The sequence below is a fragment of the Chlamydotis macqueenii genome, chromosome 22 (genome assembly GCF_036417535.1).
Source record: "Chlamydotis macqueenii isolate bChlMac1 chromosome 22, bChlMac1.mat, whole genome shotgun sequence".
Classification (NCBI taxonomy): domain Eukaryota; kingdom Metazoa; phylum Chordata; class Aves; order Otidiformes; family Otididae; genus Chlamydotis; species Chlamydotis macqueenii.
The window spans coordinates 916055-975409 of record NC_141577.1 but is presented as its reverse complement, the minus strand read 5'-3'; the positions used below and the strand labels follow the sequence as shown (position 1 = coordinate 975409).

At 58.3% G+C, this 59355-nt stretch overlaps 7 protein-coding genes and 1 pseudogene across 13 annotated transcripts; 3 read left to right on the top strand and 5 right to left on the bottom strand.

The window, feature by feature from the left end:
- Window positions 1-1077: 1077 nt before the first annotated feature.
- On the bottom strand, window positions 1078-4994 carry LOC104483369 (kelch-like protein 31 pseudogene; annotated as a pseudogene). The gene is made up of 3 exons (XR_015260885.1): window positions 4792-4994; window positions 4644-4695; window positions 1078-3098 (listed from the first exon to the last, which is right to left on the bottom strand). The product of XR_015260885.1 is annotated as a kelch-like protein 31 pseudogene (transcript).
- A 470-nt stretch (window positions 4995-5464) lies between these two features.
- ELOA (elongin A) lies at window positions 5465-19372 on the top strand. 3 transcript variants are annotated; one of them, XM_086764899.1, is made up of 11 exons: window positions 5465-5602; window positions 10217-10273; window positions 10902-11020; window positions 11928-13143; window positions 14257-14371; window positions 14719-14874; window positions 15300-15397; window positions 15477-15657; window positions 16183-16294; window positions 16578-16729; window positions 17280-19372. In XM_086764899.1, exons 1-11 carry the CDS (start codon window positions 5531-5533, stop codon window positions 17339-17341), a joined length of 2340 nt encoding a protein of 779 aa, XP_086621025.1. In that variant the 5' UTR covers window positions 5465-5530; the 3' UTR covers window positions 17342-19372. The 3 variants fall into 3 exon arrangements, with proteins under 3 accessions (XP_086621025.1, XP_086621023.1, XP_086621024.1); XM_086764897.1 differs by having other exon boundaries at window positions 5468-5602; window positions 10905-11020; XM_086764898.1 differs by having other exon boundaries at window positions 5468-5602; window positions 14722-14874.
- Window positions 19373-20380: 1008 nt separating this feature from the next.
- PITHD1 (PITH domain containing 1) lies at window positions 20381-22728 on the top strand. 2 transcript variants are annotated; one of them, XM_086764900.1, is made up of 6 exons: window positions 20391-20588; window positions 20729-20772; window positions 20853-20930; window positions 21605-21709; window positions 22201-22309; window positions 22526-22728. In XM_086764900.1, exons 1-6 carry the CDS (start codon window positions 20406-20408, stop codon window positions 22625-22627), a joined length of 621 nt encoding a protein of 206 aa, XP_086621026.1. In that variant the 5' UTR covers window positions 20391-20405; the 3' UTR covers window positions 22628-22728. The 2 variants fall into 2 exon arrangements, with proteins under 2 accessions (XP_086621027.1, XP_086621026.1); XM_086764901.1 differs by lacking the exon at window positions 21605-21709 and having other exon boundaries at window positions 20381-20588.
- A 361-nt stretch (window positions 22729-23089) lies between these two features.
- On the top strand, window positions 23090-31965 carry LYPLA2 (lysophospholipase 2). The gene is made up of 10 exons (XM_086765034.1): window positions 23090-23226; window positions 25755-25860; window positions 26611-26642; window positions 27283-27348; window positions 28075-28122; window positions 28304-28374; window positions 28639-28712; window positions 28892-28993; window positions 29242-29418; window positions 29600-31965. Exons 2-10 carry the CDS (start codon window positions 25783-25785, stop codon window positions 29648-29650), a joined length of 699 nt encoding a protein of 232 aa, XP_086621160.1. The 5' UTR covers window positions 23090-23226; window positions 25755-25782; the 3' UTR covers window positions 29651-31965.
- Window positions 31966-32758: 793 nt separating this feature from the next.
- GALE (UDP-galactose-4-epimerase) lies at window positions 32759-36439 on the bottom strand. The gene is made up of 11 exons (XM_086765033.1): window positions 36321-36439; window positions 35130-35256; window positions 34913-35028; window positions 34537-34650; window positions 34126-34302; window positions 33881-33994; window positions 33717-33783; window positions 33517-33602; window positions 33297-33374; window positions 33045-33159; window positions 32759-32959 (listed from the first exon to the last, which is right to left on the bottom strand). Exons 2-11 carry the CDS (start codon window positions 35248-35250, stop codon window positions 32904-32906), a joined length of 1044 nt encoding a protein of 347 aa, XP_086621159.1. The 5' UTR covers window positions 35251-35256; window positions 36321-36439; the 3' UTR covers window positions 32759-32903.
- Window positions 36440-36995: 556 nt separating this feature from the next.
- Window positions 36996-41307, bottom strand: HMGCL (3-hydroxy-3-methylglutaryl-CoA lyase). 2 transcript variants are annotated; one of them, XM_086765240.1, is made up of 9 exons: window positions 41245-41307; window positions 40879-40965; window positions 40552-40659; window positions 40091-40186; window positions 39419-39567; window positions 38741-38804; window positions 38242-38430; window positions 37975-38100; window positions 36996-37663 (listed from the first exon to the last, which is right to left on the bottom strand). In XM_086765240.1, exons 1-9 carry the CDS (start codon window positions 41293-41295, stop codon window positions 37562-37564), a joined length of 972 nt encoding a protein of 323 aa, XP_086621366.1. In that variant the 5' UTR covers window positions 41296-41307; the 3' UTR covers window positions 36996-37561. The 2 variants fall into 2 exon arrangements, with proteins under 2 accessions (XP_086621366.1, XP_086621365.1); XM_086765239.1 differs by lacking the exon at window positions 41245-41307 and adding an exon at window positions 41040-41090.
- A 1206-nt stretch (window positions 41308-42513) lies between these two features.
- On the bottom strand, window positions 42514-47970 carry FUCA1 (alpha-L-fucosidase 1). The gene is made up of 8 exons (XM_086765126.1): window positions 47615-47970; window positions 46861-46995; window positions 46500-46637; window positions 45714-45819; window positions 45081-45281; window positions 44680-44870; window positions 43457-43556; window positions 42514-42755 (listed from the first exon to the last, which is right to left on the bottom strand). The coding sequence occupies exons 1-8, from the start codon at window positions 47956-47958 to the stop codon at window positions 42618-42620; spliced, it is 1353 nt and encodes a 450-aa protein (XP_086621252.1). The 5' UTR covers window positions 47959-47970; the 3' UTR covers window positions 42514-42617.
- An 816-nt stretch (window positions 47971-48786) lies between these two features.
- Window positions 48787-55589, bottom strand: CNR2 (cannabinoid receptor 2). Of its 2 annotated transcripts, none has more exons than XM_010127666.2 (2): window positions 55429-55589; window positions 48787-50635 (listed from the first exon to the last, which is right to left on the bottom strand). In XM_010127666.2, the coding sequence occupies exon 2, from the start codon at window positions 50566-50568 to the stop codon at window positions 49519-49521; it is 1050 nt and encodes a 349-aa protein (XP_010125968.1). In that variant the 5' UTR covers window positions 50569-50635; window positions 55429-55589; the 3' UTR covers window positions 48787-49518. The 2 variants fall into 2 exon arrangements, with proteins under 2 accessions (XP_010125968.1, XP_086621251.1); XM_086765125.1 differs by lacking the exon at window positions 55429-55589 and adding an exon at window positions 50979-51085.
- Between the last annotated feature and the right edge of the window lie 3766 nt (window positions 55590-59355).

Here is a 59355-nt window from a genome sequence, read left to right as displayed (position 1 = left end):
TTGGCCCGGATGCTCGGCGGCGCACAGCTGCCTTGGCCTGCGACAAGGTGACGAGCCAGTCTGGGGTCACACGTAACGTGCCCCAGCAACAGGCCCTGTTGCCAGAAGATGCTGCCTCGGCGCGGCTGCTGTGTGACGTCGGGTAACGGCCGCGGGTTTGAGACCAGGAAATCGCCACCGCTCGTGGCGCAGATGTGAAGGGCTTCTGTTCCCGCTGACACCTCCTCAGGGTGCCCTTTGCCTCAGATCTGGAGTCTCGCAGCATCCTCGGGCACATCCCCGCTTTCCTCTGCCTGAGCTAGAGCACGGCGCTTGGAAGAGCAAGAAATCTAGGTGAGCTGCTCCAGGGGTTCTCCTTGCTATCAGAAGTCACTTCACTCCTGGTCTGAAGGCGTGCAGCCTCAGTGAGTATTAAATGTGCTTCCCTTGAACAAATGCTACGCGAGAACAGGATCTGTTACAGACCTGTCGCTTCCTTGTACCTAACACCAATACCGTTGTTTTCAGTGTCTCACAATGCTACTCCTACAGCAGAATTTCTCCTGCATTATTCTAGTTTGGTTTTCTCTTTTTTTTTCCTTTTTTTCCAACGCACACTGTGATACAGCGTCGCAGGCGGAGGAGAAAAGCTCTTCTGTCCTGCTTGCTTCCGTGTCTGCCCTGCTTGAGCAATCCCTGCGTAAGCTGCGGGATGGAGACGCTCTCCTAGAGCCCAGAACTTGCCATGATGGAACAAGAGCGTTTGAGACTTTGCAGTGACTCCAAACAGAGCGTCTCCCCATCCAGCTACCCCACCCAGGCGCCAAAGCCCCCGGGGAAGCCCAGGCCAAGGTCACGCAGACCAAATCCCTGAAGTGGATTACCAGGCCTCGCGTCTCGCAGCCCAGCACTGTGCCGGGCCTTGCCGCGTTCGTCTCTCCCTGGAAGCTTTATCCAGAGGCCAGCCCCACCTCCTGCTTACTGCTGGAACCTTTCTGGCACGCCTGTCCCTGCCCCGCGGGGGCTGCTGGGGCACAGGCACACAGGGCACAGCTCTGAACCCCTCCCCAGGGTCGCGCGGCCCGGGCGGCGCCGGTCTTACCTGCTCAGGCTGCTGACAGCATGCTCGGCCCGGTTCCTGGTATCGTTTTGGTCTTGGCCACCCGCAATGTAGATGAATCCATCCATCACCACCACGCACTGGTTAAAACTTTTTGCTGGCATCTCCGTCAGCTTGTTCCAGTTTCCCTCTGCATCCCTGTAGCTGACAGCTCTGCTAAGAGCCTTCTCGGTCAAAGCTGGGCGACCCCCAGCCGTGACAAGCACCCTCTGGCCTCCCCGAATCCTGGTTCTCCGAGACTGAAGGATGTTTTGCTGGTGGGGGAGCAGGTGGTAACTCATAGCATCCACGAGGAGCCTGTGGCACTGTGGGTCTTGCATCACGCGTGGCACAGGTTGCACGTGGTTGACCAAGTCTGCAGCTGAGATTGTGCCGAAGCGAATGTTGCCCAGGAGGACAGCAGCGTACCAGACCCGTTTCGGGTCAAACTGCAGCCACCTGACAGCGACCTGGAAGGCTGCAACCTCACTGGGTATCTGCAGGCCATCATCCATCAGCAGCTCATTGATCTGATCAAAGGCGAGTTTCATGAACTGGTCGGTCTTGGAGAACTCCAGGAAGTTTTCCCGGATGAATTTCCGGGCGGCGTCTTTCACCGGGCTGAGGCCGTAGGTGGCCGAGACGTTGGCGATGTACACGCAGCTCTCCACGGCCATCTCCTGAAGAAGGAAGTCGCTGCACATGTTCAGCAGTGCAGGCACGTGCAGCTGGGTGGCCGCGGTGGTGGTGCTGCCGACGGTGCACAGCGAGAGGCTCAGCTTCCCCGTGTAGGCGAGGTGATGACAGCGGTGAGGCCCAGTGGGGACACGTCGCGGAGCTCCACCCGCTGCAGCTGAGGGTCCCTCTGCAGCAGGCGGTGGAAGTACTCGCTGCAGGAAGCCAGGACGAGTTTATGCACCTCGAAGGACTTTGTTTTGGTGGCAATGGTGAGATCGCAGAGGAACCGCTTCTGGCGCATCTGGTTCGTCCCCTCCAGAAGGCTGGCTCCATGGTCCGGCGCTTCAACCTCCGCGGCTCTGCACTGGAAGCCATTGGGGTCGCTGTCGTACAAACTATTCAAGTAACTGAAGTGTTGGACATCTAGCAAAGCATCTTCCACCGCCACCAGGGTGGCGGATGCATCCTCTTCATCCACCTTGGGTTTCTTAGGGGTTTTCTTTTTGGGTGCCATCTCGGCAGGATCAGAACGGGACCTGGCGAGAAAGGAGAGGTGAGAAGCCTTGCAGCAGAGGCACAGGCATCTTTCTGCTCTTTCGGATATTCAGTTAAGCCACGGACAAACTCCCACTGACTCACATACTCTTTAGGTCAGGCCAAGCGAAGCACGGAAACTGCCTCCCAAGGCCCGCAGCCCGCTGAGCTGCGTTAAAGGCATCAAGGGTCGCGGGGCGTGCTTCACCAACGCAAGCGCGCGTCAGATGTGGTGGATCAAGTCCCAGCAGCTCTGACAGAGGTTCCAGACAGCAGCAAGGTGAGATGAACCCAGCGCTGCAGGACCGTAGAGAGAAGGGTGGTCATTTCCCCTTCAGCCCCTTGGGCACGGTGAGGCACTGCTGGGCAACCAGTGGGGCCAGCTGCCCTTTGGGGGTACCCGTTCAGAGTGCAGGTGAAAGAGGGAAAAACAACAACAACAACAAAAACCCAGCTCTTGAATGTTCCCAAATTCCAGCTTCAAACTCCAGTCTGGAACCCAGCAGTGACCTCAGCTCCTCCGACAGAGCCCAGAGCAGCCAATATGTGAGGGAACAGATCTGCCGGCCAGAAATAGCTGCTGCCGCGCTCTCTCACCCGGCTGGGTACTGTTTATTGCGCTTGGCCACAAAGACCGGGTTTCTTGGAACTGAGTAACCAGCTTGTATTTAGCTCCGGGCAAAGAAGAAGGGGGGCATTAGAAGACTCCATCTATCTCACAGTCACATCCTGGAGCGGGCGTCAGTCCTTCTCAAACTGGGATGCAAATGCTATGGATCTGGAACCGTTCCTGACGCCCGGCTCAGGACTGCGAAAAGGAACTACACGTTACCCGTTCATAGCTACAACGCATTGATGTTTCCAAACATGCATGTTGTTCAGGCTGTCCGTTCCCCAGGAAAATTAGCGCTTTTGGGGTTTCAGCTGGATTCAAAGTGACAATATAGGTTAAATATTGGAATTTCCCAGGAAATGAAAATCTTTTTCCAGGCCTTCTCTCCAGATTCCTCAAGGGATCAGACCTGTACCTCTCTGAGATACGATACGGCAAAAACCTCCTTGCTGCCCCACAAACCCGAAGAGAAGCAGGACCCGTCCTGGAGGGAGGTGGCCATCCTGCTGCACCCACGCTGAGATCGGTCCCAGCACGATGGGTGCCAGGCCGCGGTCTGCAGCCTGCCAGGGCAGGAGGGTTTGGCTTGGGAAAGCAGTGACCTGGGTGTCAGATCCCACAGGATCTGCCCTATCCCTTCTGCTCCCCAGACTGCCTTCATTTTGGCCTTTTTTTTAACCGAAAAATATGTAACTGCCTCATTTTAGAGAGGTGACGCCAGCACTCAGCAGCTCCTGTGCACGTGGTGTGGAGCCCAGCACCATCCCAGCCCCGTGGAGGCGAGCTAATCTCCGAAAGCCGCCTTAACTCCTGGAAAGCCCAGCAACGCAGCTGGCTTTCTCCATTTCCTGTCCGCCTCACTCAGCAGTCAAAGGGCGGAAGTTGTTCTGGGATAAAACAGAGATCTTCTAACCACATTACGCTTCCTACAAGTGAAATGGAGCCAGGAGAAGGCTTAGGCTCATACCGATGTGTGGGGGACCCTGCCTGTCCCCCCCGGGCACCTTTGACAGACTCAGATCTGAAGCTCGTGCTCGTGTTATTCCAGGGTCTGGCTGCAGGAGGGCTGAGCGGCCTTTACCACCTGCAGTAAACTGAAAATGGGACATCATTGCTGCTTCTGATCGAAACACCACTGCAGTGACTTGAAAAGGGTATTTTTCCTACAGATTAATCCTGGCTGCTGGATTAATCTCAGGAGCTGGAATGATTTGAAGAGACTTCAAAAAGCCCAGACAGAAAAGAAGGAAGACGGGGCTTTTTTCTAGCTGTTTACACTTCTGTTAAAAGACAGCAGTTGTCCTCACATCCTTTCAGTGCTGCTAATCTCAGCCCTGCACCGTATTACTGGGCTAACGGCAAAGCAGGACCTACGCTGGGTGATACTGTGTCTTCAGAAAGTGGTGGCAGGCTTGTTTTCTTTAATATCTAATCAAATAGACAGTCCCTCTCCTTTACCTGCTGGTGTCCCCAGCCCTGGGTTCAAGCAGGGTCTGAGCCACAGCAAACACCAAGCTGGCTTGGAAAACTACCCGGACACTACAGCTCTGGGCACTATTTTGCTCCCAATAATTCTTCCAGCCTCATTTTAGGAAAAAAACCCAAAGTCTTTCCCCATGCCATTATTGCCATTATTTCCACCATTCAGCGGTTCCCGTGCCCCACGCAAGGTCTCTGCAAACCCTGCTAGGCGAGCCCGGGTTCTCCATGACTCATCTACAGGCTGGGTCTGCTCCTTACCTTGCTGTTAAGACCGGTTGGTCCAAGGGGAAGCTCTGACCAGCACGGGGCTCTGCAAGTTGAGAGAAGAGACCCTCAACTTCCCCGACACAACATCTTCCTCCCTCCTCTCCCCTCCCAGCCAGCTGACTGCTCCTATCACTTCTACATTTACAGACGGCTTTTGGGGTGATGCGAGGACAGCCGCCCTCAGCCGAGCCCCGACGGACACGGAAAGGGCTGGATTCAGGTAGCGCTGCTCCGGCCAAGGGCACCGGCGCAGCCAGCGCCAGAAGGCAGCAAACCAAAGGCCGGGCGTGATGACCCGGCCACTGCCAAGGGAGAGGCAAGGAGGAGCAGCCAAAGGCCTGGCTGCACCCCAGAGGGGTTCACCAGGGCATCCGGGGATGAGCTGGGGGCACATCGCCCTGCTGATGGCCTCCCCGCTCTCCTGAGCGAGCAGAGGGGACGGCAGCTGGGAGCCCCCGGCCTGCGCGGCTGCGGCCCTGCTCAGTTTGCCTTTGGCCACGAACTAATCTCAAAACTTACTTTCCTCTCACTCCCAACAGCGTAGCCGCTGGGAGGCAATGCGAATAGGTATGAAGCGGCATTTGCCTCCGGGAAGATCCTGACCCCGGTGGGGCCGGAGGCGGCACCGCTGCCCGCTGCGCTCCCGCGGCAGCGCCCTGCCAGCACTCAAGATGGCGCTGCCCGCCGCCGCTGCCAGGCCCCAAGATGGCACTGGCCGAGCTCTGCCCACAACCGCCATGGCCGCTACCGGCCGGGGCAACTGCCGCGCCGCTTCCGCTTCCTGCCCGTAGCCAAGATGGCGGCGGCGGTGGGGCAGCGCTGTGTGACGAGCGGGCGGTGAAGCCGCTTCCGCCGCCGCGGCCTCTCCAGCATTAAAAATGGCGGAGTCGGTGCTGGAAGTTGTGGGCAAGCTGCAATCGCGGCTGGCGGGCAGCTCGGAGCCCAAGAAGGTGACGGGGGCGGCGGCGCGCCCGGGGCTCCCCTTCCCCGGCGGGGACGGCGCGGCAGGGCCTGGGGTCGGGGGGGCCCGGGCCACCCCGCGAGGGGCACGGGGAGCGGGGTCGGGCCGAGCCGGGCCTGCCCTGCCCTGTCCTCCGCCCGCTCCCCTCCCGAAGTTTCCTGCCCGTCCGAGGCCGCGGTCCGTGGGACGAGGCGAGCGGCCCACCGCCTCCGAGCCGCGGCAGCGGGGCAGGCCCGGGGCGGGGGGGGGTGTCCCCGGTGCGAGCCCCCGTGCCGCCGCCAGCCGGGGCCGGTCTCAAGGCCCCGCCGCTGCGGCGTGCGGGGGTCCGTGGGTCGGATCCCCCCGCGGCGCGCTCGGCGGGGTGCGGTTTGGGAGGCGGGCGGCCCACGGGAGAACTTGCCGGAAGAGTCTTGTCCTGGTGACGTGTTCGCGGTGGAGGAGCCGCGGCCCCGGCGGGAGGCACGGGGCCGGGCAGGGCCAGGGCCGCGGCGCTGGGGAGGGGGGTCCGGGCGGGGGGCTGTCGAGTTTAACTCGGCTCCTGGCGCGGATTCCCGCTCTGGCCTTGAGGAGCTTGCTTGACGCCTCTCGCCCTTCTCCGCGAGGGAACGTGTGGGCTGCCGAAATCTGCTGCCCGCAGCAGCTGTCGCGGGGCGGCTGCCGGGTGCGTGCTGCCCTGACCTGCCCTTGTGCTTGAATCTGTTCGGTGACATTCGGCAGCGTCTGTTGCTGACAGCAGCTCTCCTGCTGGGCACCGGGGTCTGAGCCATTTTTTTCCAGCCGAAATTTGGAATCAGGGTTGAGCTGAGGTGTAGGCTCACCGCACAGGGTATCCCGTTCTCTAGGTCGTCCTGTTCCACAGGAGCATCTGTGGCGTTTGCAGGTGTTTGGTTCGTGTTTCACTTAATTCAGGTGAGGGCCAAGGCCGTGAGGGCTGTGCAGCCGCTCTGCGCTTGGCTAACTTTGTTTAACTGAGGCAAACATCTGCAGAGCCGGTTGCTTTCTAAGACCTCGCGCTGCTTATGAAGAAGGATGGATACTGAAATGCTTGAGCACTCACCCTTGAAACGGAGGCCCCTGTACCCAGTACCCAGCCGAGGGCGAAGCGCTGGGTCGTCTGGTTCCTTTTCTCACCCTCTCGGCGAAGACCAGAGCAAGGTTTGAGTGGTGGAGCCCCGAAATGGAGCTGAGGGGCTGCTGAGGAGTCGGTTCCAGGGGATCTTGGTGCCGAGAGCACGCACGGGACTTCCCGTTTTGGCTCAGCACGCTGTGCGCGGGGAACTGGTGCTCCTGTTTCCTGAGCCGTGTGTCAGCTCGGGGCTATCGCTGTCTGTGCCTCTTGGGCACTGTTTGCGCAGGCTGGCTCTTTCTCCAGTAACCTTCCAGCGTTAAGTGGTTTCTTTCCCTGATCGCGTGCAGTTCTCCAAGGGGAGGGAGGGGCAGTAAGCGTTCACAAGCTGTTACTAGCTAGGACAGTGACTTTAAACCTCTTCCTTTCCCCAGCAGAGGTCCTGCGACCTGTACTCTCTTTATTTCTGATAGTTTTGCAGCTGAGTCTTTGGAGGTGTTAGTCTTTCTAGGCTTGGATTGAGTTGCCGTTGCGTTGATTTGATAGACTGTCCATCACCTGAGCACCTTCCTGCGTCAGAAAACGGCTTTCAGCTCTTCTGCCGTAACTCCTTCCGCTACGGTTCTGTACCAGCCACAGCTGGACAGGACCCAGGGCACTGCTGGGTGCTACTTGCACGCTACACAGTTTCCAGTCTTTGGTTTTCCTCCCTTGTCCTTTTGAAACGTTTTATCAGTAACGTGAGAGAATATTTGCCCAGCACATTGTGTGTGACTCTATGTTGCCTTGCCGAAAGGTGTTAAGTATTAATATTTCTGGGGGTGAAAATCAGGCTGCTGGCGTAGAACTGCAAGAGTGAAGCTTTAGACGCTGCTGTAATGGTTTGGAAATGGTCTTTTTGCAGAAGATACGGACTCTGCTGCAGGACTGCAGGAAGAGAGAGGGTAAGGGAAACACGACCAAGAGAGGATGGGGCCAGGCTGTGCTGTAGTAATCTGCTGTTAATGTTTGTTGTCAGCTTCTTTTAGAAAAAGAAAACAATGCACCTATATTAAACAAAACTCTGTTGAACCTGGAGCTAAGCGAAGGTTTTATGGTTTGCGTCTTGTGGATGATTGACGGAAACCCTGCCCTACGCGGGGGTGTTTTGGAAGAGCTTTCCTGTATGCATTTCATCTGGTGTCTGGCAAGATGCAAGCCTTGTGTTTCCATTCTTCTACCTGGCTGCCTTTTTCTCGCAGGACTTGTAGGATCTCGGTTATTCCTGAACTGAGCTGCCACGTTTGAGTCTGCTTGGCTGGCTTCAGCCGAAGGCGGTGGGATGTACTGCATCAGCTCGTGTCCGTAGGACGTACGGGGTCATACAAGTTGTTAGGCCTCTCTGCGTCGGAGTTGTCTCACTTGGTGTGTCTCATGCACGTGGACCTGTGGCGCACAGAGCTTGCGAGCAAAGCGAGGTTTTGCCGTGCTGTACGGACCCAGCTCCCAAATATATCCCTACCTGGATACTGCCAGGCTGCACGCCACCTGGGCAGCGCCTGTGAGCACAGCTTTTGATATCTCAGAGAAGTGCGTTACTGGTGACACAGCTGACAAAGGCCTCTTTTCCCGACAGCGTCACTTGCAGATCTTTATTACGTGGTCGGGAAGTCTGCTGAACTCAAACTGTGTTAACGTTCCTAATGACCGCGCAGGTGCAGAAGCTTGGGAAAGTGACGCTTAGGCACTGGCTTTGGTTGCCTGGGAGCTTGTCGAGCAGCAGTGCTGGCAAAGTAACAGCGGTTCTGGAAACTGAAAGGACTTTGGGATGTTTAGCTCAGCTGGCGGCTGCTTTTCCCCCCACTCCCCGTCCACCAGCAGAAGCGGGTGGTGGAGCACGTTGCCTGCTCCAGATCCCGTGAAGCCCGGGGCGGACTCTGCACTACGCTGAGCCTAGAGTTGCAGGGACCGGGGGCTTACAGCACAGCTAGAACCATTGCTTCTCCCTGCGCATCCCAGCTCAGCAGTGCTGGAACACACTGGTACTGTTGGTACTGGAGTTTCTCTAAAACAAACGAGAACCTAAACCTTGGTCATGGCCCCGTGGAGATGGGGCAGTGGTTTCTGGGGAACAGAAACGGTCCTGGGCTTACGATGCGAGTTATAGAACACTGGAACAGGTTGCCCAGAGAGGTGGTGGAGGCCCCATCCCTGGAAATGTTCAAGGCCAGGCTGGATGAGGCTCTGAGCAACCTGACCTAGTCAGGGATGTCCCTGCTTCTTGCAGGGGGGTTGGACTAGATGACCTTTGAAGGTCCCTTCCAACCCTAACCATTCTATGATTCTGCTTAAGCAGGATGAACCCTTGTCTCTGTGTCGAAATATTTTCTCTCTGAAAGCACTCTTCAAATAGGTTAAAAGAACCGAATTCCTTCCAAAGGGAGGAAACATCGGAACGTCTCTGATCCCCGCCCGGTGGAAGTGGGGATGATTGGAATAGCTTAGGCAGAGCGTGCTAATTCGCACATGAGCACAGTGCTGGAAAGAGAAGGTCTTGTGCATGGGGCCAGCCCTTGGTACGGCGCGCAGCGCGGAACAAAGCCTGGGCTGTATAGGGCTATAAGAATGGGAACGCTGACGAGGCTGGTCTGCTGCTATAGCCGAGCTGCGGGAAACACCGTGAGGGGCAGCAGCGCTGTCAGATGTGTGCTGCCGTGTCCTGGAACTAAAGTCACTACACTTCTCAGTGAAGCAATGCCTCAAACCGCCTGGGTGGCAGAGGTGCCCTTCACCTGCGGCCCCTTCCTGGGGTGGAAGCGGAGAGGACTCCTTCCCTCCACGGCCTGCGGCACAGCTGTACGTGCTGGCAGGGCCCTGCTTGGCAGCATGCGTGTGAATACATGTTTTTCACTGGTGTACGGTGACAGGAAGAGAAAAGAGTGGGGCAAGAGGCAGTGGCTTTGAGAGGGATCAGTTGCCTTCTTAGCACAGGCCGTAGCTGCGAGGAGAGAGGCTGTCGGCAGCACTGGCTGGGGAGGGGCTGCAGGGGAGAGACGGGTTCCTCCCAGGTCTTTAAGAGCATCTAGAAATCTTCCTTCCCTCAGTGTCTAGTTTGCGAAACTCCAGAAAGTACTCTTTCTTTTTTAATTTTTTTTTTCCCCTTCCTCCCCACCGTTCCCAATGAGATGTGATTCTCAGCACCACCTTCTGAGAGTCACAAGCTTCCGAGTCCTTTCTTCCTCCAGCTGCTGTGCAGCAGAGTTGTGTGTGTCTGTTCCTGATGCTTTAAGCCAAAGATAAGTTGCAGTCCTCTAAGAAAGCGTTGATACTTGAGGGCGTTTCAAGATTCTCCAGTGGGCCCTCATAGGCAAAGTGGTCATAACTTACAGTTTGCATCGTGTTCAGCTTCTGAGGAGCGTGATTTGGAGCCAGACAGCAGCTGTCTGCCACTTGGGTCTTTCTAACAAGCTCTCACGCAGTGCAGAATTTCCTGCCTTTCTAATCGCAGTATGGAGCTCAGTATGACAAGTCTGAACACTTTCCTTCTTGTCTCTGCAGCTGCTGAAGAGTCTGAAGAGGCTGTCTGAGTTGCCCATCACAGTTGACATTCTTGTGGTAAGAGCTGTGAAATCTCTCACGCTTTCTTTGTGTCTGTCAAGTCCCAGGAGAACCGTTTGCTGCGGAAATGCTGCTTTCCCTGGAACGGGGCACGTTTCGTCAGCCACCTGCTACCGCCTGGTGTCACAGGCGCGATTGTGATGAGGTTCTAGAGATTCCAGGCATGGGGAGGGAGTGTGTCAGAGCAAGTGCGAGGCTGTGGAGGACAGTTTGTCATCCTCGGTTCTTCCAAAAGCTTAACGCTTGACTGGGATAGCAGGGTCAGAGCAGTTGCTAGCAGCAGCTGGATCAGCCGGAAATTAGGAAGTGCTAATCCTTAAAATTATTAGTGACTTCTGTCTTCAAACTTACCAACAGACATGGTAAACACTAACTTGGGTTATTAATACAATAATTAACGTTTGACTAAGGCAGAGTTAGGTTGTCTTTGATTTGCAGAACTGTAGTAAACGATACCATGGTCACTGAAAACACGATCTATCTGTGCTGTTAGGGGAAAGAAGTTCATTTGCACCTAGCAGCGAGAGGCAGCGGCTCAACTTCATTCACTTTGTTGGAAGTTTAGGAGAGGTGGGTTGCTGACTGTTTTGCTAAGATGAATTCATGTCTTGGTGCTCTTGTGAAGGAGACAGGCGTCGGGAAGACTGTGAACAGCTTACGGAAACACGAGCTGGTAGGAGACTTTGCAAAGAATCTGGTGGCCCGATGGAAGAAGCTGGTGCCGGTGGCCCAAGAGGCGGACAGGTGAGTGAGGCTGTGTGGGTGTCTGGGTAAGCTGTGTTGTATTTTCACAGGGGAGATGATAAACTTCTCTGACCAAGGCAGGGAAGTGCAGGCTCTGGAAAAACTTGTAACGCAAGTGTGCTGACTCCGCATGGGGTTTTTGCCTTCTTTTGCCATAAGCTTCCTGCCTGCCCTAGCCACGGAGCCTTGGGTTGCTGACGGCCGCTTTTTTGCGTGAACATAGGGACCAAGTAGGGTCAAGAACTTGCAGTTTGATGAAGAGTTTAAGAGCAGAGGCCAGCGAAGTGCCGTTAGTAAAGCAAGAGGTGCAAGCAGCTTGCTTCCCGTGTTAAGGGAGGAAGAGAGGAAGTTCTAGGCCCAAGTAAAGGAAGCAGCTTGCTTTGAAAGAAGGCTTTTACGTACCAAAGTCCTATGGAAACTGAAAGCTAATGCTAGCAGCCACGTTGCAGTAACAAAGCTGTGTTAAACCCAGCAGTGAGATTGCGTAGGTGACACAGACCCGGTTATTCATGGTAATTTTGATGGCTGAGGTATCTCTGCGTGCTTTACTGGGGGACGTGTTTCCCATCGGCACCACACAGCCAGGAGTGTGTAGGCACAGAGGAGTCTCTGTATGTGTCTGTATCTGCTTCCCGGTGAAGTCTCTAGCCCTGATAAAAATGCTTAATCTATTCCTGCACTAGAAACGCAGACTCTGGTTCCCTAAATCTTGCTCTGCCTGAGAGAACAAGTGCTATTCTTGCCAGAAAACTACCACACACAGCCTTAGTCTTCTGTAAGAGAGGTTTCCATCCACATGGCCAAGGGAGAGTCTCTCTTTTTGTTCATAATGGGAAGTTTTAACCTAACTCTCTTGTCTTTTTTGTTTTTGTTTTTTTTTTGGTTTTTTTTGTTTTAATCCCTTCAGAAATAACCTAGATTCCGAAGACCGGGACTATGAGAGGAGCAGCTCGAGCAAGAGACATCAAGAAGCCTCCCTCAGAGGGGATGAGGAACATGACCAGGAGTATTCGGAACCCTTCCAGCCATCTTGCAGCCAGGCCTGTAGCCCAGATCATAGGGAAAAGAAGTCCAAAAGGTATCCCAGGCCTGAGAGAGCCCCCGAGACTTACGGCTATAGCAGCCAGGAGGGGAAGAGTTGGGGCAGATCTTCCCCAGTGCTCTCTTCAGATCAGGAGTACTCGGACTATGGACAAGCTGTGTCACCTGAGCCAAGCGAGAGCCCTCAGGATATGTACACAGACCCTTACGCCTCTGAGGAGCAGGAAGAGCCGACAGTATTTCATCGGAAAGCCAGTAAAGGCCACAGCTTTCAGGAGAAGCTGGGAGGAGGCCGGGAGAGGAACCCCAGTGAATTCTATGACACAGGGAACATGAGTCGAAGCAAAGAGCACAAGTCTTCCCACAAGAAGCAGCGACTGGATGGCAGAGGGGAGGACAGGACCTCTGCCTTCAGCCCAGAAAGGTTGCACAAGACTTCTCTTAAAGAGCAGCTGCAAGAAGCCCCCATGGCAGGTGGCAGCAAGGAGAAGCAGCGGATGTCAGATGGCACCAAGAAAGAGAAGAACCGAGAAAGCAGCACCTCCAGAAAGGACAAGTTGCACATACTGCCAAACTCAGAAGAGTCCTTGGACAACCATGTTAAGAAGCAAAAGCATAGGGACTCTGAAAAAAGCAAACTGGAAAAGCCCAAGCTGAGCTTGGAGACCTCTAATGCAGAGCGGGAGAAACGGAAAGCTGAGGGTGACTCATCAAATAAGGTAAAAGAAAAAGGGATTTCTGGGAGCTTAAAATCTTCAGAGCGGAAGCACAAAGTCTCTGATGTGGACAAAAAATCGATGGGCTCTTCCTCCAATTTTGGGGAGGGGGAAGTGGAGGATGAATTTGAACAACCTACAATGTCCTTTGAGTCATACCTCAGCTACGACCAGCCCCAGAAAAAGAAAAAGAAAGTGGTCAAACCCTCTGCGTCAGCTGTGGAGAAAGACCAAGGGCACAGCAAACAGAACGGATCCAAAGCCAGTGCCAGCAGCTCAAGCTCAAGTCGGAAAAGTCCAAGCCGCAAGCGAACAAGTGAGAAAAAGGAAGAGAAGAACCGCCCAGAGTCTCCTAAACCAAAGAGGGTAAGGTGTGGAAGGCTCTGAATGTGAAGAAAGAAGGTGGGCTCAGCTGCTGCTGGCCCTCTGCCATCTGAGGCTGATTAGTGTTCCCCTTGGAGGTGCTGGGCTGTGTTCTGCATCAGGCTGTGCCCGCGGTGTCTCATTGCTATCTAGATCTGTGGCTCCTGGCTCCTGCTGGGAGACACCACGTGTTCCCTGTGCCACAGGCATGGCTCTGTGCTGTTAGAGTGGAACTCTGCAGGAGAAGAGGGAGGGGGAAGAAGAATGCAGTAGGCTAAATGCCGTTTATTCAAAAATGGGGAGAGGAAAAGAGGACTCGTGCAGCTAAAGACTCCTGCGAAAACGCACTGGATGTGGGAGATATGTTAGGCACACAGAGTGTCTTTAGATGCGAGTCAGGTTAGAGCCTGGCCCAATATGCCGTGCATCTCCACCTGCTAGCAGCGGCCCTGTGTCTCTCCACTCAAGCCTTTCTGCTCCTTTAGAACTGACCTTTTGGGTCTGTATCAGTAGGCAGTTTTGTTAACTAAACCTGTTGGTCTCCAGAAATGGGAGAACTTACTCTAGAAGAGACCTCGTTCTGTGAAAGCGTGACAAATAAGCAGTGTTTCTGTAGATGTTCATCACCGCATGGCTGCCAGGGTTGTGTAGATAACTGGGGACTAACGTGTAAAGCCTTTACTGCTTCACCTTTTGACTCAACTTTGAAACACTTTGCTCTTGAAAAAGTGTTTTTATAATCTTAGCAGCCTTTTAAAATCCTGCTTTGCCAGTCATGCAGTTAGTGCCTGCTGTCAGAGCTGTGGATTTCCCTCTGTTTGTGAGGTTCCCCTGTCCTCCCCCACTGCGGAGCTTATTGCAGGAGAATGGGAGCAGGAGACACAGAACAGGTATATGAATGCCTGAGACTGAGGGAATGTTTCTGCCAGCTTTCTCTTCTGTTTTTTTCCTCTAGTTCTTTGCGTTGTTAATCTGACTTAGGTTCCTGCCAGAGGCCTTTAGCACTGATCCTAGCATGTTAAAGATGTGGATGGCTCTTACTGGAGGGTACAGAGCGATTCAGATCTCAAATTCTGGTTTCTTTGTATTGACAGCATGTACCCCCTCTCCTTCCAGATAATTTTAGATGTGGTACCAACACTGCCGGATATCCCACTGCCGCCCATCCAGGCCAACTACCGCCCTCTCCCTTCGATCGAGTCCATTACGTGCTCCCAGACCAAAAGGAAAGGTGTGTGGGGCAGGAGAAGAGGTCTGAAATGGGCTCCAGCCGCTGTTGGAGGGAGGGACGGGATGCTGGCTGGTTTCAGGTCTTTCTCTTGGGGTCTGGTGTCCTGCCTCTGATGCCCACAGCCCAGGTTTCAGACGAAGGTAGCTTTCTTTTTCCCTTGTGCTCTGGCAGCAATGAGGAGGATCCTTTGCTGAGCCGCCCTGAGGCTTGGGCTTTGGACTTGCCCTTCCTGAAGTGGGTTGCAGGTTCCCTTTAGGTTGTCTCTGATTCGTGTCTCCTGTGCCGTTCATCAGGGTGGGCTCTTCTTTTCTCTGTTCCCTTCTTACTCCATGTCTTTCACTTTGCAGCAGTGTCCTCGCCAGTTGAAGAGAGCGAAGCGGGTTTTACAGGCCGCCGCTTGAATTCAAAGATGCAAGTGTATTCGGGCTCTAAAACTGCCTACCTCCCGAAGATGATGTCTCTGTACCAGCAGTGCATCAGGGTCCTCAGTAACAACATTGACTGTAAGTGCCTGTCCTCCTCTGCCCTAAAGTCTTGGTGCCGTACAGGGACACCGAAAGCTCGGTAACCCGTGGGTATATATCCCGCGGCGTCTGGCTTGGGGCACGTCAGTGGTTGCCCCTGGTCGCAAGGCAAGCTAGCTAGCACGGGCCAGTTCTCACCGAAGGCACCCAGCATGCTGTCAGGGAGTGCTAAAGCACCGGCGATAGTGGTGAGCAGAGCCTTGCGCAGGGGCTTCTCTAACTTGGAGGTACCGGAACCTGATGACTCACTAGAGCTGTGACACCTACGGTCCCTTTCTCCGTCTGCTCCTCCTGTGCAGTGTTGTGCAGCGCGACAGTTTTTCCCACCGCATTTCAGAGCGTCAGGCCCTTTCCTTGGCCTGGAAGGAGCGGGATAAATAACTGTGCATCTTGCTTCTCTCTAGCAATCTATGAAGTGGGTGGTGTGCCTTTCTCGGTGCTGGAGCCGGTGTTGGAGAGATGCACCCCAGAGCAGCTGTACCGCATCGAGGAATGTAATCACGTGAGTGCTTGGGCCTGGGGAGGAGCTGGTGCCGAGGGAGAGGGGAGTGACCCCGCTTACGTGTCCGGCTTTGCTTCAGGTCCTCATTGAGGATACGGATCAACTGTGGCACAATCACTGTCTCCGAGACTTCAAGAACGAGAAGCCAGAAGAATTTGAGTCCTGGCGGGAGATGTACCTTCGACTTCACGATGCACGCGAGCAGCGGCTGCTCATGCTGGCACGGAACATTGGCTCAGCTCACGCCAACAAACCCAAAGGTGAAGTAGAGCTGAATGATCAGAGACGGGTCTGGGAATGCTGCCTAGGGATATCTCTGTGTGGGGAAGGCCTTCTGGAGTGACTGGTTTCAATCTGGTCCGTTTAGGAGTTGCTTAACTCTCTGTTCTTTCTGTGGTGGCCTTTGCTTAATGGCTTAGCAGGCTCTCGCGTTCATCCATAGTGGTCTTGACGCAGACCAGACAGAGCAATATTTTACAGCCAGGTCACGTAGGGGCACCTCCTGCTCTGGAGTGGCTTCTCTGTGCTGGGGTCAAACAAAACCAGGATGTGGGGAGAAGCATTCCTGCTCTTCTGGTGAACGTAATGGGAGCTGCTGACGTGATCAGTCTGACTTCTCACAGCCCATGCTGGGACTGCAGGAGGCTCAGACTTCAGGGAGGAGGCTTTCACCAGAGCTCTGGAATGGACAGACTGGGAGGAGGCGGCTGGAGCTCGCTGTAATAAGACAGAGCGCTGAGGAGCCTCCTTCACAGTAAGCAACGTTTGCCTCTGGCCTTCTGCAGGTAGAGTGGCCAAAATGGCGTTTGTGAACTCTGCAGCAAAACCCCCTCGGGACGTACGAAGGAGACAAGAGAAGTTTGGAACTGGAGGACCTCTGCTGCCAGAGAAGACCAAGTGAGTGTTTCTCAGGAGCACTTGCTGTTCAGGGCCTCTTTTCCTGTGGGCTCCTGCCAGCTTCCCCCTGAAGCTCTGCGTCGTGGCAGGAAAGGACGCTGTGGTCTGGGAGGTCCTTTTGCAGTGGAACTTGGTGCTGTAGTAGCCTCTTTCTTGCTGGGAAGAGTGGAGATCCCGGTCGCTGCTGGTTCTGTGTGGTGTCAGCCATGCTGCTGTTAGCAGATGTGGCTTGTGTCTGAAGAACTGCGTCAAACTGTTACTGTCTGTCCCGTCTCTGTTGCAGAATAAAACCAGTCCTGTACACGTCTAGCAAAAGCCACACTCGTGTGAGTGAGGAGCAGTCCTATGACGGGCCCAGCACCAGCAGTGCCCATTCTGCCTCCTCTTCAGGTAGCACCTTCTCCTCCTACGACCCCAGGAAACCACCAGTGAAGAGTAAGTACAAACCTCAGGACACCCCTGTGCTCCTAGAGCTCCTCCTCTGCGCAGACGCGAATCTGCTGCTTCTGCTGTGGGAGAGATCCAGGCTAGCCGGGAGGGCTGGTGCTGGTGGCCCCTCTCCTCTCCCGAAGGCTTGGGGAAGGGCTGTTCAAACTCTCGCACAAGAAAAAGCCAAAGGAACCACCCCTTCACCCGCCCGCTCAGTGCTGACTGTACCAGCCTGTCCTAATGGCACTCGTGAGGCAGAAACCCCGCCGGTTCCCTCATGCTCTCTGTGTCTGTCCAGCTGCTTGGAACAATGAAATTGGAGTGCAGCTTCCTTGGGAAGGGAACAGGGAGAGCTTAACCGGAGATCTGTGTTCTTGCGGTGCAGAACCTCAGTCTCTGACCTGAAAATAGGAGAGGCCGTGATCAGAGAGCCCAGAGTTACACCTGCCTCGCGTCTGCTTCGCCAGGCCCGCGCCTTTGACTTGTCTGTGACTGCTGCTTTAATGTGTGGGGTTTTTTGTTTGATTTTGGCATTTTATTTTTTTTTCCTTTGCAGAAATTGCACCCATGATGGCAAAGACTATCAAGGCTTTCAAAAACAGGTTCTCTCGGAGATAAGCTTGCAGTGCAGATCTGGGACTTGCCCTCTGCCGGGGGAGTGGCACTGAAGGGGGAGAAGGTACCCAAACAGCCCTGTTCCCTGAAGCCTTTGGAGGCTGCAGCTGCTGGGGGAAGCTTCGATCTGCACAAGACGACAGCACAGTATTTTATCTTTTATTCTGGTCCCTTTCTCAGTGTCAAGCCAGGCCCGCTCTTTTCCCCCTGCCCTTAAGATCCTCTCTCTAGCTCTGTCATCCGTCGGAAGGGTGTACAGAATCTCCCGCCATGAGAAAATGTGAAGTCTTGGCACCTGCTGAGAGTGGAAGATCCAGAGACTATTTACTATTTAACCTCTTAATAAATTATAAAATTGTTTTAATTAATATTTTGCCCCTCTATCCCGTGGGTATTATTTATATTGCTCCCAGTAGTCTCTGCTCTCCCAGTCCAGTAGCAGGGCCAGCCTGTCTGTGACTGGAGCTGGCAGGAATCCATCTGAGGGGACCCTGGGCATCACGGGAGACTTTCCTCCTGGTCTGGTACCTGCTGGGCCCAGAGCCCCCTGACCCTCCGGCACAGGCAGGACCGGTGGCCCATCTGCTCCTCGATCCCTTGGCGAGTGCTCCAGGTCCTGAGGCTTTGCTCTCTACTCTGTTAACAGACTCTTGGCTCTCAACCTGCTCCCTGCTGCTACTGTAGCTCTGTACAGATGCTCCTGTTGTTGTGCAGGGATGCCACGAGCCACTGGAGACTCCTCTGCTGCTGTTGTCTTCTGCTGGCTACTGGGAATAAAACTGCGAGGGGTTTGGGGAGAAATTTTACTGTGCACCAAGTCAGATTTTAACTTTTTTTTTTTTAAGAGAGAGTGGGCTTTGTCTGCCTCTGAAATTAAGTTTTTAAATTTCAATGAAGGCATTGGTTTGCCTCTTTTAGTGGAAAGAAGGAATACTTTTATCTTGTTTTCTGTGTGGAACTGGGAAGGATTTATTTCCAGTTTGGAAGCTGGTGCTTAAATCCTGTCTTTTCCCGTCTATGTTTTCCTCTGCCCCCTCTTTGGAAGAAGCAAGAATTTTTTAGTTTTTGAACGTGCAACCACCTGAGTGGAGTTGGAGGGAAGTGAATAGCAGAACGTGGTTTGTTTTTTAAAGTGTGCCTACTGCATAGCAGGAGTTCCAAACGCTCGGCTGCACTCCGTGTCTGAGGAACGGGGTGCCGGTGCCGTGGGAGGTCGGGAGCCGGAGCTGCATGAGGTGTGTGGTTTCAGGCGGGCTGGCTGAGGCCGCAGCAGAGCGCGGGCACCGGGCGCAACCAGGCACTCGCTCTGAAATGTGAAGCCTTCTCGTGGTGAACGTTTCTGCCTGTGGGTTCGGTCTGCCTCGAAAGGAAACATACCCAGCGGTGGTGCAGGCAGATGGAGCTGGTTGGACTTGGGTTGTGTGGCAAGGGAGACGGCCCCTCTCTTAGCGCTCAGAGGCGTGACTGGGTGGGAAAGGGGAGAGATTCTCCCGTTGCAAGCCATATTTGCTGCCCTAGGACTGTGCTGTCTAGGTGGGAAAGGTGCTGGTAGTGGATGCTGTTGTGTGTGGCGGCTTGTGAGGAGCTCAGCTGCTGGCTTTCTGTGGCTGCCAAATCCCAAACCGGTGGAGCTGTCTGTGCGCGCTGACCGGGGGAAACCTTGCTGTGAAGAGCCCTCCTGGAGGCTCTAGAAAAATCCATGTATGCTTCTGGTTTCTGTTGGTATCTTTCTTTTTCTCCTTTTTTTTTTTTTTTTTTTTTTTTTTTTTTTTTTTTTTTTTTTTAAACTTTAAACCCTTCTGAACACCTGTCCCTTGTTTATTTGGTCTGTTGTTGTTTTGAAGGTCGTGGAAAAATGTTCTCAGACTCTCATGTGCTCTAAGTTTTGTTACAGTCCCAGATGCTTTAACGTTACTGTGCAACATTTCAGTGTGTGTTGTGCTGTAAAATAATGGCTCCTTACTCTTGCATTTTTTTGCTGTATTTAATTTTGCTGTATTTTTAATTGGATAACAATATATGATCTTCTGCCGAGCGTGGTGCTCCCGTTTATTTCTCCTCTGGCCTTGGGGTAGGGGCAGAGGGCAGAAGCAGAGCCTGCCGTTGTGTTCAGGACCCAAGGGAGCCTTGAGCAAAGGATCAGGGGAGGCCCGAGAACAACCCTGGGCACTGCTAAGCCACCGCTGAATGAATGCTCCAGCTCCAGCGCGCTCTGCGGCTGTGGGTCTGTTGTTTCGGGGTGCTGTACCTTCCCTCCGAGCCGCCTCTCGGCTCCAGGCTTTGCCGCTCTGTCTGTATTTTCGGTCTGGCCGCGTTGCAGGGGCGAGGGCGCAGCAGCAGGGCCACTGGCTGGACTGGGCTGTGTGCGGTGCTGGGGCCCGTGCCAGCCGCTCCCTTGTGCTCAGACACCACCCCCCCGCAGCGGGAGAGGTGGGCTCCAGCCCTCGGCCCCGGGGAGAGCAGCGTTACAGCCCCGAGGCACAACCCACCCCTTTCGCTGGCGGGGCGGTGCCTCTGCGCCGCGCTACACGCGGTGCTGGTGCGTCCCGTGCCGGGAGGGGGTGACCGCGGCTTGCATTTGTATTTTGGTCCCCGACTGTGTAAATACCCTTTTCTATGTTCCTTTTTGTGGTAACCGAGATGACTATTTTAATTAGCGAAGTTATATGCAAAGGGGCAACTCGTGTCTCAATAAAAGCCCAACCCTGGACCGTGGCTGCTGGTTCTGTTGTGTCTCCGAGCACGGACTGTTAAACGCGCCCGTAGCACGGGGGGGCTCCGCCGCGGGGCTGGGGCTGGCTGCGCCCGTCCCCGCTCCTGCCTGAACCCGGGGAGCTGAACCCGGCGCTGCTGGAGCGCAGCTTTGCCCTTCCCGCAGCGGCCGGCGCAGCCCAGCCGTTCCAGGGGGCCGAGCCCGCCCCGGGCCGCAGCTCCGGCTGCTGCTCGCGTTCTCCGGGCGGGCGGGCGGGACGCGGGAGCAGCGCGCAGGCGCGGCGGGGGGGAGGCGGGAGCAGCGCGCAGGCGCGGCGGGCGGGACGCGGGAGCAGCGCGCAGGCGCGGCGCAGCCATGGCGCACGGCGGCGGGCGCTGCCGGTGCTGCGGTGAGGCGGCGGCGGGCGGGGAGCGGGGCGCTGCCTGGGGGCTCCACCTGCGCATCGACCGGCAGCGCCTGCAGTGCCTCAACGAGCGCCGCGAGGGCAGCGGCGCGCTCGTCTTCCGCGCCTGGGAGGAGCGCGGCGACCGCGCCCAGGTGGGGCCGGGCCGGGGCCTGCAGCGGCGCCGCTGCCTGCGGGGCGGCGGGGTGCGCCGGGTCCCCCCCCCCGCCCCTCAGCCCCTCCGGGCTGGGCGGCCCCCCGCGCCCGCCCCTCACCTGCTGCTCTGTCTCCCCAGTTCGTGGAGAGCGACGACGAGGCCGAGCTGCTGTTCAACATCCCGTGAGTGCTCGCCCCGCGCCCCGCGGGCCGCGCCGCGCCTCGGGCCCGGCTGCAAACGCCGCTCGCGTGTCTCCCGCCAGGTTTACCGGCAACGTGAAGCTGAAAGGGGTGATGGTGGTGGGCGAAGACGACGGGACGCACCCGGCGGAGATGAGACTGTGAGTCCGGCGAGCGCTGCCGGGGCCTGCGGCGGGCCGGGCCGGGCCGGGAGCGGAGCGGCGGCTCTCGGGCCGCTGGTGCCCCGGCGCCCGGCGGGGGTGTGCCGCGCGGGTGGGAGCGGCGTTGCTCTGCGGCGCCTCGGTTGTGCCAGGGCCCCGGGGGGAAAAAGAAAGCGTAGCGACTGCAGAGACGAGCGTGGCTGCTGGCTGCCTTTTCTGGGGGGAGCGGGGCGCAGGTTGGAACAGGGGCGTTCGGGCGCGGCACCGGCCGTGCTGTGACGACGCCAGCCAGCCACCGGCTTAGCGGGCGCAGGACGATCCGCGGGCCAGGAGTCTGGAGGGGAGCTCCGCGGCCCTCGCCGTGGGGAACGACATTCGCCTCTGCCAAGCGGCTCTGGGCCTTGGTCTCCCAGTACCGGGGTCTGGGTTTCTCCGTCCCCCAGGCGTGCCAAGGTCTGGGTCCCCGCGTCGTTTCTTACTCTGCCTTGTTATTTCTTCAGGGCGTTGGGAACGCGGTGATGCTGTGTGGCGGCGCTGGTGGCTTGTTCCTTGGCAGACAAAGCCGATCCAGTTTCGTACCGTTGGGAAGAATGCGGGTAGCGCTGGCGGAGGGGGAGGAAGCCAATTCGCTGCCCTGTGCGTTAACAGCTTCCTGGGTTCCTCCCTCTGCCCAGGTTCAGGAACGTTCCTCACATGTCCTTCGACGACACAGCCAAGGAAGCCGATCAGACGTTCAGCCTGAACCGGGATCCGAGGGGCGAGCTGGAGTACCCCACCAAGTACGGCGGGGACCCGGGGGCGCGGGGGGCCGCTCCACCCGAGCGCAGGAGCTGCGCGCTGCCCAGCCTGCTGAGGTGCCTCCGAATTTTGGGACGGTGTTAGCAGAGGGCGGTTCCTTCTGCGCCCCAAAGCTGCCCAGAGGAGAACTCGCCCCCCTGGCTCTGTCCTCCCTCATCAGGCGAGAGCCCTGCTCTGGCAGCCGTCTCCCTGGAGCGCCCGCGCCCCAGGAGTTTTCGGGGCGCAGAATGATCCCGGTGCCGGTGTCCCCTGCTCCTGGCCCCAGTGACAGCTGGTTGCTGGCTGGCTCACCGCAAGCGCTCGGGAAGCTGCTCCTCCTGCAGCCCCGGTTGCCTGCCCCCGGCCCTGACTTGCGTTAGGGTAGGAGCCGCGCGCAGCGCGGGGCCACGGCGCTGTGCCGAAAGGAGGCGGCCACGCAGCGGAGGGGCAGCCTGCGCGCACAGCTCCGGTTTCAGAGTGTGTTTTCTTTCAGAATTGCCCGTTTCTGCAATGTTTACCACCTCTCCATCCACTTTCCGAGGAACTTCGGAGCTGAGACAACCAAGATTTTTTACATTGGCCTGAAAGGAGAGTGGACGGAGGTAAGTGAGCGCAGAGATGAGCGTGGCTGCGCTCACAGCGTAAAAGGTTTGACATCCTCGCTTCAGCCGAGCGCCGGCGGGGGAGGAGGTGGGGTGCGGGGGGTCTGTGACTAAACGGCTGTAAGACGGGAGCCTGCTCGGCTCGTGCCAGTCAGGTGTTTTAGGGGAGCCGTGAGCGGCACGCTCCCCCGCGCTGACACGTGTAATTTAACGCAGGCTCAGCGCCACGAGGTCACCATCTGCAGTTACGAAGCGGCAGCAAACCCGGCTGATCACAGGCTGGAACAGATCACCCCGCAGACTCACTTCATCTCCTGACGGCGCGGCCGGGATTCTCCCGAAGGCGGCGGCGCGATGGGCAGGCTGGGACGGGAACGGCCTCCTGCAGCGCTGCGCAGCAGGGGCTCAGCGCTGCGTTTGGGCCCGCGGCGCGCTGAGCGTGCGCGGCGGCGGCGGGAAGGTGGCCAGCGCGGGCCCTGCGGACGGCAGCGGGTCTGCGCTCGGCGCAGGACGCTCGGTATTCCGGCGGCGGCAAGCCCCGCGGCCTGCTCTGGTTCACTCCTCTGACTGCCAATAAAACCGGCGCTGCGGCGCGGAGCTGTGCCCTGTCCCTGCGCGGGGGTCAGACCCGTGTGCGGAGCGGCCCTGCGCTGGCGGGGAGGCGGGGAGGCGGGGAGGGGGCGGCGCACGGTGCCTCAGCGGCGGGAGGGCGGGGCCGTTGCGGTAGCGGCGGGTGGACCGGTGCCTCCGCGCCGCCTTTCCCCCGCAGGCAAGATGGCCGCACCGCCCCCCCCGAGCCAGGCGGGCGCGGCGTCACTTCCGCCGCGCTCACCCCGCCGCGACCCGGCGGGCGGAAGTTCCGGTGGGAGCGCGTCGGGGGAGCCGGGAGGAGAGCGCGCGCCGGGCCCGCGGGAGAGGTGCGGGGGGGGGGGAACGGGCCGTACCACCGGGAGGAGCGGGGGGGGGGGGGCGCTCGGTGAGGGCAGGGCCGCCTCCCGGTGCCGCGGGGACGAGGGGGCGGCGGGAGGCCGGGGCGGGCCGCGGGGGGGGTTTAACGGGGTGGGGGGCGGGCGGGCCGGCAAGTCACCGGCTGGCGCGGCGGGGAGCTCCGGTCACCGGGGACCCCCCCGCCGCCGTTCTGGCTCCTGCCGGTGGCCGAGGGCGGGTCCCGCGTGGGCGCCGGCGCTGCGCGGCCTCGTGCTCGGGACGCGGCGGGGGGGGGCGGAGCGGACGCGCGCTGCCGGTAACGGCCGACCCCCGCCTCCTCCCGCGACTCGGTGCGAGCCCTCCAGGCCCGCAGCCCTTAGGAACAGCCTCCGCCGAGGCCCCGTTTCCACGGAAAGCCGGCCTTGCGGGGAGCTCCCTCCCGGCCGCTGCCCGGCGGGGTTTCCCCGGCCCCCGGCCGCCTTTCCCGCCCTGTGCCGCTTCCCCGCGGCCGGACGGGACGTGTTCCCCCCCTGACCGCGTGTCGCCGTGGGTTTCCCGCTCCCGTGGGCGCGGGGCAGGCGTGGGGCGGGCCGTGGCCCCGGGGTTGCAGCCGAAACGGCCCGAGTGGGTCAGAGGTCTCTGAAAAGGTCATTTTGGGGGGGGTGCTCCCGTGAGGCACAGAGCCGGGGGGTTTATCCTTCCCGTGCGTGTCCCCAGGGCTGCCTCCGCGCCAGCTGCGCTCCTCTGGGCGGCCGCGCGTCCCGTGGGTACCCCGCGTCCCGTGGGTACCCTGTGTCCTGTGGGTACCCTGTGTCCCGTGGGTACCCTGTGTCCTGTGGGTACCCCGCGTCCCGTGGGTACCCTGTGTCCTGTGGGTACCCCGCGTCCCGTGGGTACCCCGCGTCCCGTGGGTACCCTGTGTCCTGTGGGTACCCCGCGTCCCGTGGGTACCCTGTGTCCTGTGGGTACCCCGCGTCCCGTGGGTACCCTGTGTCCCGTGGGTACCCCGCGTCCCGTGGGTACCCTGTGTCCTGTGGGTACCCCGCGTCCCGTGGGTACCCCGCGCGTGGGGCAGAATTGCGCGTCCCGTGGGTACCCCGCGCGTGGGGCAGAATCGCCCCCAGCAATCCCGGGTGTCTCCGCGGAGTGCCCCCCGTGTGGGGTGCCTCAGGCCCCCCCAGCCCCCCCCTTTTCCGGAAACCTCCGTGAGTACGGCAAAGGCGTGAGCCTGTGTGTGCGCGGGAGCAGGCTTCAGCCTCTCCATCTGCCGTGGAAGACGCTCCTTATTTCTGGCTCCTCGCCGGGGTTTTTGGCAGGTGCTGCCTCTCCTGGCTGGCTGTTCTGACCCTGGAGTACACGCTGGCACGTGGGCTGTGTCTGCGAGGGTTGCCAGACCCGAGGAGCTCGTTGTTCCCTGCGTGTTTTTATTTGGGTCGGGAAAACAGTTGGTGAAACGAGTCGGGCGGGTCTCGGCCCGCGCTGGCAGAGGCGGCGGCTGTTTCGGTTGGGTAAGGCTCTCTGCCGGGGCGCCGGGAGTTTGGGGGGGTTCGGGTGGTCCTGTGCCACCCAGAACCTGCTGGAGATGGCGCTGGCTGTGAGGTGCGGAGACTCGGGCAGATCGCGGGGTGCGATCTCGCTCCTGGCCGTAGCCGGGAGGTGATGGCAGCGCTGCGGACGTGCCCTGACCTGAGGAGTCCCGGGCAGCGAGCGGGGATCAGGGCCTGTCACCCGAGCTGCATTTTGGGGATTTGCGCCGCGCCGGGAACAAGCGGAGCCGCTGTTGTGTCTGAAGGCAGTGCGTGGGGGCTGCGCCGCGGGAGCCACCCGCCTGCGGCTCACCGGGATCTGCGAGGCGACGGTCAGCCCCTCGTGCTGGCAGGGGGCCGCTGCGGTGGGGGCAGCGGTGGTGGTGGCCCTGGGGCTGCCCGGCGGGGACGGGTGGGACTGGCCTCACTGCGGGGGTGCGGGCTTTGGGAGGCGGCGCGGGGCTGGGTCCCGGGCCAGCGCCTGAGTGCTGCGCTTTGTCCCAAACAGCTCCATAAAAGAGGGCTGGACCTTCTACTGGCGCTGTAAAGCCTGCGCTGTTGCGTGCCGGTGGTTGGCATTTCCTGCTTCCCCGTGGCAGCAGATGTGGGTCAGGCTCCTCCTCGGCTCAGCTGGCGGCCGGGAAGGGATGCCGAGGCTGCACGCCGCCCGGCCGCCCTCTGCCCACGCCGCTACAGCCACGGAAATAACTTTGGCTTTGAGGTGTGGCAGAAAGAGCTAATTTTAATGCTTCCAGCCCCCCGCGCGCGCATCCCTGCTCACACGCGTCTGGCGCTGTAACGTGGGAGGCGTTTGCTGCTTCCTGGCTCCCGCGTTGCTGGGCTGGGGACAGAGGGGGCTGTCCCAGCGGCTTAAACCCCAAAGCCTTCACGTACTCTTTAACTGTCCCCCGGCAGCCGGTCCCTCTGGAGCCAATTGCTGCTGAGGGGGGGAGGCTGCTGTCCCGCCTTACCTTTGTCCCTCCGTCCCGCAGGTGCCAGTGCCTGAGTCCCTCTCGGTGTATGTGTGGTAACAACATGTCTGTCCCCCTCCTCGCCGACGCAGTGACTGTCTCAGGGGCAGAGCGGGAGACTGCCGCGGTAAGGGCCGGACCCCCCCTCGCCTGCCTCTTCCTTTTTAGCGGTGCTGAAGATAAGGAGCTGCTTCCGCGGGGTTCAGAGGGGCCGTGGGCTGAGCCCGTAGTCCCTCGGCCCTTCGGATGTGCACCAAAGGGGCTGCAGGACCAGCATGGTCTCGTCTTGCTGGGGAAAAGCCCATCCTTTGGGCCAGGCCGTTTGTCCTGCGCGGGCACGGCGCACCCTCGCAGCCGGGCTTGGTCTGCAGGGAAGTCGGCGGGAGCCGGATCTGCTTTGGCTATTTAAGCGAAGCCCCCAAAGGAAATCCCCTGTCCTCCCGGAGGCCCCGCCGGCCACCTTCCCTCTGCTCCCCGTTGCTCAGGGGCTGCTCTGGCGCGAGGCGAGAAGCCTGTGGGGCTGGGCTTTGCGAGCCCTGGGCGAGCTCGGCCGCAGCTCAGTGCGGTGCCGCACAGCCTGACGGGACGATCCGTCGCTGCATGGCCCTCCGCTGCGCTGGGCAGCCGAGGGGCCGCCGGCGCCCACGGACCTGGCCGTGACGGCGGGCTCTGTGGCGTGGCGACGATGATGTTCCGCCCTTCCGTCGTGCTCAGAGCTGCAGAGATGTGTCATTAGCGTCGGCTAATTGCTGCCCCTTTGAGTCTGTTCTAGTTAGTGACTAAGTGGCCTTTTGCCGCGTCCCTGCGAGCCCAGCCCTGCCTCTCTCCCAGGCCGTCGCACCAGCTAATTCTTTTGTTTTTCTGCTTAATTTAACAGGTCATCTTTTTACATGGCCTTGGAGACACGGGGTGAGTATTCTGTAGCTGGCCCTCGCTGGGGCGCGCGGTTTGCTGGCTGCGGGCCCGGCCGTTTGCTGCGAACGCCGGCGCTGCTCTCCCCCGGGCAGCTCTGAGATTTGTCTGGGGCTCTGAGCTGGGCGCGATAGCCGAGCCTGCGCCACCCTCGCAGGGAGCTGCGGCCAGCATCTGCCTGCGCTTGAATATTTATGATCTCGGCAGCCTGGCAGCCCCCCGCCTCCTGCGGGTTTGCTTTTGTGCTTTCCCGAAGGCGAGCAGATAAGCACTGCGGGTTTCCAGTCCCTGGGATCTGGGTTGTGTCTGCGGGAGCGCGTCTCTCTGATGTGCCAGGCCACCTTAGGCGCAGCGTGAGGGACAGGAGTAGCAAGAGGCTTCTCCTGCACGGGAGAGTCTCCCTCCTTCCCTGCCTCCGGCTGCAGGGCTCTGTGCCGGCCCCGCTCTGCCGCAGAGATCTGCGCCGGGGAGCCACGCGGGGACGCAGGCTGCTGGGCTCAGCGCGACCCAGGAGAATCACGGTGGGGCAGGGGCAGGGGGCCAGCGGCCCTGGAGACACCCTGTCACTGGGGAGGTCGCTCACGGTCGCCAGCGCCCTCCGGAGTGCGAAGCCTTGAACTCCCTCCTCTCTCTGCAGGCACAGCTGGGCTGACGCGCTCTCCTCCATCCGCCTCCCCTACGTGAAGTACATTTGCCCTCACGCGTGAGTGCCGTCCCTGCTTCGGGAGGGGCCTGGGGGGCCGGGTGGGCTGCGGCGCTGGTGCCCGCTGCCGAGACCGTTTGGGGAGGCCGCCGGTGGCCCGCGCCCTGCCCGCCCCGCGGGGCTGTGCTCTCCTGCTGTGGCCGGTTTGCTCAGGGCCCTGACGTTTAGAGCAGATCAGCACAGGGGCTGCTGCTCCGAGTCTTTTTTCTCTCGTGTCCTGTCCTGCCTCTCCCAGTGGCTGCAGTGACAGCACTGGAGCTCCTTCCCTGTCCCCCTCGTCAGCAGAAAGGGAAGGAAACGCTCCCCGGTGCGTCCCCGGTGTTGACAGCAGCCCGTGCAGAGAGGCTCTCACTGGGCTGGGAGGGCTCTGCCACGGCGGCATCCCCGGCGGCAGGGTCTCCCTTCCTGAGGTCCCGTCTCAGGCAGCCGCTCCGTCAGCAGCTCCTGGCTCGGCAGCAGCGGAGAGGAGAGGGACAGAGGTGCTCTCCCCAGGAGGCTGCCTGGCAGCGCCCCGGAGCTTCCAGCTGAGCCGGGATCAGCTCAGGGCTTGTGGGTGATCCCTGAGGCCACCTTGCAGCCCCAGGCCGGGTCCGGTGGCACCCGCCCGCTGCTGTCCCCGGGAGCGGTGTTCCGCGGCGGCGGGCAGGGGGACCGGTCGCCCCGCTCCCCTTGGCTCGGATTTTTTTCTCTTGCGCTTGAACTGAAACACCCAAATTTTCTCCGCAGGCCGCGGATCCCGGTGACCCTCAACATGAAAATGGTTATGCCCTCCTGGTCAGTGATTTGGGTGCAGGGGTGGGTGGGGGTGTATTCTGGGGAGTGAGAGGGATGGGGGCACTGAGGAGCCAAAACCCACTGCCCTGGAGAGTCGGGGAGGGCAGAGCACACCCAGCTCCCTCCTCCCCATACCCCGCTGCTGGGAGAGGTGTGGGGCTGACCCTGCTGCTTCTCCCAGGTTTGACCTGATGGGGCTGACTCCGGATGCTCCTGAGGATGAAGCTGGGATCAAGAAAGCTGCGGAGAACAGTAAGAGGCTTTGGGGAAGGGGAAGTGCTGAGCTCCTGGGCTCCCTCAGTGGGACAGGAGTGAGTGTCTTCCTTCCACCTCTCCTTTCTTTCCGCTCTGTGATCCCAGCCCACCTCCCTGGCTGAGGCCAAGCGCGCTCGGTCGTGGGGCCTCTGGCACCCGGCTCGCCCTGGTGTGCTGAGTGTCCTGGGTGCACCCCGAGGCCTCGGCTGCTGCCCGTCAGCCCCCCACCTTTTACTGACCCGTTTCTCCGTCGTCTTTCAGTTAAAGCCATTATCGAGCACGAGATGAAGAACGGGATCCCGCCCAACCGCATCATCCTGGGGGGCTTCTCGCAGGTGAGCTGGGCCACGGGGGCTGAGGCAGAGCAGGCGGAGGGATGGGTCTCCTCTCCTCCCTCCGAAGACGCCCCTCAGAGGGAGTGTCCGCGGCGAGGAGGCGGGTGGGCGCGGGGTGCGCTGGGGCTGGCGGGCGCCGCGGGGCTGTGGCACTAACAGACCTTCCTCGCCTGCTGCAGGGCGGCGCCTTGTCGCTGTACACGGCTCTCACCTGCCAGCACCAGCTGGCCGGCATCGTGGCGCTCAGCTGCTGGCTCCCGCTGCACAAGGCCTTCCCACAGGTACCCTGCGCTGCTTCTGCCCCGCGTGTCCGCAGGGAGGGTGGCTGCGGGGGGCTTTTCCTGTCCGGAGTTCCCTGCAGTGAGCCTGGGGCTGCTGGAGGCACGAGGTGCCTGTGGCAGGGGCTTAATCGCACCTCCCCGCTCCCGGACCTGGAGCGGACGAGGGCAGGCGGATGGAGCACCAGCCCTGTTCCCCGCTGGGGATCCGCTCTGCTGGGCACCCCCGAGCGCTTCCTTCCTCGCCGCAGGCGGCGAATAACGGCGTGAACAAGGACATCGCCATCCTGCAGTGCCACGGGGAGATGGACCCCATGATCCCCGTGCGCTTCGGGGCCCTCACTGCGGAGAAGCTGAAATCTGTTGTCACCCCCACCAAGGTCCAGTTCAAAACCTACCCCGGCGTGATGCACAGTTCCTGTCCTCAGGTCAGCGCCTGGCGCGCCGGGAGGGGACGGGGCTGCCGGGGCTGCGCTCGCCGTTGGAGCCGGCCCCGCCACGGCGGGCCGGGCGGGGTGGAACGCTCAGGGTGGGTTTGTTCCCCCCGTTGCTCCGGGGAGGCGGCAGGGCCCCTAGGGACCCCGGGGTGACGGGCTCTGCTCTCCGCAGGAGATGATGGCGGTGAAGGAGTTCATCGAGAAGCTGCTGCCCCGGATCTAAGCGGAGCCAGTCGGGACTGTTGCAGGGAAGGATGCCCAGGTCACAGCCACCGCTCTCTTCCCCGTGACCCGTCCGCTGCAAACGGAAGCCATGGCCCCCGCCGCACCTCCTGCCGCACCCCTGGGCCCCGCCTCTCCCCCTCTCCTTGCACCGCGTCCCTGCTGCTCTCGGAGCTGAGACCGGAGCTGTCTAAGGCGAGTCTTCGAGCGGCCTTCTCTCTCCTCTCGCTCCGAGCGGTTTCTGTGGGGGTCACCATCCCCTCGACTCCCCATACGGGCACCGCCGTGGGTCTGGCGTGGCGGGGGTGAGGTTTTTTTTGTTGGGTTTGTTTTTTTTGTAACAGTATTAGGGGCGAGACGTGCCCCCGTGCGGCGGGAGGAGCGGTGCGGGCCCAGGGCCGGGCTGGGGCACCCTCCGTGGCTCACAGCAGCCCGTGCTCCTCCTCTGCTCTTGGCCACCGCTCGGGCGACTCACGGGTTTTCAGTCAGAGCTCAGGAACCCGGGACTCTCCTGCCAGCGCCTCAGGCCCAGGGGAGAGGCTCTGCTCAGGGCCGGCACCGCCACAGGCTGCCCCTCTCCGGGGCTGGCGGAAGGCGGCCACGCAGCTCCTCACCTCCGCGCACGGGGCCGGCCCCTGCCCTGTCGCACACGCACACTCCCCGGCGGGCTCCCCCGCGCTCTGGCAGCCTCAGCCAGCGGCCGGGGGCAGCTCTGCCCTCCTCCAGATAATCGCCTCCTTCCTCCTCCTCCTCCTCCTCCTCTTGTCGCTTTTACAATCTCCTCCTCAGCCCGGCGGGGGTCCAAGAGCCGCCTCTCCCTCCCCTGGCCCAGCTCTGTGCCCTCAGAGCCCCAAATCGCTGCCGTTTACAGCTGGCGTCCGAGCGGCTTTGCCACGGAGCCCGCCTGGCGCTGGCCCGGCCCTTGCTGCTACTGCTCCTTCCCGCTGGAACGGGGCTGGCTCGGGGAGGGAGAGGGGAGGCAAGGAGAGGCCGCAGGCCGCGGGGATGGCTCCTGGCGCAGCTGAAGGCAGCAGGTTTGCTCCCAGCCGTCATCTCACCAGCATCCGGCGCTGGGGTGCCGCCGCGCCCCGTCCGGCGGGGCAGCACGGGGCTTTCTGCGCTCTCAGGGAGGGCAGCGGGCGCTGCTGGCTGTTCCCTGGACAATCAGCGCTTTCCCCGGGGAAGGCTGGAGGCTCAGCCCAGGCTCAGCCTCCCTCGCGCGGTGGCCCGGCCGTGCCGTGGCTGGCTGGGGCGCGGGGCCAGGACCCTCCCTGGCAGCGGAGCAGCTCCCTGAGCACAGGGCCCCGAATGTCCCTCTGCGGGTGGGCTCCTGGCCGCCCCTCCCTCCCCCAGGGCCGAGGGCAGGTGCTGTGGAGCGGCACTGCCCCCTCCTCCACGGGCTGAGCCCGCAGCGCTGCTGCGCCCTGCGGGGCTGGGGCTGTACGTGTCTTAAAAAAAAAATAAAAAAACAAAACCAAAACCCCACCACAAACCCGCCCAGCCTGAGGGCTGGTGCTCCCTCCCGCCTGCTCCGGCCCCGAGTGGGTCGCTGCCGCCCGGCCCCTCGCCCCGCGGAGCCTCTGGGCTCGGGGTGCAGGGCCGGCACCTTCCTGAGGCGAGGGCTGCGCCGGGGGCAGGCGGGAGCTCGCGCCCGCACCTTCCCGCTCCAGCCGTGTCCCCCCCGCCGGGCTGCACAAAGCAATAACCCGCGCTGCGGAGCGCCGCGTCCGCCGGCCCCGTCCGCGGCCGAGTTCCTGGGTGGGTCTGGGTGGGGCTGCGGGGTTTCCCATCACCACGCTAGGCAGGCTTAACCCAGCACCCTGCTGCGGGCGCTGCGCGGGGGGAGCCGGGCTCAGCCCCGCTGGTTCTGCTTCGGCCGGTCCACAGCGGCCGCGTCCCCGCTCCCTGCGCACGGCGGGCGGGGAGGCAGGGGCTGGCTGGGAGGGGACCGGCGGGCTGGCGGCGGCCGCAGCGACCCGTTGGACTGTGAACTGGAAGCGTGTGCGTGGCGGGGGCCGGCGGGGCCCGTGGCCGTCCTTGGCGGGGCGCAGGTGGCCGGCGGGCCCTGCTGCGGAGCATTCCTGCTCGCTCCCTGGCTGAGCAGCACGCGCCTGGCCGGGGCCGTGCTGCCCGCCCGGGAGGGAGAACAGCTTCTCTCCATTCCTCAGCACCGCTGGTTTGGTTTTTACTATTATTTCTTTTTCCCACCTCCCCCACCTCCCCCCCCCCCTTTTGTCTTCCTTGTAAATGTTTGGGGTTTTTTGTGTGTGTGTCCCACGGAGTCAGATACAAGGTTAAATAAATTGTAAACCTCTCCGCGCGCTGCGCTGGTGTCATTCCGGCTGGCAGGAAGCCCCGCCAGCCCCTCTGGAAGGGCTCCGCACGAGGCCCAGGGCAGCGGCTCCAGCTGAGGGAGCGCAGAACAGAGCTGCCACTTAGAAAGTAAGAAAGTTTATTTAAAAACAAATCAAAAGCTCGATTCATAATTTAGTAGCATAAGTTATTAATGCGGCTGACAGCAGGCCAGGCTGACAGCATCGTCGCTGCATCCGAAGCCGTGGGAGCTGCCGGTTACAAATGGGCCCAGTGTCTGAGCGCGGAGCAGCGCCCGCTCCTGGGGCAGCCCTTGGCCGCAACGCGCTGGGAGGGCGAGGGCTCCTCGGGCTCGGCGGGAGCACGTGGGCAGCGAGCCTTGGTCCCCAAAACCGCACTGGGGGGCAGCCCCTGGAGGCCATCGGGGCCTTTTCCCAGGGAGCTGGGCCGGGGGAGCCACGGTGGCCGCTGGTGGTGGGGGGTCGGGGGGTCCTGGGCCGTGAGGTGGGTGCTCAGCAGCCGTCTCTGTGCCAGGGCAGGGGGGGCCCCAGCCTCCCCCCAGGCCAGGAACCTCCCCAGCCCGGGTGTGCTGGGGCCCGGTGCCGCAGGGAGCAGGTGGGTTCCTCCGCAGTTTGGGCTGAACAGGCCGCACCTGCGAGTGCTGGCTGCGGCCCCTGCCCAGGGCACAGCGAGGGCCCAGCCCAGCGCCCCCTCCCTGCTGGGGCTGGCGCCGTTCCCCGGAGGGGATTTCGTGCCCTGGGCGCTGAAGCTGGGCCCCGGCTCCGCTCTGCCTTGTGTTTCTGCTCTCTGAGACGCAAAGGACCTGGGGAGGTGAGGATGAGGAGGGGAGAGGCTGGGGATACTCCTGCCTGGTGCCCCGGGAGGAGCTGGAACTGCACCGGGCTGCGCTGCGGGGGATGCAGGGGGGCCCCCGGCTGCGCTCAGTTCTTGCTGAAGCCGGTGGGATTCTGCAGCTGCCAGCGCCACAGGTCCTCGCCTGCAACGGGGAGAGAGCAGTGAGGGGGGGGCCAGGAGAGGGGCAGGCGGGGCGCAGGGCGGGCCGGGGAGGGGGCTGCGCTTACACATCTTGTCCAGGCCAAAGGCCGCTTTCCAGCCCAGCTCGCGCTCGGCCAGCGCCGCGTTGGCGTAGCAGGCGGCCACGTCGCCCTCCCGCCGGCCCGTAATCCGGTACTTGATCTATAGGGAAGGCAGCGCCGTAGGGGCGGGGGCTCCGCCGAGGCCCGGGAGCTCAGGGAGCACGGAGCGCGTGGCGCTGTCGGCTGGGGGAGGCTGCGGGAGCAGCTGGCTCCGTGTCCCTGCGCAGCAGAGCTTACCTGCCTCCCCGAGGCTTTCTCCATGGCCCGGACCATCTGCAGGACGGAGTAGCCGGTGCCTGTGCCCAGATTGTAGATCTGGGAGGAGGAGAAGGGATCTGGGTCGGCTTCTTCCGCAACGGGAGAAAGGCCAGGCCGCCCTTCAGCTCCCTGAGGGCTGAGCCCAGCCCCGCAGCCCCCGCAGGGCCAGCCGCACCCCAGACACCAGCCTGCTGTGTACCTTGCAGCCGCAGTTCTCCTTGAGCTTCTTCAAAGCAGCGATGTGGCCCTTGGCCAAATCCACGACATGGATGTAATCCCTGACGCCTGCGGAGACACAGAGGGTGAGCACAAATCCCTCCTGGGGCGCGGCCGGGCTGTGGAGCTGCACTGGCTGCCCCGGGGACGGGCTGTCTCTGCTCCCCCCGTTCCGCGACGCACCCGTTCCATCGTCTGTCTTGTAGTCGTTCCCAAACACGCTCAGGAATTCCCGGCGTCCCACTGCCACCTGCACAAGGGGACAAGCCCGCGAGAGCCGCGTCAGCCTGTGTCCCACACGGGCACTGTGAGCCCGGGGGTCCTCAGAGGCTGCAGCGGGGTGGCACCTGCGCCACGTAGGGCATGAGGTTGTTCGGGATCCCCTGAGGATCTTCTCCTATCATGCCTGACTCGTGGGCACCGATGGGGTTGAAATAGCGCAGGAGAACAGCGTTCCAGTCCTGGGGAGACACAGAAATGTGGCTGCCTGGGGAGGGTGCAGTGCTGTACAGCACTGCCGGCTCACCCCAGCACGCTCCAGCGGGAAAAGACCTCGGTTCCCAGCCCCGCGCGTCCTGGGGCGGCTCCTCACCTTCTCTGCTTTGCAGAGATCGCGAATCATCTCCTCGATGAAGTACTTGGATTTGCCGTAGGGGTTGGTGCAGCCTCCCACCGGGTGGTTCTCGTCCAGGGGCAGGTACTGGGGGTCTCCGTAGACGGTGGCAGAGCTGCTGAAGACGATGTTCCTCACGCCATGGGCCTTCATGGTCTGGGGAGAGGAACCAGCAGCCGCTGAGCCAGCGAGCTCCATGCCCTCCGGCTCAGCTGCACGGCTGAGCCCTCCGCAGGCGGCAGCTCCCACCACGCAGGCTCCATTTCACCGCCGGGACAGGGCCTGGTCACGGGGAGCACCGCGCCAGCCGGCGCTGCCGCCCCAGAGCGGGATCACCCCCAGCACCCACTCGGCCCCGCGCACCGCACGCGGCCTCCGGGCCCCGCTCACCTCCAGCAGCCGGATGGTCCCGGTGAGGTTCACCCTGTAGTACTCCAGCGGCTTCTGCACAGACTCCCCCACGGCCTTCAGCCCCGCAAAATGCATCACGGCCGAGAAGCGGTGCTGCAGCGGGGGGAGAGCTTGCTGTTAGTGCCACAGCAGCGGGAGACTGAAGCTCCAGGCAGAAACCAGTGAGAAGTCTCCCCGTGAGTTCCATTCAGCCAGCCCGCGTGCTCTCCACGGCCCAGAGGAACGTTTGCTGGTCACAGCATTTCCTCAGCACTGTCCTCCCCGCTCAGCTCCTGCCCCGGCCAGTCTCCCTCCTGGCTCAAACCCCTCTCGCCCCTCGGAGCCCACCCTGGGGCACTGCAGCTCTTGCTCTCACCTTACGGAAGAGCTCCTGCAGTGCGGCCTCGTCGGTGATATCCAGCTCCTGGAAGAGGACGGGCTGGCGCACGATCTGCTGCACACGCTGGAGGCTCTCGGGGAGCGTGTCTGCCCCTGGGGAGACGGAAGGGGGCGAGGTGCTGGGACAGGCGGGGTCCCGGCACAGGCTGAGCGGCCGAGCCGCTTGCACGGGAAGGGAGGAAGGCTCTGCATACCTCGGATGGCATTGTGGAAGTTGTCTATGACCACGGGGACATAGCCAGCCTCCAGCAGCTCCAGCACACAGTGACTGCCGATGTAGCCAGCGCCGCCGGTCACCAGGATCTTCTCTGCCATGGCTGCCTGCGGGAGGAAAGCCCCTCAGTGCAGAGCACTGCCTGGAGCGGCCTGGGGTGGGCACAACAGCCAGGGACCGTGGGAGGGAAGGGGCTGGCGGGACTTGGACACCGTCACTGTGTCACAGGGTCACTGTCACTGTCACAGGCACTGCCTCCGGGCTCTCCCTGCGCTTGGCCCGGTGGCGGACGTCCGGGGAGAAACGGGCGGGGCAGGTGGCAGCACACCCTGCCCCACCGCGCTGACGCCTCCCCAGCAGGAAGGGTTTACCTGACACCTGGCCACGCACCGGGGAAATCGCTTGTTCTTCCTGTCAAACCCAGTCGGGACCCCGGCGTCACCCGCATCCCGCAGCACAAACCCCCCGGGCCCCGAGCACGAGGGCAGGGGGCCACGGACGGGTGTTAGCGCAGGGGTCTGCGCGGGGGAGCCAGCTCTGCCCCGCTCACCCCCTCCCCGCTTCCTCTCCAGCTCCGGACCCCCCTCACCGCGGGCCCGCCGCCCCCCCCGTTCCCGCCCTGCTTCCCAGGCCGGTGGGCTCCGGCTCACTGCGGGGACAAGAGGGGAGAGCTGGGGGCCAGCCTGCAGGCGAGCCCCGGCCCCGGGCAGCGCGGAGCAGCTCCTGCCCGCCGGGAAGAACCCGCCCCGTTCCCGGGGCTGCGGCGGCTGCACGGGGGAGTTTTCCACCCTGGGCGGCTTCAGTGACCCCCGGAGCCGCGCCTCGGCCCGGACCCCGAACCGGGACCCCCAAACCGCGCGCCCGCCGGCCCCAGCGCTGCGAGGGCGGCTCCGGGGGCAGGCGAGGGGCTGGAAAGCCAAAATAACGCCGCGTGGCGGCGCGGAGGGGCCGGGGTCACCCGCGGGCCCGGGCCGGGAGTCACCGGAGGCCAGGGCGGGCTGCGGGGCCGGGGGTCTCCGGGGGCTCCGCACCGCCTCGGGGGCCGGGCCCGGGGCCCAGCCGCGGGTCCCTGCGGGGCCGCGTTCACCCCAGGGGCCGCGAGAGCCCCCCACGGAGGGAGGGCACGGCCGGACACCGCAGCACGTCGCTCCGCGCGCCCCCGGCCGCTCACCCGCTGCTCCGCTTCGCTCCCGCCGCCGCTCTCGCTCTGCCCCGCGCCGGGTGCGGCCCCTTTAAGGCCCGGCGCGTTCCCCCGCCCCGCCGCGGTGCCACGCGCACCGCTCTCCCATGGAAACGTGTCACCCCCGTGCCGGCTACGGGGCCGCAGCGGGGACAAAAAGCCTTTCGGCGCGCATGCGCGGGACCCAACGGCCACGCTCGCGGCGGCGGTGCGAGCCCCCGTTCCGCAGCGCCCCCTGGCGGCGGGAGGACCATGCTTAAACGCAGGCGTTTACCCGATTCCAGCCCAATTTCAGCGGCGGTTATTTAATCCACACCTCATTTCCGCGCCGGGAGAGCCGGCGGGACGGGCCCCGGCAGCGCGCTGCGGCAGTCAGGGCAAGGCGCAGCACACAGCTCCACAGCAGCGGCCCCCGAAGGACAGGGGCTCCGCTCTCGCACACAACCACTCAGTAAATTATTTTGAACAGAAAATGGGGGGAGAGGGCCCTAGGGCCCGTCTACGGTGAGGAGCACACGCGCGTACAGAAACGGGGCGCTTCACGCTCTCGCGGGACGGGCCTCAGCCCAGGGCGAGGCAGCATTTCCACGCCGAGGCCCGCGGCACCACGGCGGTGGTGACAGCTCCTCCGCGGTCAGTGGACCCACGCGTCCCGCAGTCCAGCGAATTAAATAGCGCGTTTATTGCTCCCCGCGTTCACAAGTACCCTACAACAGATACGGCCTGTTGCGACAACCCCCGACTGCCCCGAATGAAGGTCCGCGCCACCCCTTGACGCCAGAACGACGCTGGGACCCGTCCGCTCCAGCCTCAGCGCGCGGAGCCAGGAGAGAGCAGGGAAGGTGGGGTTGGACCAGAGAGGCGCTCCAGCCGGAGCCGGTTATCCTTTGCCGGTCAGTTCACGGCAACGCACTCGCGAGGCAGAAGCTACCGGACGTTGCTCCGAGCCGGTGCCAGGCAGCAGCTCTGCGGGAAGGCAAGCGCTGCGCCCGCTGCTTCCTCAGCCCCTCCGCCTCCTCCCGTCTCAGGCAAATGCCTAACGCCGCTGAGGGCCACCAGAGTATTCTCAGCTTGAAGATTTCTTCACAGATTCTGGCGGATTACGCGTTTCCTCTCCAGCGCTGAGTCTGGAGCAGCACTGAAGATCAGACCAGAGGCAGCGGAACGGAGGGGAAACCCGGCCAGCGCCAGATCCTTGCTTTCTTCCTGATCCCAGGAGAAGCCCGATTCAGTCACAGTCTGCACGCCGCCTGGGACACTTTGGAATTGGTTTGTCTGTTGAGAGCATTGCAAATGAACGTGCCCGTGTCCATCAGCTTCTGCAGATCCACACCCTTCACAAGAAAAAGAGATGCGACACGCCTTGGCACCGGTTCCACCACGAAAGGCTGCCCAGTAACAACTGGCATGACTGGGAGAGACGAGGAGGGCTGAGGGAAAACGGGGGAGGACACGCTGCCGGCGGGGGGAGCCGGCACGGCAAGAGAAGGGCCCCGGCACAGCCCGCATGGCAGAGCCTGGTCCTGCAGCTACGCTCAGGCTCCCTGGGCCACGTTTGAACCCCCGCGGAAGCCCGAGCGCAGGGGGCTCAGCTCTGTTCGCGCGCGAGGCTCAGCTGCTGCAGGCAAAGGCCGCCCGCGCTCACCGTGTGGATGCCCAGGCCGTTCAGCATGTACACCAAGTCCTCCGTAGCAACGTTTCCCGACGCCCCTCGGGCGTAGGGGCAGCCTCCAAGGCCAGCGACGGAAGCGTCAACCACGCTCACACCCATCTGTGAACATCACCGCGGTCAGCAAACCCCGCTTTAAGCACAAACTGTGGCCCTGCTCCTCAAATCCCCGGCTCGCAAGCAAGCGCAAAAACACCTCGGGCACGGGAGGAAGGATGCTATACCGCAAAGCGAGACTCCCACCTGCAGCGCGACCAGGATGTTGGCGAGAGCCTGCCCGTAGGTGTCGTGGCAGTGGACAGCAAGAGCCCCCACCGGCACCTCTTTCATGACTGCTGCCAGCATCTCCTTCATGCTCCCCGGCGTCCCAACGCCAATGGTGTCACCGAGGGAAATCTCGTAGCAGCCCATCGAGTACATCTTCTTTGAAACCTGCGCAAGAGCCAGGAAGCTTACTGAAAAAGCAGCCTTGTCGTTCCCTTCCCCCGAGCGGGAGACCCGCCGTACAGAGGAATCGGAGCACGCCTCCCTGGCGCACGAGAGCCACAGGACAACAGACTCTTCTCTCCCAATTCCCCATCCATTTTGGCTACACCCAGCTTTCCCTCCCTGCGGCGGCAGCCTTCCCAGGCTTCCCTGTCCTCAGTGAAATGGTTTGACACATCCCCGGCGCCCAACCCACATCCACCAAAGGGAGCCCAGAACCTCTCAGTAATTCTGGTCACATTTACCAGGAACTCACCTCTGCGACTTTAGCTGCAGAGATCTTCCCTTCATAGGGACATCCAAGGACACAGGAGACGTACCTACGGTTAAAAAAATACTCGCGTTTAGCTGGACAGCCGAAGTGAGATTACAGCGGCCAAACTAGCCAGGACTTGTGCAGCATCCTGCACGCTCTATACAACGGAAGAGTTCATCTCATAGTCTAAAAATCACTCCAGCGGACAACGCGCACACAATTAGCTAGACAACAATTACTTCTTCCACGGATATGAAAACTTTGCCAAGACAGGAGCGCGCCAGGCTGTCAGGCCCGTTGATCGCCCCCTTCAGCGCGGAACGGCTGCCACAGCGCCAGGATTACTCTGGATCACTTGGTAAAGCTGCGACAGAGTAATTACAGAAAGGGGGAATCTGGAAGAGCGTAAACCGTCGTCAGCGGTGCCAGCTTTGCACCAAGCCAGCGTCTGAAACGGCGTTACCGCGGTGGTGTTTCCAAATCAGCGCTTCTCAGCGCGCCGAGCTCGCATCTGCTTGCACCCATCCAGGCAGAGAGACGCTCCCCAAAAAAGGTGAAGTTTGAAACAAATCCCACTCCCCGGCGCCGCAGGGGCTGCGCTCCAACGGGGTACGTTCAGGCAGTCACACTGCCCCACACGACCCGCTCGACGCTGAGCTCACGGCGGGAACCCCTTACCCCCGGACCGGAACGCCGGCGGCGCTCGCTGCGGCCATCACCTCACCGAACCTCTCCAAACTCTCCTCGATGGAACAGTTGATGTTCTTCTTGGTGAAGAGCTCAGACGCTGCTCCAAAGATCGACACTTCTTTGGCCCCTGCTGCCACCTGCCAGCAGAAAGCGCAAATTAAAGTGAGCTGATTTCTCTCGCAAGGGAAACTACAAGCACAAGCATGACTACAGTTCTCTCATTTTATAATTTTTTTTCCCCAATTCTTCCCCAAATAACCCAATTCTTTCCCCAGTTCATTCTACAACAAAAACATGACGAGACATCCAGGTCTGTCTTCAAAAGAAGTTCAAAGCTACGGATGCAGCAGTGAAGCTACACGTGCTGGGCGCAGTCAGGAGAGCTGCGAGACACGCGGATAAGAGCGAAAGCATCACTGTCAATCGAAATAGATTACTTTTTTTTTTTTTAAATAGAAAATGTATGAAGGGATTTTCTATTACAAAGAGCAGGCTGCTACTTCCCCAGCAAAACGATCCCTTACAAAGGAACTGCAGCACGAGGCTGCTGCCTGCCAGAACGAAGGATCACGTCCCACCCTGAGCTGCAGCTCCAACGTTCCCGGGCCGGCCGCCCCGCAGGCGAGACACCGAGAGCACGCAGACGCCGCCACCTCTTACCGCTGCCTGAAAGCCTTTCAGGTTCGGGGTCAGCACAGGGTAGCTGATCCCAGGGAACTTCTTAATTCCCCGCATGACCTCGGTATGGTCAGCCATCTGCAACGACAAGGAGAGGTTTCTACGGGTGACCACACCCAGTTCTGCAAATTATAAAGTTATTTTTTAAATTTCTCTTTACGATGGGAACAGAAACATTTAGGAACAAGAACAACGGGCCTCTAAAGAGCAAAGAGCGGAGTGCCCTGCGAAGGGTCACAGCTCAGTCGCCCCGCCGAGCCGGCTGTACGTCTGCTCTTTCGCAGAGTCCAAAGGGAAGGGCTGGGATTCTGCAAGCTCCTTTATTTGCCTTTGCCGTTCCTCGCCTGCTTCCACGCCACCGCAGCACGCAGAATCTCTCCACTGGATTGCTATTATCAGGCATTTTCACAGCACGGGACTGTAAATCCCAATTGAACACTGACCTGAGGAACCCACTTGGGGGAAACAAAGCTGGTGGCCTCTATAACCGGAAGCCCCGTCTCTGACAGCATATTGATTAGATTTATTTTCACTTGTGTTGGTACAACACCCTAAGAAAAGAAAAGGGAAGCGACCTTAAGTTATTGTTCCCACACTAAACTGTTCCCCCAGTGCAAACACCCTCCCCATCTCCCAGCACCAAAAAGCGGCATTTTAAAGACACGGCGCCGTGTCGGTGCGGCACGACGGCGCGCTGCGGGCGTCTGGCTGGCGAAGGCCCGCAGGGAGGGGCCGCGCGGAGCCCAGGCCCGCCCCAGGCCCGCCCGTACCTTCTCGTTCTGCAGCCCGTCGCGGGGCCCCACCTCCACCACCTTCACCCGCCTCGGGAAGGCTCCGGCCGCCGCCGCGGCGCTGACCTGGGGACGGAGGGAGAGCGTCAGCCGAGCCCCGAGCCCGGGCCCCGCGGGCCCCCCGCCCCGGCCCCGCTCACCGGCCGCAGCGGCACCGCCCAGCGCGGGAACAGCCGCCGCGCCGCCGCCATGCCGGCCCGCTCCCACGTGACCGCACCAACCCTCACGTGATCCCGAGTGGTCACATGACGGCCGCGCTCCCCACGTGGCGCCGCTCGGCCCCTGCGCGCCCCCGGCCCCTCCGCGCCCCCCGGCCCCTGCGCGCCCCCCGGCCCCGGGCCGCACCTGTCCCCGCGGGCCGTCCCGCGGCAGCGCGGCCGTGGCGCACTGCGGCATGGTTCTCCCGGCGCCCGCACCGCGCCGCGCCGCGCCGGCCGCTCCCTTATAGCGGGGCTGCCCCCGCTGCTGCCGCTGAATAAACACGGCGTGTTTGCTCGGCCGGGGTTACCGGTGCCACGGCGCCGGCAGGCAAAAAGGCCATCGCTCTGCTGCCCCTTCCCCCCGCCGTGTCCGTACCGGCGTCATCGCCGCAGCCGGGGTGATGCTCCCGTCAATAAGCAGGGCGCTGGCAGTGCCAGCTCTCCGACGTTCGTCAGAGATCGTTATTTGTTAATTGAGTAACAGCTCCGACACCCCCACTCTGCACGTGTCCCGGCCCTGGGGCTCAGCCTGCGCCCAGCTCCGGTGTTCCGGCAGCTTTTCCTTGCACCACACCACACAGTAACAAAACAAGCCTGTATGCAAGGCTGCGGGCCCGCACCAAACCCCGCTGCAGAAACACGCGCCGCTGTGGCGCATTTCATCATTTACGCGCATACTGTTCAACGCTTTTTAGAGAAGTTCAACACCGAGGCAAGAAATCTCATTCCACTAGAACAGCAGAAGTCAGATACACGCACTCACGGATTTGTGTTAGATTACAGCCGATTGCCTCAAGCCCCCTTCGAACAACAGCTTCCGTTAATTTATTTGTGATGGAAGTACGGCTCTGTGTTTGTCTCGATCAATACCAAAGGAACACAACGCACCCCATCGAGTGCCTGTTTGTACAGAAGTGTCGCAGCAATCTGCGATGGCACCGTGGTTGCCTGTCACATACAAGGCTTCATGATTCCACATATGAGAATCACATCGGTTATCAAAATTAAATTAGATGAGTAATTAAGCCAGGGAAGTGGCAGGGCCTGCTCCTGCCTGGGAGGTGCGGACCCTGCTGCCGCGCGTAGCCTGGCTCCCCAGCACACGGACGTGAACACAGACAGAGCGCCCACTGCCCCACATCCTGCGAGCCGCTCTGACCGTCCAAACCCTCTCGCCATTAACGCGTGCGTCTCCTCCTTGGCAGACGCGCAGCCACTCGGCTGCGTGGTCTGTCAGCTTCACGCACGAATACCCGGGTGGCCTGACCTGACACCCCGCAGCAGGTCCTCTGATCGGCCCCATATTAACTCCATCCAGTCTCCCACCAACTGGGCACAGAGACCAGTCCCTTGCTGCCAAACACTGTTCCCTGATCCACAGATCACTTACAGGCAAAAGGGATTAGAAGAGGGATTCTCTTAAGAGAAAAACAATTTATTTAACAATAAATGAAAAATCCTCTTGGACTCGATTTAAAGGCAGGGCAGGAGGAGATTGCTGCTTTCATCCCGCAGCCGTCACTCCACACCCTCAAGCTTGACAGTCCAGCCAGACTGAGGCAGAGGAGAAGGAAGCACGGAGGGCAAAGTTACGAGCAGTCCTTTTCCTGGGGACATCTGCCACGCCAGAGTCCCTGCAAATCCCAACATCGTCACCTGCAGAGGAGGAGGGGACACGCTCAGTTGCAGCTCACACAGGCGCTGCCCATTTGGACAGCCCAGCACACCCAGAACACATCTGCAGTCTCTGACAGCATTTCCTACCCATCCAGAGCAGTCCTGCACATTTCCCCCATCACTCAAGTGCACAGTACGTAACGCACGGGGTATTTGGGGCCAAATATTTGACTGTAGGGTTTTTTGTTTTGGTTTGTTTTTTTTTTTCCTGCTGAGGAGGTTTGACCTCTGTTTGTCTAGAGCAAAGGGCGCTCTAGCATTTGCGTCACTTCCAATTGCATTTACAATTAGGAGGTCAGTGCACCTGACTTGAATTTGGGATACAATACCAGCGATCGCTTCTACGCGTGCGGCTTCTTACTCGCCACCCCTCTGTGCCAGTAGGAGCAAAAGCCTGTGGGGGGAGAAGCGCCTCTGCCTGCTCCGTGGCAGTTCCCGAGCCTGCGCTGGGAACTCCTAGCCGATGTTCTGAATTGGACAGGGAGCTAAAGCCTGGGGAACAACCTGGGATGCTGCAAGGATCTGGAGGGAGGCCAGAGCACTCCAGAACAAGAAGCACGGGATGACAACTTCCACTCTCTCCCCAGTTTCCAAGTGGACTCAGGTTGGACCTTCCCAGCCCAGGTGTGCCCAAGGTGGGCTGCTCTCAGAGCGCGTTATCTTTTTTCCAAGTTCCTTACTTGTGCGGCTGGGGATGGATCGGGTGAAGACAGTTCCAAAACGTTGTCCTGAGGCCAGATCAGAAAGATGCCATAGACAACTGGTCCCTTAGAAGTGTACCTATGAGCAAGAGTTCAGCAAGGTGAAAAGCCCCGTAAGAGAGAATCAGGCATGAGCGTGACCTTTCCAGACAGCACCAGGACACTGGCTCGCCTGCTGTCACCGTACAGGGGTCACCTACCTTCCCCTCATTCCAAAATCTGGCACTTTGGACCCACCATTTACCCAGTCAGCACTGGCTGATGAAACCCAAACAAAGTCTGTGCGTGCTTCCTAAAACAAATGTCATTTGGCCTACAGGATAGACGGGGAGAGACTCTTCAGCAGGGCCTGCTGTGACAGGACAAGGGGTAATGATTTTAAAACAGAGGCAGGGAGATTTAGATTGGATATTAGGAAAAAATTGTTTATGCTGAGGGTGGTGGAGCACTGGCCCAGGGTGCCCAGAGAGGCGGTGGATGCCCCATCCCTGGAAACATTCCAGGCCAGGCTGGCCAGGGCTCTGAGCAACCTGATCTGGTTGGAGATGTCCCTGCTCCTGGCAGGGGGGTTGGACTGGGTGGGCTTTAACGGTCCCTTCCAACCCAAACCAGTCTGATTCTATGATCTGTCTTTGCCTCAGCTTGTGGTCAACTGCAGGGACACGCTGCCCTATCCTGATCTTTTCGTTGCTCTGCATTTCTAGGCTGAACACACTTGGGGAAAAAACACAACTCTGTTTTGTAGCTTTTCTGGCTCTTGACTCGCTGTGCCCTTCTCAGTCAGTATAAATCTAACCGTTGGGTAACAGTGATTAACACTGTTATACAGCAGCTCAGAAGCAAATATCAGTACATTTGCAAACGGCACGTGTTCAGATGAACTGCATTTGTGCAATCCAAACTGGCCAGAATCACCACTTAAACAGTCCCGACAGCAGCAGCATGGGAACTTTTTTAAAGGAAGAATTGGGGTTTTTTTTTCCAAATCTAGCAAGATGGATGACGTCTGGATTTTTATTCTCTTCTTTCAAGCAAGATATTCCTTGGGGCAGTAACTGAGCACTCCAGTTGTGGGATATTACCTAAACACCATCTGCACCTGATGGCAACAGTTCAGAGTACAGCCAATTTAAGAACAAACAAGAAAGAAACGTCAGCTCTGGAAGTCCCAGCGAGATGGGATTGAACAACAGGGTCCTTACCAGACCGTGACTGTGCCGTTCTCCATCTGTACTCTCCACGGCTTCGATTCATAAATTGCCTCTCCATTAGTGTCCAGCCACCTCCCAAGGGCCAGAAGTCTTTCTTGGAAGATGGGAACAATCACTCCCTCTTTTGTAGGTCCCACATTGAGAAGGTAGTTGCCTCCAAAACTCACAGTCTGCACTAGTTCCTGTGACAGATAAATCAAGGTAACAAATTTAATTAGTTTCAGTTCTGACACAAAGACACCTAGGGAGGGCTTTGTCCTCATCAACTGCTCCTTTAACTCCAGCCTGATTGTACGAAACACGACAACTCTTCCTGCAAGTATGAGGATGAAGGAAACCTCTAATTCTCAGTAACTCCCCCACATCTGTTATTCTGATTTCAGATTTCTTACCTCAATGATACTTGCTTCATCCATTAGCTCAGCAATGATCATGTTGCTTCGATAGCCCCAGGAGAGCTTGTCAATGGAGGAGCACATCTCCCACTTGTGAGCTGTCAGGGTGCCTGGCTTGTATTTGTCAGCACAATTGTAGTAGCCTCCGTGATGGCAAGAGCAGTTATTACACCAACGGTCATTAACAACAACAGTGTCCTGAAAGAAGAAACTCAGCTCGGTCAGGAGAATGTTTTGTTTGGACTTTTCAGCCTGCATACATCCCTCCTAAGCTAGCAAAGGCATCTCAGTTAGGAGGTCAGTACCTAAAACCCCCTGAGTAATCCATGGAGAGAGAGAGAGGATCCTCCAGAGAAGGCTGAGTCCCTCTCTGGGAGAACCTCTCTCCATTCACCCAGGCAGGAGTTGAGGTTCCTGCACTTTGAGCCTCCCATCTGTGTGCCGTAAAGGACACCAGAGTCTTCTCACAGGAGCACAGCGTGAGCTGCTTATTTTTTTTGTGAAAGAATTAAAGCACATCTGGCATCTGTCAAGCAGGCTTGTGACCTGACCACATTCGTATCTCACTGCTGCCAGACCTCCCGTATCCATAAAACGCTAGCGGCCCCGAGGGACAGCTGAAAGCGATACCTTGACGGGACTATCGTTATAAAGCCAGGCAAGGAAAGAGGTAGAATTCCAGTATGACTCCGGAGCTTCCCAGTCTCCATCTGACCAAATCAAATCTGGTTTATATCTAACAGAGAGATGAATGTTATTTCAAAACGGCTTATTTTCTCCTAATACAAAAGAAGCACTGTGCTTCTTGCATCTGGAGTCTAGCTTCACTTCCTCCTCCTGTCGCCTGACCTTACCAGGTTTATGCTATCACTCTCTGTTTCAGACAAAACTTTAAGTGAGGTTCTTGCAGGAGCAAAGAATGATGTGTTGATCACGGCTCAAGAGAGGATGCAATTCTTCCAAAAAACCAGAAGGTTGCACCTCAAAGGCAGTTACAAGGCACATTGTTGACCTGGGAAAACAGCTATTCAGAGCAACATGTGTCCGAGCCTCATGTTTTTGTCAACAAGGAGAAGCAAGGCAAGGGTGTAAATTCACAATGAAATTGCTCTTCTACTCTACTGCACACTAAGCAGCTTGCTCCACTTTCAAAGCCACCCCGCACAAACGCAGTGTTAAAGGGAATTGCTCTTGCATGAAAAAATTTTCTCTATCTTATTCAACAAGTTAGACTGTCCACAGCGCAAATGTGAACCTCTTTTCTAATTACTGCAAACCCTTACCAATAAGTAAACAGATTTGCCTTTGTCAAAAATTAACATTTGTCACCTCAGTGCTCTGCATCCACTCTGCATCTTTCTCTGTAGTACTGAAATCAGGAAATGCTCTCGATTTCTAACTGGTTGCAGTTCTTACTTTAAGACAAGATCATAAAGTTCTGGCATTGTCTTCCGTAAAACGAAGTTCTGGGTCTTGAAGCCACTTTCTTTGTCAGCTAGATAGAGCGGATTAAACCACTCTAACAGAGAGTGATACAGCCCATAGCGTATGTTGCTGAAGGACAGAAAACACAGAGGAAAGAGTTAGGCTGGCAGCAGGGATTAAGAACCAGTGGCAGATTAGATTACTGGCTTTATTACTTCACAGGAGACTTCACGACTTTGCAAGCCCTACTTTTTTCACATGAAACTCATAATTTTCCACTGCTTGACACGAACAGCCAGGAGAATTCAATGCACAAAGACGAAAGGAACAGCACAGTCTGGCAGTGCCATACCTCTTCCTGAGGGCTTCTCCCAGCTCTCCCACGAGATCTCGGTGGGGCCCTGTATCCAGAGAATTCCAGTTCCAGGACACGGGCGACCCCCAGTTGGTGAAGCCTTCATGATGCTTCGTGGTTAGTACCACGTACCTGAGGAAACAAAAAGTACTTGATTAGGATGACAAAGGAACTACCCAAGATACTCCTCAGCCTCACTGGCAAACCCAGTCCCTGAGAAAGCAAGGCACTGAGTACCCGTGCTGTGAGGAGCCCTCCTTCGTTACCCTTTACATTTAGAAACAATGACAAGAATAACAGAGGTTTGAAACGGATTTTAACACTAGAAAAGAATGAACAATCGAGACTTAGGAAGCAGCAAGACCTGTAATCTGCTCAGCACCCTGCGCATGACCCCTCAGGGATCCCCAGCATTGCTCAGGGACCCCCAGTCCCTCGGAGATCCCCAGACTTGTGCTTGCTATCCCCGCAGGGACCCCCTGCATCCTCCTGGGGAGCCGAGGCACAGTCCCCCATCCTCTCCAGGTCTTTCCATCCCCTCAGGGACCTCCAAACACGCCTCCCCCATCCGCTCAGTGACCAAGGACCCTCATTCCCTCAGGGATCCCCAGAAATGGCTCCTCTACCCCCTCAGGGACCCCCAAGCATGGCACTCATCCCCTCAGGCACCCTGGGTCCCCTCAGGGACCCCCAGACCCAGCCTCCATCCCCTCAGGGACCCCAACCGCCCCGTCCAGCGCCCGACGCTGACCTGGCACCAGCCCGCTGGAAGAGCTGGGCCCACTGGAGGGGCTCGAAGTCGTGGGCAGTGAAGCGGGGCGCGAAGTCCACGTAGGAGGTGTTGGGCGGGTACCGGCGCTGCACGAAGCGTTCGTAGTTGGCGTTGCGCTCGCCCTGCCAGTGCCACCAGAACCACTCGGAGCCCCAGGCCGGGACGGAGAACACTCCCCAGTGCACGAACACCCCCACCTTGGCCTGGTCGAACCAGGCCGGCAGCGGCCTCGCGTCCAGGCTGGCCCAGTCGGGGCGGTAGCGCGGCGCGGCCACCACCGGCCCCAGCGCGGCCGCCAGCCACAACAGCCCGCCGGCCGCCATGCTGCCGCGTGACGTCAGCCCGGCGCCGCCATGGCTACCGAGGCAACGGCGAGGCGCCGCCACGGCTACCGAGGGGCCGCCGGTTCGCGGCTGCGGTCCGCCTGGACCGCGCCGCCTCCTCTTTCCCTCCCGCCCAGCCCGACTCTGCCCCGCCTACCCGCCGCTGTGCCTCTTCCTGCGGCTTAGGCCTCTGTGTTCATGCGGTGAGGAGCCAGGAGAGCGCCCGCGGGGTCGGCCCCACGGCAGGCCCCCTCCGTGAGACCCCTCGTCCCTTCCCTTCCATCCTTGCAGCTGAAGCAGCCCGAGGGCCCGGCTCCAAAACCCGCACGTGAAACATGCCCCGGGGAAACCGGGAGAGTTCAGAGGCCTCGCAGCCGGGCTCCGGGCCAGGCTCGTCCCCGTCAGACGCGTTTTGGGAGCCATCGGGAGCCCCACTGCTCTCCAGGGCACTGGCAAAGGGCCTCGTCCCACTTTGCTCTCCTTGTAGGTCTTTCAACAAAAGGTGCTGCTTTTGTGTAATTTAAAAAAAAAACCTATCGCCTGGAGGAGTTCATGCCCCAGAAGTTAATGGAAGAAACGGCTGAAAAATGGCTTTAATGTTTAATCACATCCAACAAATGCCTGCCTGGCACAGATGGGCTTTCCCTAAATCTGCTGAAAGAGACGTGCTGCCTGCAGGGTCCAGTGCACCTCGAGATCCTCAGCTATGGCAGGGTCCGTAAGCCACAGTGAGAGCATTTCGGCCTTCCATAAAGAATCAGATGCTAAAACCCACAGGCCCCTCAATGCCGTGAGACGCGATTAGCCAGGACCGTCTGCAAGTGAGCCCAGAGAAACCACGTGTGCCTTTCCCCGCGCGGGCCGAGGTACCTGCTGCCGCTCCGGCTCCCGCGCAACGCAGCGAGGCATTCACCTTCGGCAGGAGCTCGTCACGATGCGGTGCTGTCCTCTGCAGCCTCTGCCAGGACCTGAAGACTTTTTGCCATCGTGCTGCCAATACGTAACACCCCGGGCTGGCATTCAAGTCTGGTACGAATAGGTGTACCTCTGCTGCGCAGCAATGTGCTATTAGCACGTTGCGATGGTGCTGGCACAACTCTGCCCGTGCCCGGTTAAGGGGTTTAGAGAGACTTACATGACACCTGGGGATTTCTAGAGAAACTGAAAGTCTGCAGAGTTTTACTTGAGGTTAACCATGTTTTAAGGAAGTGTAAGGAAGACATCACTGAATGTAAAAGTAATGAGTTAGGAGGTTACTGGTGGGCAGGTGGGAGGCCAGGCAGGAGGAGTTGTCATGAAATGTTAGGATCTGCTGCTCTGGGGCATGGCATTATCTGCTGCCTCATGGCTGGCACACTGATGTGGCACCTGCATCTCTGCAGCTCGGGGACCGGCTGCCTGTGTAAGCCTGTGCACTTTATGTCCCAGCGTCTAAGAATAACATCAGCGGGAGCTGGCTCCATGACAGGCATCTGATCCCTCCATAAGAAAAGAAAATAAAAAGAAAAGTGAGCCAGACTATTTCTGCCAGCCCGAGCGTGACTTTCCACAACTGCCTCCCTACGTTATGCGCATGTCCTCGCAGGCAGTCTCTATCACGGAGGACTTGTGGGTGCTCTCTGCTTCTGGGCTCTCCTCTGAGGCCTTCAGCTGCCTCCTGAACCGGAAAAAGACCATCCTGAGGGAGGAATACAGCTCCTTGCTCCGCAGAGCATAAATAATGGGGTTCACCATGGAATTGAGCAGGCAGAGGGTGCTGCAGAAGGCAAACACCTTGCGCAGGTGATTGCTCAGTTTGGCAAAGATGCTGTAGATCATGAGAATGAGGACTGGAGACCAGCACAGCACGAGGACAGCCAGCACCATGACGAGGGTCTTGGCCAGCATGACATCCATCCTCATCCTGGTGTTTTGCTTGCCCACCTGCACTTGGTGGTTCTCCATGTAGGCCACGTGCCGGTGAGCCCTCCACAGCACGTGCGCATAGGCGTAGACGATACACCCCAGCAGGATCATGATGACGCAGATCCAGCTCGACAGATAGTGGCCATCCACAAACGGGAACAGCTCGGAGCAGGTCGAATTGAGTGTGCAGCAGTTCCAGCCCAGGAGGGGCAGGGAAGCAATGGTCGCGCAGGTCACCCAGAGCACCCCCAGGGCTGTCCACGCTCTCTTCCGCGTCATGAGGAGCCTGTATTCGGAGGGGCGGCTGATGCAGATGTAACGGTCCAGGGCTGTCAGCAGCAAGCTGCTCAGGGAGGCAGAGAAGGACGTGTTCACCCCTCCCAGCTGCAGCAGGAACATTTCTTTAGAGAAACCGGTTTCATTAAAGACATGGAAGTTAACAAAACTGCAGACGAAGATGATGCTGGCAAGAATGTCAGCCAAGGCCAGGCTGCTGATAAAGAGGTAGGAAGGCTTTCTCCGGGTCCCGGGGGAGGAGAATATCAAGTACAACACCAAAGAGTTCTCGAAAATGCACAGTGTCCCAAAGAGGCCACACAGCGTGGCAATGCTTATCTTCTGTGCTTGAGTGCTGAGGACCATGAAGCACTCCATGGTGTTCACACTGCATTTGGAGGCATTTCCAGGTATCTTACAAATATCCATTGCAGTTAACTGGAGCTAGGAGCTTGCAGAGAGCCTATCTGCTTCCTTCTGCACTTCTTCAGATGCTCTGAAAAAAAAACAAGGGGAAGGGGACTTACAGGAGCACAACGAGCAATAAGTTCAACCCACGCAGATATATCCCTCCCTTTAGAGAGAGGCACACAAAAGAAACAGAGCGCAGGAGATCTACTTCCAGGTCCACAGCCCAAATGCTGGAGCTGACTTCCACCCTTTCCCAGCAGAGATACAGGCTTTATCCCACCCGTGATTTGGCTGAGCCCTGTCTATCGCAGCTCATGGGCACCATGTTCCTACCACATCCATACCACGTCCGTCTCTCGGGCTGTCTCCTCCCCACAAGAGAGAAGCAGCAATGCCAAGAATTGTACAAATCCAGGGCCAACTCTTACCAGTCCTCCGGGACTCACAGCTCAGGCCAGCAGCAGTGGAAGGGGCTGCTCATGGTGACACGGTGCTGCGGCTGGGGCCAGGCCCTGGAGAACAGCCTCTCCAAGAGAAGCTGCCCCGGGAGACGGCTGGGATGGAGAGGGACGAGGGATACTGCACCACCGGGGACTCAGTGCCACTCATCTGGGAACACAAAGTGCACTCTGAAGCATTTCTTCTTCACCAAAGCCGTTTGGACACATACAATGACAAGACTGGTTTTATATTTAAGCTTGCCCACTGCAGTTTCACAAAGCTCAGCCTCGTTAAAGTTGCATTTCTCCCCCCGTAATCCTTGTGACACAAGTCAGCCTGTCCCACGGTCAGTGATCAGAAGTTACTCTTTAACACCAATATTAGAGCGTAGGTCGGACACAAAAATGAGGACATGCAGGAGTTAGACCACCTAAACCTAGGAAGCCCTGTCCGTGCCCAGGATTAGGTTAATTTTATCAATATTTTTATCTTCAGCAGAGAGGTGATGGAGGGAAATGCCTTATTTTCCCCTAGACAGATGTTGAGCCGCTCAGTGCGCTCTGTGGCAGCAAAGTCGTGTTTTTCTCTATGCTGCTGCAGCTTAATGCATTTAAATCCCTTCATCTTCATTACACTGATGAGCTTGTCCTTCAGATGTTGTTTTTCTCCCCCTCTTACTCTTGATTACATTCATGCTTTAAACCCGATGCAGCCTCACTGAGCACTCAGCCGCCTCGTGTCGCCTCATGTCACAGGGGAATAAGGTCATCCTGGACCGGTGATGGAGAGCGGACGCAGAGGCCGCTGTCGGATACACTAAAGCTGCCTTATTCGCAGAGCGAGATGCTGTGTGCCGAGCGCCATGCAGGTCGTACCGCCCTGCTCCAAAAGCCCATGGCACAGGAATCCCCTCTCGAAAGCACCCGCCTGGCTTCCAGTATCCAGGATCCCACGTCCCAGCAATGGGACCATGGGCTCCCGCTGCTGGAGTGGACGGCACGCAGCTGACAGCTTGCCCTTGCCCTCGGAGCAAGCAAGCCACCACCTCCCCCTGCCCTCAGCTCTCTCGAAAGAGGAAATGTCCAAAGTGTGCGAGGCGCAGCAGATGGGATGTGTGACGACTGCAGCTGCCCAGGGAGGGAGCGAGCCCCGCGGCAGTGAGAGCCCAGGCGGGGCAGGGCCGGGCTGCTGGGCTCCAGGCACCTGTAGCCGACCGCCTGTGGTTTCTGTGTCTGTTTTTTGAAGTTCAGCAAAGACCACGGCTGCCTTTAGAGGTGATGACAGCCAGTAGTGTCCAACACGCTAGAAGCCTCTGTCCACAACATCTTAGCAGTGACACGTGTTTTATATCTCTCTTTGTTACTTCCTTCCTCACCGATTCCCCCATCCCCGGCACCCACCACTGTTTCTGTGTTCTGCAGTGGTTGCAAAATGCCCCTGAGCACTTGAGATGCTGCCCAGGAGGTTACGAAGAAGAGCCCAAGCCCCACACTTGGCTCCTGCCTGCCTGTCAGGGCTCAAACATCGGTGGTCGCAGGGCGTTCGATGCATGTTACAGCCAGAGCAGCTCAGCCCTGATTTGCCTTTCTTGGCACATCAGGCTGGAGGAGTTCTGGACTTTGGGCTGAAACGTGGTTCAGCATTGCAGCAAGCCTCTCTGCTCTTACATCAGGCTCTGGCATGGGACAACCACGCAGGGCTGGAGATGTTGCACTCTAATCTCAGCACTCGCTTCCTGCAGCTCTTCACAGGAACATTGCAAGTGCAGCAGTAATTACTAACTGCTGTTATTAAACCCGACAGCATCTCCCTCTCCACAGAGGTGGATTTAGCAGACAAATGGACTTGGACATATCTCAGGGCTCACCAGGGGCCAGAACTCCCCAGGTAAAACTCTAGCACCCAAACCAAGACGTCTCTTAGGGAAGCAGACTCCAGCACCACCTTGACATCTATTAATTGCAACCAGTATTCCCAGAACCATCTGAAATCCTCAGCATCTCCAGTTGTGCAATGTCCAACAATCATACTTAGGAGCTTGGAAACTGCACTGAACACTAGGCAAGAGCCTGAGGGCCAGTGAAATGCTATCCTTCTGTTACGCTGCTGGGAACACAAGTCAGTTATAATGGCGAAATACCTCCTGCACGGGCTGTGCTGGTGCCACTCTCTCCGTTAAGCTGCCAGAACTCAGATGAGCCCTCAGGTCTGAAATACCGTGCTGGGCTCGCAGCAGTCAGCCAGCCAGCCCAGACCTCTTCCCACATCTGTTGTGTCTCAGGCTGAATGACAAGGACGAATCTCTTTGCAGTTTTGACGGAGCTCCCCCAAATCCTCCTTCCAGCTCCTGTGTCTGCGAGGGAAAGGACGGGGCTTTGCTCCAGCACAGCCTCTTCTGCAGAGGCTCCGGAGCATGAAAACACGGGCAGCGCCAGGAGTCCCTCTCCTTGCACTGCCTGTCCCTTTATTCTTTGGCTGCTTTTTCCTGCCCAGGGGACATCGTTCTCTTGTCAGATGGGCTCCTGGATTCAACCATTTGTTTGTTCATGCCCACTGCCTCCCGCATGCTTCTTCAGCTCCTGGGAAACAAGCCAGCCTGTATCTGGATCCTGGGGGAGAAGTGATGTGCAGCATCCTCCGTAGGGCAAGTCCCACTCCCAGGGTGGAAACCTCACTTCCGAAGGGCAGCACCTCTATCTCCCCGGGAATTACAGCCATGGGCAGGGCTGTGCATCCCCACCACAACCAGCCCCACAAGCCCAGAGAGTCCCTGCCTGCAGGGCTGAGGTTTCGGCTCAGCAAGAGGGAGTGAAGGGGCTTCTCGCCGTCCTTTAGAGCCAGGAGCCTGCGGCACAGAGGGACGGGGGCCTTGGCAGCCGAGCACGGATTTCCTGGGCCTCTGCACAGCATTAACTCCCCTCCCAGCACAGCAAAGTGTCTCCTGCCAGCAGGATCTCCCAGGGTGGGGAATATTCTGCCAAAATAAAGCAACAGAGAACCCTGTCTCTTGCAATGGAGAAAACCCCAGACAGTGCCAATGCCAACAGCAGAACCCCAGGAGGCAGCAGGGAGGCAACGCACTGAAGGAACACAAAGCTATGAGGAGCAAAACGCAGGTGAGACATTTCACAATGCAATCTATTTATGATACAGCCTCAATGACTGCAAAGTCTGCCCAGAGGCAGCAGAGAAACTGTCCCTCCGTTAGATCTGCTTGGGAGCCCACTCAGCCCAGCCTGATAACTCGGCTGGCTTTGGTGGAGATCAAATCTACAAGTGAAGAAGTCCTTTTCCATTTCGGTGCGTTGCTGCAATTGATTTCAGCTGTCAGACTTGCACTGCCTTGCACGCAGCAGAACGGTTTCTGAGATCACTTGGAATGGTTTCTTCATTTACAGAGACATCTCAGACTCCTTGTGATTAATAAGTTACCATACCAGTTGCTTGGATGATGTAAAATTACGTTTCCCTGCTGCTATCAGCCAGTGCAATGTGCCTGCAGCACTCTGAAAGCGCTGGCCTTGAATATTTCATCTCCAGAATTTGAGAGATTTGATCTTCACACTAAAATAAAATGTCTTAAGTGATCACCTAATATGAAAAAGTTAAGTGCTTTATGCAAAACTGTCATGAATACTTTGACATTTCTCCCAATGAAAAAGCAAAGTATCTTTTGCTTTACAAATATTTCAGTTTGTATGCGATTTCTTGTTTTAGTTGCAGAAGTTCTGCCATGATTTTGGAAATAGCTGTTCATCCCAGTTTGTCCCTCCAACCTCACTAAATAACGCCGACTGGAGTCACCTCCCTGATGTAAGCCCTGTGTGGCTCAAACGCCACGCTGAAGGTTATATGCTTTATTTTTTGTCAGAGTGCAGTTCTGTCCATGTGTGACTGCTCGGGGCGCCGGCATTTGAAGCACAGGGGTACGTGGGTGCAGAACGGGGCTGTGAGTGCCAGCTCAGGTACAACGCGTGGCGAAACAGAGCTTCTCTCACTCCGCCAAACCCGCCACGCTCAGACTCATCACAAACCCTCGTTCACGCCGAATGCTCAGCCTGAGAGCCAGTATCACACCCATCCTTGCGAGACGTTCGGAAATACCTCTGACATATCCAACGTTAATATTTTTCCCCAAATCAGCTGTAAAGAGTTAGTCTGCAGTCTGCTATTTAAACACTTACACTTTGTGTTCTCGTTAAGAAAGCTTTCATCCTAAACAACAATTTTTCCCACCCTTTGTCACGCATTGCACTGTATTTGGTCCCGAATGACCCCGGGAACCTCCCCGTCACAAACCCCTCGCGGTAGAATCCCCCCGGTCTGCGTGCGTGTGTGGCAGCACCGTGGGCTCAGAGCCGCGGTGCATTTTATGGTGCAATACAGGATCCTCAGCTGCAGGGTCTCCCCACACGTCAGCCAACGCAAACCACTCACCTCCTCTCGCTCACGTCGCGGGCTGGGGATGCGCGGGGGCTTCCCATCCCTCCGGCTCTCGGGGCAGGCTGTGCAGCTGCGGACGGTGCCTGCTTCCCTCTCCTTTCACATCGCTTCTGGTTTCATCTGGGTTTCTCGTACCGTTCTGTTCTGGGCCGGAAATCCAGCAGTGCAAATCTTCCCTTCGGTTTCTTGCTCTCTTTCACATTCTTTTGGTGAACGTGTGGCGGATTTTGTCTCCTTCCCCACTTCCCCTCTGCATCTTGTGTTCTGCTTCTGTGTACTGCTACACCTCACAACCACCCCAACCCTCCAACTCGTCAAAATAATTTGCTCAGTCCCTGCGATTCTTCCATGTACCCACAGCGTTTGAGGCAAGAGACATTCCGGGTCTTTTCCTGACCTCTCTAGGGAAGTGCAAGAGGAAGGGAAGGAAAAGAGCTAGAGGGCAGGCATGGAAAAATCTGGGTATACCTGTCTGTGTGCAGGTCCAAGGGCAAGCTCAGAAATCTGCCGTCTGCGTGTTTGCAGCCCCATTAACAGCAAGAATCCCACTGCTCCGAGCCCCGGGAAGTGGGCAAGCCCCTCCTCTGTACACAGACCTGTTCTGCTAACGCCAGAAGCGTGAGGAGATTTTCTCTTTGCAAGTGGAAGGGAAAGAAAATGGTTTAAGGTCTTAACTTACACAATCATACCCCTGTGGTCATGATGGACCCAGGGCTGTGGAGGCTGAGGTCTCTGCTCTACCTGCTCTCAGCTATCCTTCCTCACAGCTAACTGCTCCTCCTCCTCCTCTGCGGGGCTGCAGCAGCCCGAGCTGGCTATCTGCAGGTTGTGCAGCTGCTGGAAAGTGGGGACGGCTGCCGGGTGACACCAGAGCACCAGGGAGAACACTCGAGGCTCTGTGTCCGTGGGTAGAGGCAAGTTTGCCCCAAATCCCAAGGGAATTGGCCACATTTTGTTTGGGTAAAGACCATATGGCCTGTAGTGGGGAGCCGATGCTGCGCTGGCAAAGGACAGGCCGTGCTCCATTGTTGACGCGGAAGAAACGGACACTGCTGACGACCAATATGATCAAGCAAATGCCAATTTATTGTTGATACATCCCGGTTAATATAGCCCTTCTAATTCCGTATCATGCGCAAGCTCTCTACTAATTGGTTAACTATATCATGCACGCGCTCCTAGCTAAAATATGATTCGTTAAGTCTCTATGTTCACGCGCACGGCCCTCTCCACCTGCACCCTGCTTCACATTCAGCCCCCAGTCACGTATGCCAGCTGTTTTCCTTCTTCTCAAGGTTGCTTCGTTTACTTTCTCACAGGAAGCTTCATTACTTTCTCACAGGCGGCCTCATTATTTTCTCACAGGTGGCTTCAGTACTTTCTTACAGGCAGCTTCAGTACTTTCTCACAAGCGGCTTCAGTGATGTCCTTGAGGCCTGCTGCTCACAAACATAACAATTCCATTCGGTCTGGATTGTTCACTAAGTGCCCCTGGTACTCCAGGTATCCAACAAATCCCCCTTTTTGTTTTTGAACAATCCAGACCCCAGTTATCATACGTTCCATAACTTTCACAAAGCATTTTAAAATACACCCCAATACCATTAGTGCCAACAGCAAAGCCACTAATATTACCAGCCCATGTACTATCAAATCTTTTAGCCAACCTGTGACTCCCAATGATTTTAGCCAGTCCGAAAGTCCATTTTCCACCTGTATTGCATGCATGTTCCGGCGTAACTCTGCCAACTGATAGTGTATTGATTTAGAGTGATCAGAAATATTCATGCAACACATACCTTCAAAATCTTCACATCCATGTCCATGCGCTAATAACAAAAAATCAATGGCTGCTAGATTCTGCAAAAATATCATGACGCATGCTATCCATGTCTTCTAATAATCCTGAGAACATGCTAGAGGTTAAATTCATTTGCTTTTGTGCCCAACAAGCTAATCTATTTAAGCTAGCTAAAGCTTTTGCAGATGCCGCCCAAGGAACAAATATAGATAATGCTATACGCTCAGCTGTACCCATTAGGGTTAAATTGCCGTCACAGTTGGGAGCCAATACTTTTAGTGATCTCCTTGCTCGAGTACGATTTCGCAATACTTTCATAGATGGAGCAAACATTATCAATTTTCCAAAATAACATGGTCCTCCTATAGCCCCTTTTGGCACTCCTGACCAGGCCCGATCCCCACAAATTAAGAAGTATCCCGGGGGTATGGCCTTGGCCGTGTCATTCACCCAAAGAGGCATCTTTGAACCTTTGATTTCTGCTCCCACTGCTCCATTACAATAATCTCCTGAGCTGTTTTGATAAGTATACACAGGTTTTCCTTGGGCGTCAGTCATTTTACTAGTTACATCAGTCCATTGGTTCCTGTTCCATGCTGTACTTACCCCCTTTTCTGTAAAAAGGGGACCTCCCAGCATAAAACAAGACCCTGAACCATTTAAGGATCCCATTAGATCTAATTCTTGTGGATCCCAAGGCAAACTGTGATTTAAATGCCTAATCACCAATGCTGCAGCTATTCCAATTTGATTGCTATTCCCAGAACAACACACCGGTTTCTGTCCAGGGCGGAGGCTGGCACACTCCATCTTTGCGTGGCATGTTTGATTCACCACAGTCTCATTCAAAACAGTGTGATTATTGACCCATCCTTTCCAGTCATCCGGATTCCAATAGGGAGTACCAATCAGACACGTACGAAAAGGATCAGCAGGAGTAGCCATTGACACACAAAACGATGATTGGTTTGTAATGTTGGCAAATGTCAGCCACATGTTTGGTCTGGGGTCAATACGATGTAAGTCTACAGTCTCACCAACACACCCAGTTACCAGCATCAGGAGGATGATGATGATGCACCCTGCTGTCCCAGGTCTTCCTTCCAAGGTTTCACCCATCGACTTGGAACCCATCGTGGTCCTTCGTCTGTCAAAACACAAACATAACCTCGACCGGTCATTTTCACTTCTGCCGGACCTCTCCATTCCCCAGTTTTTAAATCCCGGTATTGCACCTTCACCGAATCACTTTTCTGCAGTCCAGATTGCAATGACATATGATGAATTACAATTGGAGGAGATTCACGGTCTCCTGTTAATCTCAGATAATTTAGCACATAAAGCGCTTTTGCAAGCCTTTCAGAGGGTGCCGGCTCTCCCCCTTTTTGTTTTTGCAAAAGCGATTTTAAGGTGGCATGTGCACGCTCTACAATGGCTTGGCCTGTAGGGGAGTGAGGAATACCTGTTATTCTGCGAATACCCCATAGTTGGCAAAAGCGTACAAACGTTTGCGAAACATATGCAGGGCCATTGTCAGTTTTGATTTCTTGAGGAGCTCCTAGTGCGGCAATGGCAGCATGCATATGCTTCAGAACATGTTTGGCTGTTTCCCCTGTTTGAGCAGTGGCCCATATTGCATGCGAGTAAGTGTCAATACTGACATGCACATACTTCTGACGTCCGAATTCTGCAACATGAGTAACATCCATTTGCCATAATTGCAAGGCACCTAAACCTCGAGGGTTGACCCCAAGGCGTAGACCAACTCCTGATTTTTGACAAGCAGGGCAGGACTGCACTATTCCTCGAGCATCTGAGAATTTTAAATCAAATTGTTTCGCTAGCACTTTAGCAGATTGATGTAAGAAATTATGAGATAAACGAGCCTGCTCAAACAGGTTAACTGTTTGATTTTTCCATGCAGCAGCGACTAGCTTGTCTACTATGTTGTTTCCTATAGACAAGCCTTGGTTAAACTGATGACTGCGAATGTGTGTTATAAAATAAGGTTCTCTGCGTTGATTTAGCAAAAACAACAGCTGCATCAATAACATATACAAAGTATTATTTTTTACTGTTTTTATCATGGCACGTTCTAAACGCTGTGTCGTGCCCACCAC

Coding starts and splice junctions, on each gene's coding strand:
- FUCA1 (XM_086765126.1), bottom strand. CDS start 47,958: ATGGCGGCCGGCGGGCTGTTGTGGCTGGCGGCCGCGCTGGGGCCGGTG. Junction 46,638..46,860: donor GGAGAAGCCCTCAGGAAGAG/GTATGGCACTGC, acceptor TCTGTCCTTCAG/CAACATACGCTATGGGCTGT. Junction 45,820..46,499: donor CTTTATGATCTTGTCTTAAA/GTAAGAACTGCA, acceptor TCTCTCTGTTAG/ATATAAACCAGATTTGATTT.
- ELOA (XM_086764899.1), top strand. CDS start 5,531: ATGGCGGAGTCGGTGCTGGAAGTTGTGGGCAAGCTGCAATCGCGGCTG. Junction 10,274..10,901: donor TCACAGTTGACATTCTTGTG/GTAAGAGCTGTG, acceptor GCTCTTGTGAAG/GAGACAGGCGTCGGGAAGAC. Junction 15,398..15,476: donor GCATCGAGGAATGTAATCAC/GTGAGTGCTTGG, acceptor GCTTTGCTTCAG/GTCCTCATTGAGGATACGGA.
- HMGCL (XM_086765240.1), bottom strand. CDS start 41,295: ATGCCGCAGTGCGCCACGGCCGCGCTGCCGCGGGACGGCCCGCGGGGA. Junction 40,660..40,878: donor ACGGGCTGCAGAACGAGAAG/GTACGGGCGGGC, acceptor TTCTTTTCTTAG/GGTGTTGTACCAACACAAGT. Junction 39,568..40,090: donor TGAAAGGCTTTCAGGCAGCG/GTAAGAGGTGGC, acceptor TTCTGCTGGCAG/GTGGCAGCAGGGGCCAAAGA.
- CNR2 (XM_010127666.2), bottom strand. CDS start 50,568: ATGGATATTTGTAAGATACCTGGAAATGCCTCCAAATGCAGTGTGAAC.
- GALE (XM_086765033.1), bottom strand. CDS start 35,250: ATGGCAGAGAAGATCCTGGTGACCGGCGGCGCTGGCTACATCGGCAGT. Junction 33,375..33,516: donor AGGAGAACTGCGGCTGCAAG/GTACACAGCAGG, acceptor TCCTCCTCCCAG/ATCTACAATCTGGGCACAGG. Junction 32,960..33,044: donor CTTTGGCCTGGACAAGATGT/GTAAGCGCAGCC, acceptor TCCCCGTTGCAG/GCGAGGACCTGTGGCGCTGG.
- PITHD1 (XM_086764900.1), top strand. CDS start 20,406: ATGGCGCACGGCGGCGGGCGCTGCCGGTGCTGCGGTGAGGCGGCGGCG. Junction 20,589..20,728: donor AGCGCGGCGACCGCGCCCAG/GTGGGGCCGGGC, acceptor CTGTCTCCCCAG/TTCGTGGAGAGCGACGACGA. Junction 21,710..22,200: donor GAGCTGGAGTACCCCACCAA/GTACGGCGGGGA, acceptor GTTTTCTTTCAG/AATTGCCCGTTTCTGCAATG.
- LYPLA2 (XM_086765034.1), top strand. CDS start 25,783: ATGTGTGGTAACAACATGTCTGTCCCCCTCCTCGCCGACGCAGTGACT. Junction 27,349..28,074: donor AAGTACATTTGCCCTCACGC/GTGAGTGCCGTC, acceptor TTTTCTCCGCAG/GCCGCGGATCCCGGTGACCC. Junction 28,994..29,241: donor TGCACAAGGCCTTCCCACAG/GTACCCTGCGCT, acceptor TCCTCGCCGCAG/GCGGCGAATAACGGCGTGAA.